The sequence below is a fragment of the Triticum urartu genome, chromosome 1A, assembly GCF_056163025.1.
Source record: "Triticum urartu cultivar PI428250 chromosome 1A, HENAU_Tu73, whole genome shotgun sequence".
Classification (NCBI taxonomy): domain Eukaryota; kingdom Viridiplantae; phylum Streptophyta; class Magnoliopsida; order Poales; family Poaceae; genus Triticum; species Triticum urartu.
The window spans coordinates 57,369,182-57,440,905 of record NC_141873.1 but is presented as its reverse complement, the minus strand read 5'-3'; the positions used below and the strand labels follow the sequence as shown (position 1 = coordinate 57,440,905).

Below are 71,724 nucleotides of genomic sequence, written 5' to 3'. Positions count from 1 at the left end.
GTGTATAGTACAGAGTTTTGCCTATTTGTACACAGCTTTGACTATTTGTTCAAAATAGTACTGTATAGAGTGTTGCCTATTTGTAGAGTTTAACTCAGTGCAAAAAAATTGATTCGAACTCAAGAGTACTAAATTAACTCCAGAGATGATGCTATACATGTTTAACTCAGTTTTAGTCATTGCTTTTGCAAGTCAATTGTACAGGTTCCTGTTTTCCTTATTTGCACATGAAGATATTGTATGTGTACTTCAAACAATTCCTGCTTGATCTAATGATGTAACATTGCTTGCAGTGATGATGAAGTGATGCACATTTAGAAGAGTTCTATTTATGCCGATGAGTTAAACTACAGCATGTCAAAATCTTTAATGTGCTAATTTAAAATCTGAAATGAGAGCTCCATTTTGAGTTTCTTATTTGTTGCAGGTTTCCCTATAGAAGTTGATGGGGGTTTCGAAGATCTTCAAGCTGCTGAAGATTTGGGAGATTCGGAAGATCTTTAAGCTGTTGAAGATATGGAAGAGTGATTATGCTTTGTTTGTGGAACCTATACACTTGCTCTGCTCATTTTGCCGGTTGTTAGGCCACAATATGCTCATTTTGGTTGTGTGGCACCCCAGAAACATATGTTCTTTTGTGGCACACATGTAGAAACATATATGTGTTGTACCTTTTGTGGCACAACCTGCTTATATATATATGGTTGTTATGTTAATTTATCGAATTGACTTTAAGGTTTTGGAGTGAAGTGTATGAATGAGACATGTTACTTTGATTGAAGTGTATGGATGAGACATGTTACTTTGATTGAAGTGTATGGATGAGACATGTTACTTTGAGTGAAGTGTATGTATAAATTGTGTAATATGTACTGATTGTTTGAACATAATGAATGAATATTACATTAGGGATGCCTATAACTATTTGGTAGTGAAATCTATGTGCCGGCATAAAAATTGCCGGGTAAACGAGCTTCTGCAGGCATCATGTACTTTGACCAATCTGTTGGGAGAAAACAAACTGCCGGCAAATAGACGGACAAGGGCAAAGAAACTGCCGGCAAAAAATTATATGCCGGGAGAAGTTATCCCCGGCAGCCGTTCTCGTGGCGGTTCTATCTGCCGGGGGAAACACTGTCCTGCCCTTGAAAGTGCTTTCTTCCGGCAGTTTTTCTGTCCTTACATCAGTGTTGTAGTGTAGTGTATAGAACTTATTGGAGACTTCATATCTCTCAATCCGGGCATTTGCTTGAAATATTAACTTCAACTCCTGGAACATCTCATATGCTCCATGACGTTCAAAACGTCGTTGAAGTCCCGGTTCTAAGCCATAAAGCATGGCACATTGAACTATCAAGTAGTCATCAGCTTTGCTCTGCCAGTCGTTCATAACATTTGGTGTTGCTCCTGCAACAGGTTTTTCACCTAGCGGTGCTTCCAGGACGTAATTCTTTTGTGCAGCAATGAGGATAATCCTCAAGTTATGGACCTAGTTCGTGTAATTGCTACCATCATCTTTTAACTTAGCTTTCTCTAGGAACGCATTAAAATTCAACAGAACAACAGCACGGACCATTTATCTACAACAACATAGACATGCAAAATACTATCAGGTACTAAGTTCATGATAAATTAAAGTTCAATTAATCAAATTACTTAAGAACTCCCACTTAGATAGACATCCCTCTAATCGTCTAAGTGATCACGTGATCCATATCAACTAAACCATGTCCGATCATCACATGAGATGGAGTAGTTTTCAATGGTGAACATCACTATGTTGATCATATCTACTATATGATTCACGCTCGACCTTTCGGTCTCAGTGTTTCGAAGCCATATCTGCATATGCTAGGCTCGTCAAATTTAACCCGAGTATTCCGCGTGTGCAAAACTGGCTTACACCCGTTGTATGTGAACGTAGAGCTTATCACACCCGATCATCACGTGGTGTCTCGGCACGACGAACTGTAGCAACGGTGCATACTCAGGTAGAACACTTGTACCTTGAAATTTAGTGAGAGGTCATCTTATAATGCTACCGTTGTACTAAGCAAAATAAGATGCATAAAGGATAAACATGACATGCAATTAATATAAGTGATATAATATGGCCATCATCATCTTGTGCCTTTGATCTGTATCTCCAAAGCATCGTCATGATCACCATCGTCACCGGCTTGACACCTTGATCTCCATCGAAGCATCGTTGTCGTCTCGCCAACTATTGCTTCTACGACTATCGCTACCGCTTAGTGATAAAGTAAAGCAACTACATGGCAATTGCATTTCATACAATAAAGTGACAACCATATGGCTCCTGCTAGTTGCCGATAACTCTGTTACAAAACATGATCATCTCATACAACAAAATTTAGCATCATGTCTTGACCATATCACATCACAACATGCCCTACAAAAACAAGTTAGACGTCCTCTACTTTGTTGTTGCAAGTTTTACGTGGCTGCTACGGGCTGAGCAAGAACCGTTCTTACCTACGCATCAAAAACCACAACGCGGTATAGTGATTGCTTTTTGATCTTCAGAAAGAACCATGTTCATTGAATCCGATTCAACTAAAGTTGGAGAAACTGATACCCACTAGCCACCTGTGTGCGAAGCACGTCGGTAGAACCAGTCTCGCGTAAGCGTACACGTAATGTCGGTCTGAGCCGCTTCATCCAACAATACCGCTGAATCAAGAATCAACTAGTGACGGCAAGCAATATGTATATACCCACGCCCACAACTCCTTTGTGTTCTACTCGTGCATATAACATCTACGCATAGACCTGGCTCGGATGCCACTGTTGGGGAATGTAGTAATTTCAAAAAAATTCCTACGCACACGCAAGATCCATCTAGGTGATGCATAGCAACGAGAGGGGAGAGTGTTGTCCACGTACCCTCGTAGACCGTAAGCGGAAGCGTTATGACAACGCGGTTGATGTAGTCATATGTCTTCACGATCCGACCGATCCTAACACCGAAGGTACGGCACCTCCGCGATCTGCACACTTTCAGCTTGGTGACGTCCCATGAACGCTAGATCCAGCTGAGTGTCGAGGGAGAGCTTCGTCAGCAGGATGGCATGATGACGGTGATGATGAAGTTACCGACGCAGAGCTTCGCCTAAGCACTACAACGATATGACCAAGGTGGAAATCTGTGGACAGGGGCACCACACACGGCTAAGAGATCAACTTATATGTTCTAGGGTGCCCCCTCCCCACGTATATAAAGGAGGAAGGGGGAGGCCGGCCGGCCCTCTCTAGGCGCGCCAAGGGGGGAGGAGTCCTCCTCCTAGTAGGAGTAGGACTCCCCCTTTTCCTAGTCCCACTAGGAATAGAAGGAAGAGGGGAAGGAGAAAGGAAAGCGGGGTGGGGGGCGGCCCCCTCACCCAATTCAGATTGGGCTTGGGGGCGCCCGCTCCTAGGCTGCCTTCTCTTCTCTCCCACTAAGGCCCATTAAGGCCCATATACTCCCCGGGGGTTCCGGTAAATGCCCGAACTCACCCGGAACCATTCCGATGTCCAAACAGAGCCTTCCAATATATCAATCTTTATGTCTCGACCATTCCGAGACTCCTCGTCATGTCTGTGATCATATATGGGACTCTGAAGTACCTTCGGTACATCAAAACACATAAACTCATAATACCGATCGTCACCGAAGGTTAAGCGTGCCGACCCTACGGGTTCGAGAACTATGTAGACATGGCTGAGACATGTCTCCTGTCAATAACCAATAGCGGAACCTGGATGCTCATATTGGTTCCTACATATTCTACGAATATCTTTATCGGTCAAACCACATAACAACATCGTTGTTCCCTTTGTCATCGATATGTTACTTGCCCGAGATTCGATCGTCGGTATCTCAATACCTAGTTCAATCTCGTTACCGGCAAGTCTCTTTACTCGTTTCGTAATGCAACATCCCATAACTAACTCATTAGTCACATTGCTTGCAAGGCTTATAGTGATGTGCATTACCGAGAGGTCCCGGAGATACTTCCACTAGTAGGAAAACCCTTACCAGTAGTGCTGGGTTTTTGGCTATTAGTAGCGTGGGCAGGCGCGCTACTGCTACGACGCTACAACTATTTTTTAGCAGTAGCGCTTGTTTGAACCAGCGCTACTGCTATCTATATCTAGTAGTAGCGCACCTCTGTCCATCGCTACTGCTAATACTAGTAGCGTGCCCCTACAACCAAGGCTACTGGTAAGCAGCGCTGCTACTACTCCAATACCCCACGCTACTGCTAGTATTTTCTTTTTTTATGTTGTTGTATTCATATTTTTACAGGTTTTATACAATTACAACATACACATACACTGAAACTATATGAAAAAGGAATGTCTCATCATCATCATCGAAGTGGTACAACATAGTCTCAACATATCAACATAGTCTCAACACAAATGATGTCGATCTCATCATCATCTCGAAATAGCGATACAAGTTAATGATCACATGTCTCTTTTGTCACCGTAGACGCATGTTTCATCATCTACCTAAACTATGACATACGAGATAAGAGCGATCACGATGATCAAAAGAGGTATTATGTAGTAGTTTTTGCAGCGGCGCTGGTTCTGAATCCCCTGTTGTGCTATGAATCACAAGTAACTAGCTTCGGCTTCCGCTCTGCTATCAAACCCTTTCTGGCTTCCGCCGGAGAAGCCAGAGACTTGGGCCTGACACTCTGGCCACTCATCATACACACCCGGAACATGCCCTACATACACGGCATACCACTTCCTCGCCATCGTTGATCTATATACCTGCCAGAGGTGCACATATATATATATATATATATATATATCATGAAGCGAATTCAACGAAACAATTATGAAATAGAAGCAACATATATAGTAAACATAGTTAACAAATTTCATCATACCGAAAGTAATTAACTAGAGCGCAGCACCATACATCTAATAGTTTCGTTGTACTGAGAGATTCGGAGTTTCATCGTACAGAAAGTAACAAGTAACTAAACAGACAATTTTTTTAAGTTGTGCACTCTTCCCATCTATCCATATCCGGAAGGGTGGAGCCAAGCTTAGTGAAAGGCGTCATGTCCTGACGCTGTAGGGCAATGAGGGTTCGGACGTCAGCTCGCGATATTGGGCCACCGTAGAACATCCCATTCTCTCCGAGGACATCTTTCATGATGATGGAGGCAATTTCTTGCTGGATCTGGTAGAAATCATTTTGAAGTTGATTATCCGGCATGGCTCCAAAGGCTTCGGCCCATCTCTGGATATGGCTATCGGATGAAGATTTCATGCAAAATGATTGCACATCCCTTCTGTACTCCATCATTATATGGATGACGTAGAATCCATCATTCTCACTTCTTGCCGGTTGCTGGATTCAACAGAAGTCAGTCTTGTGGCCGAAACAAAGCCCGGCCTTATTTGTTTTTTTTGCATTGGATGTAGCCACCCCACATGCTGAAGCCCAGCATAGCTCTGTCCAGAACATACTTTATGTGTGTGTAATCTTTCTTCTGTATGTTCTTCGACGGGTCCAAATATAGAGCGCGGGAGTAACGCGGGTAAAGAACGATGAGAACGGCACGACACCCCCCGCTGCGCAAAATACATGATCAAGTTAGCCTACATGCGTGCAAAGTAACTATTGAAATGCACATATGTGTTATAGTGCTATCCGCGGATGACTTATACCTGGGATGATAAGGTAGGAGAGTCGTTTCTTTGTCCTTGTTGCTGACCAAGAATTCTTCGATGTACTGACTCGCATATTGACGGTTGGCGTCGTTGATTGACAAGAAGCCCTCATGCATGTAGTATGGGTCCGTGACCGCAAGACCGGTGACTTGCTCTCTCCTGACGATGTAGTTCATGTGCAGCACATACAGGCGAACGAACGTAAAATCGAGTGTCCTCATTTGAAACATCTGGAAGATGTAATCAAACCTCAGGAAGAAGAGGTCCGCGGGGCATGTGTGGACATACATCTTGCAACTGCTCGGCACATGAACCGTATAAAGTGGGTATCTTGGATCATCCGAGGCGAGGAGGCTTCTCTCTGTCGAAAGCACATGGTCATGGTGTCTCCTAAGATCCCCTGCTATGGCAGCTAGTGCATGCGCCGGTACCATTGGCTCTCCCGCGACATGGATTAATGGTGCATGTTTCATCGGTACACGGTCAACCTTGGTTGAAGGCGGCTGGCTGCTAGAACCAAGATTGCCAGCTTCATTGGATTTTCTCGCCGTCGGTCTCTTCCTCTGCTTCTTCTTGGTGGGCTCAGGTGCTGGTGGGTCTGTCAGACCCTCCCTGAGCACCATCCCTAGTGTTGTCGGGCTCAGCATTGGACGACTCTGGCTAATTAGTTGAGCTTGGGTGGAGCCGGCATCTGGAGGCGTGTCCTGCGAGGATTGCATGAACAAAGACTTATTACACTCCCGAGGACGTTCCGGCTTTGGTACATGCATCTCATATTCATATGGTTGACTCATTGTTACTTTGTTGTCAAAGGCAGTATTGAAATACTAGTTAGGTCATCGGCCTCCTCCATGTCATGATCCATATCCTCTTCCATGGGGCAGATAGCATCATCTGCCGGAATGGTTGGCCCTCCTTCCTCATGTCTCTCGATCTCAGCAAGCAGCACAGATGATGGTTGTACTTGTGTAGGTGGTGTTGTGGTCATACCTTCCCGAGGTCCCGTTGGTGTGCTCCCGGCCACCTCGACACGAACAAGATTTTTCGGCCACAGGATCGGCCATTTTTTGCATTGGCCAAGCTGCGTCGGGGTCTCGTCATCCTCTCCATCGGTTTGTATCGGACGAGGGAAACCCTCGTAGCCCGCTTTCACACTCGCCACAGAGACCCTTAAGGCGTTATCAGGCATCTGCCGACGGTGAAACAATCAATCCTTAGGCTTGACTATAGTAGCCTTCCCCACATCCACCAACCCGCCCTTCATGTGGTAAAGGAGGGTGCATGGAGTGGAGTTGGCCTACAAATACATATACGTGCCGCGTCAGAGATCCAAAAAGAATGGCAACTGAAGATTAATTAATTAGTTGAGTTGATGAAGGTGCAATGCATATTTACCGCGAGGGCGTCGAGCTCAGCCAATGTCGACGGCCCGACATTCAAGCCAGAGACGGAGCTAGGGCTGCTGTGAGAGCTGGATGCAGGAGCAAGTGTTGGAGGAGGTGCGGGTGCGGTTGCCATACTAGGTACGGGTATGGGTGCGGTGTTCATTGAGTTGCTCCCGGTGAAGCTGGGCATGGGAAAATCACTTGGTGGTGCGTTTGGATTTTGTTGCACCCATGTGACCACTGTTGGAATCAAGCTTGTAAAGGCAACCACCATATCATCTCTACATGCAGCGATTATCTCAGCTTTGGTCTCAGCTTTTGCTTTCTCCATCGCCCGCGCCACCTTCTCGTCGATAGTCACTTGACTGAACTTCTTTCTCTGTCTTTTGGCCTCGGGGTCCTCGTTATAATAGTACTTCCATGTGGCGCCATCCCCGGCGCCATGCACACGTCCATATTGCGGCCGGTGGCCGGGCGGGTGTCCCATCATTATGTTCATGTCCCGGTTGAAAGGAGTGTCCCACTTGTACTTCACCGACGACTGAGTCGACGAGTCGCTTTCGGTCGCAAGCTTGTGTTGCTCTCTCCACAAAATGGACCGTAAATCATTTACGGATGCGACTAGAATGTAGTAGACTTCATTGATTATAAGCTAATATGTAAGGTGGTAAAAGGATAATTACCAGTATTCTCATGAATTTCTTAGTCGACCTATCGGTGAAGAAAATCTTTTTTTGGGGTCCCAAGAGAATCGGGCCCTGATGAAGTCGTGCTCCTGTTGGTCGGTGAACTCAGCCAATGGGTCTGGGATCCCCTGCCGTTCACGTTCTGCATCCTCCTTAGCCCACACGGGCCTCTTTCCCGTGTAACCATGACTTCCAAGGTGGTGGTTCCCCATGTTCTTTGCCTGCAGCTGCTTGCCTCTCTTCGACCTGGCCTTGGCAGCTTATTCATTACAACTCTCCTTGAACTTTTCAAAGACCTCTATCGTAATTTTTGGATTTCATGCAACAATCTCGGCGTAGGTTTCATGGTCTACTTGAATCACCCTTTTCACCCTAGTTTTCCAAGTGCTCAATGCATTGCTGAACTTCCCTAGGGCTTTGTTGTTGATTTTTTTCATGGCATCATCATCCCATGGGTCGACATCGTCATTCCGATCGGGGAACTGGAATCTTGTGTGCAACCTAGTTAGGAGTAGCTTCTTCAAATTTTCATTCTTCCATATTTTCGTGGTGTTGATGTTAGCTGTATCCCGTAGGATGCATGCTAGTTGGTTGCTGTAACACGCTGCCACTTCCCGCGGCTCTATTGGCTCGAACTCGCCAGGGTGCACTGCCGTGACCACCAGTCTTCCGGTGCCGAGCTCATTTGGGTGTCGTGTCCTCTTTTCCTTCTTTCGCTCACTGGCTTGGGAGGTCCCACCTTCTGTGTTGTAGTTAGGAACATCATCAGCGCTAGTCTCAGTGTTGTGTCGTTGGTGGCATCAGTGTCGGCGTCGGTGCCACCACCGTCGTCATCCGTCATGACAAGGGGGTCCTAACATCCATCTTGCTGTCTCTCCTGATCCACAAGAAAGTCTAGGTAGGCGTGTGCTCGAACTAATTGGGACTAAGAACCTCCGGCCTCATCGGTGTCGGTCATGTTTCCTAGGGTTCAATGTCGTAGTCATTTAATTATCAAGATTTATATAATAAAGTGAATAATGAAAAAAAGTGACCATTGTTTTGCCGGAAATGTCGTTTCATTCCTGTCGCAACAAATCTCGAGCACTCGATATGTCCAACTTTCTAGCACAAGTCATGCCGAAATTCACGGAAAATTTCGGCATGACCTTTGCTAGAAAGTGCACATATAGAGCACCTGAAATTTGTCGGAATGGAAATGAATCAACATTTCCGGCAAAACATAGGTCACTCGCAATCAGGAAATGAATCAACAACCAAATTTATCGCTGTCATGGTAGCAACAGAGCAGTCATAATCAAAGCAGCATGATCATCCACACTTGTCTTTGGCCAATCTAGGTACCACACAGCCACTAGTTATGTCACTGTCATGGACAATGCAAGTAAACTTCATGTACTAACAAAATTAGCCCTGCACTGCAACTTACATTATTGCAGTCCATGAACAAAAGCCACCAAAAAACAAAAAATATGGTTGCCACAAAATGAGCCCTGATGGTTACCAACTGGTTGGCCCATAGGAAAATGCAATGGAGATACCAGGAATGGTTGCCACATGCCAAAACATAAAATATGGTTGCTATGTTTCACAACCTTAGATCAAGTAATAAGTTTAGTTTAGTTAGCTAGGCAAAGCATTAGTTTAGCTTCACTACCTATAGCAATATGACCAAAGTTCACTGTACTTATCAAACCTAGAAAAATTCCCTCTTAGAGAGGGAGCAGAAGTTTATTTTCAAAATTGCAGTAGCACTGCAGCTATCACATTCTGTTCTATGATGATGATCTATCAGTGTATACCAGCTAACGATTTTGTAAGAACAGACACCTAGCAGCAGCAAAACACCTAGCTTCCTCTCTAGCTCTGGGTTACTTGAACATGAGCGGGAGGAAAAGGGGACGGGGGCGTACCAGAGCGGGAGGGGGTCGGTGGCCGGCGTCGGGGTCGGGGCAGTGGCCGCATCGGGGTCGGGGTCGGGGCAGTGGTCGGCGTCTGGGTCGGGGTAGTGGCCGGCGTCGGGGTCGGGGTGAGGGCGGCGTTGGGGTCAGGGCTGAGGCCGGCGTCGGGGTCGGGGTTGAGGCCGGTGACAGGGTCGGGGCTAAGGTCGGGGGTGATGCGGCGTCGGCGGTGGCGTCGGCGGCGAGGGAGGGGCTGCACAGAGAAAGGGCATCGATTGAATCGAGCGAGAGTGAGACAGAGGAAAGAGATGGGTGCAGTGGCTCTGTATACACAACTTAGCTATAGCGCATCTTGGAAAAACGCGCTATAGCTAAGTTAGCTATAGCGCTTGCCAAGCCAAAACGCGCTACTGCTAATTTTTTTCTTTTTCTTTTTTATTTTTCTGTTTCTTAGCTATAGCGCTTGCCAAGCCAAAACGCGCTACTGCTAATTTTTTCTTTTTCTTTTTTTATTTTTCTTTTTCTTAGCTATAGCGCTTGCCAAGCCAAAACGCGCTACTGCTAACTTTTCATTTTTATTTTTCTTTTTATTTTTATTTTTTACTTTATATTTTTCTTGTTCTTTTTACTTTTATTATTTCATTTGACCGGCCGCTATCGGCGGTATACAAAATAGCTACACACACAGAATTTGTGGATTAGTTTGTCAGCTTGGGCGACGACAACGCTTCAGACTGATCATCTTCCCTCTTTTGTTCATTGTCGAATAATTGAGCCCATGGTTGTGACTTTTCCTTCTCCAGGGATTACGATCTTTCGTAGGCAATGTAGTCTTCATTCTTCTTTTGACGTATGTTTCATCGTGATCAGCATCATCTTCCCTCATCGGATCACCGTACTGGTCGTAGTCTTCCTCATTGGTGACTCCATCCATTCCGGCAATGCTCCTTTTGCTTCTCCTCACAACAACACGGCTGGGATTGATCGGATCAGTTATGAAGAAACATTGTGTCACGTGTTTAGCGTGTACCCATGGCTCATTTTTGGCGATGGCGTTGACGGTACCGCTATCGGAGTCGGGTATACACATGGTAGTGAAATGTCGGTTTTCTCTCTGTACATTCTTAGCCCATCTGACATGAAACATCGTCGCGCTATGCAATCCAGAGTAGTTAAGCTCCCATATCTCTTCGACCCTTTCGTAATATCTTTCAATTACATTCCCGGTCATGGCTTCCATCATCACCCCTGAGTTTTGGTCATCACTGTTTATATCTTTCTCCTCCGTGTAGAACGTGTATCCGTTGATATCGTATGCTTGATAAGTCGTGAGGTTGGTCAAGGGGCCATGTGCTAAGGCGTATATGAGCGTTCCGTTCAGACAACCCTCTTCCGGGGGATTAGGCAGAACTCGCTCTTTGAACCAACGCAAGAAAGTGGAGTTGTGCTCTCTAATAACTTTAGCGTCCGTCCTGTACACCCCACGGTCACGGTACTTCTTTGCGATGGTCTCTTTGTGCAGTGTCACGAAATCTTCTAGCACATCTAGGTGTTGTAGCACTACTAAGTTTGTCTGCCAAGGTCATTTTGTTGGCCCGAGCGTAACACATTCACATCCCTATGACCGTTGGTGTGACCTTCGCCTTCGAGCCTTCCACAGTGCTTGTTGACGGGCAAACCAACAACAGGGTCGCCGGTGCCTACTAGATAACTCTCATAGAAAGAGATGCACTCTTTGGTCAGATATCCCTGGGCTATGCTTCCATCTGGCCGAGACATGTTACGAACGAATCCTTTGATGACACCATTCATCCTCTCAAACGGCATCATATTGTGCAAGAATGTTGGCCCTAGGTCAATGATGTCATCCACGATGTGGACACATAGATGCACCATGACATCAAAGAACGCGGGCAGGAAGGACATCTCTAGCTCATTCAGTATGACAACGATCTCTTCCTATAGCCCATGGAGTTGCTTCACACTGATCGACTTTCGAGAGATAGCATCAAAAAAGTGGCATAGGTCAGCAAGCGTCTCACGCACATGTGTGTCCATAATCCCTCTAAGTGCAACCGGGAGTAACTGCGTCATCATCACATGACAGTCGTGATACTTCATCCCACTGAACCTTTTTTTTCTTAGTGTCTAGATATCTGCTTATCTTCCCATAGTATCTAGAACTAACTTTGATTCTGGCAAGGCACTTGAACAATTGATCGACCTCCTTCTGATCTAAGGTGAATCAAGAGGGGGGCAATATTGTTCTTCCTTCTTGTTTACTTTTTTGCCCCTATCTTCCATCTCTGTCTCTGTCTCGGTCTCCTCTGACGACCTTTTATCGGGCATTTGGAGATCTTTCCTGATATTAAAAAATTCTAAGTCTTTTCTTGCCTTCGGCCCATCCTTGGTCCTCTCCGGCATGTTCATCAATGTTCCAAGCAAACTCTCTAGGATATTTTTTGTGATATGCATTTGATCAAGGCTATGAGGCATGTCGAGTATGGGCCAGTATTCCAAGTCCCAGAAAACAGATCTCGTCTTCCATACCTTGAGCAGGGGCTCCGGTGCCTTTTTCTTCGTCTTTCCCGGCGAGGGGCACTCTTCCCAGTTCTTCAATAACTTATATATTTCTGCACCGCTACACTTACGTGGAGGACCTCGATGCTTAGCCTTACCATTGAATAGATCTCCACGCTTTCTCCACGGGTCATCCTTCTCGAGCCATCTTCGATGCCCCAAGTAAACGATTTTCGAAGACCCGCCATCTTTTGATAGCTGCAGAGAAGTTGTATCATCCATGCACCTCGTGCATCCGCAATATCCGTGGCACACCTGGCCGGAGAGATAGCCGTAACCGAGATAGTCCTACACCGTCGTGATCAGCGCAACTCTCATGTAGAAATACTCTCCTTTGGTTGCATCCCATGTCTTGGCCGGTGTTGTCCATAAGGTATGTAGCTCCTCTTTCAGTAACCCGAGATACAAATTTATATCATTTCCCAGTTGTCTCAGCCCTTGAATAAGCATAGCCATGTGTATGTATGTTTACTTCATGCACAACCAGGGGGGAGGTTGTACATCCATACAAACACGGGCCTTGTGATATGATTGGTGTTCTGGTTGCCAAATGGATTCATGCCATCACTACTAGCGCCAAGCACGATGTTCCTTGGATCATTTGTGAAAAAAATCAAATTCAGCATTTAATGCTCTCCACTGGCTAGCATCTGCGAGGTGTCTCAGCTTCGGCTCATCTTCTTCATCTGGCTTCACCCTCTCCGCGTGCCAGCGCATAAGCTTTGCTTCCTTAGGATCTACGAAATACCGTTGTAGACGCGGAGTGATCGGAAAGTACCATACAACTTTCTGTGGAGCTTTCTATCCGGCCTTTTTATATCGTGGAGCATTGCACTTTGGACAGATGGTTTTTTCCGTGTGCTCGTTCCTATATATGATGCAATCATTGATGCATGTGTGATATCTAATGTGTGGCAGATCAAGAGGGCACACGATTTCCTTTGCCTCCTTGACACTAGTAGAACACAGGCTTCCCGCGGGAAGAACCTTCTTTAGATACTTCAAAAGCTCATCCAGGCTTGTATCTGTCCATTTGTTTTTTGCCTTCGTCTTTAGAAGTTCTAGTGTGAAACTCAAGTGGGTCACCTCGGGATTGCAACCATCATACAAAGGAGTCATCGAGTCTACCTCCAGTTTCACCAGTTTGGCCTCCTCTCTAGAAGCAGCTCTATCGCTAGTCGTCTTCTTGCGAAGCAGGTCTCGAACATGCGGGTCCCGCATGGCTGAACTTAGTAGCGACGAAGACGACGGCGTATCCACATCTTCTCCGCCTTCAACTGCCTCTTCGCCATCGACATTTCCGAGGTCGTCTTCCTCTTCGGGCACATAATCGGTCATCTCTTCGTCTGGTGGCCCCATGTCGTTATTTCCTACCCCGTCGACATCTTCATCATCTTCTTCACTTATCCATAGAGTATGGCCATGCATGAAACCATGCATGAGCAGGTGCGCCTTGAATGTGCCACCCTCAAAGGGGTCGAGCCTAACTATTCCATTGCATTTTTGACATGGACATAAAACATCCTTCAGTCTTTTTTCATACATGTCATCCACAGCGGATTGCCAGTATCTTTCCACCATCCTTCCATTGACCTTCATGATCACCTGCACGCGGAGCAAATATTATAACCACGTATATATGCATGCATGGATCAAATCCATACAAAAATTCGGCATGACCTTCCCTAAACATAGGACATATTGAGTTTGCCTAAAATTCGTCGAAACGGAATTGAATCGACATTTCGGCAAAACATAGGCAACTCATGTCACCCACATTATTTCATCAAATACACAATGTAGGCAACTCAAATTATGCCATGCACAATTCGATATATATATATTCTCATATCGCCCATATATATAGTTGCGGTCCTATCCACACAAACACCTTTTTTTGCTCACCTATGTGTTGAGAGGGATATCAAGCACCTTTCTTCTTAATTACCTAGTAGCTCTAGATATATAGCTCTAACTAGCTAGCTAGCTAGGGAGAGAGAGAGCTAGCTAGGGAGATAGTGGGAGAGGAGAGGGAGAGAAGAGGGAAGGCATTAATGGAAGGGGTGGAGGGCAAAGAAGAGGGGGAGGGAGGGCATTAATGGAGGGGGTGGTGGTGGAGGGCACAAAGAAGAGGGGGTGGTGGAGGGCAAAGAAGAGGGGAGGGAGGGCTCTAATGGAGGGGGTGGTGGAGGGCAAAGAAGAGGGGGGTGGTGGAGGGCAAAGAAGAGGGGAGGGAGGGCTCTAATGGAGGGGTGGTGGAGGGGGAGCATTGAAAGGAACAAGCAAGGTGCAAGGGAAGAGGGAGAAAGGAAGGGGGAGAGGAAGAAGAAATGGGAGGAAGGAGGGGAAAGGTGGTAGGTGGCTGGCGACCATAGTAGTAGCGCGGGGTGCCAATGCACGCTACTGCTATGAGTGCCAGCAAAATATCTACTGGTACATAAAACTAGCTATAGCGCTTGTACAAAAACAACGCTACTGGTATAAGTTTACCCATAGAAGAAATAGCAGTAGCGCGTCTAGGTGCACAGGCGCTGCAGCTACTTTCTTAACAGTAGCGCTGGTTAGAATACAAATGCTGCTAATATTTTTTGGTCGGGTGGTGTGCTGTGGCAAACTTATGAGTAGTGTGGCCTCCAGAAACCCACGCTGCTACTATGTTGTACCAGTAGCGCTCTTTATAACAGACACTACTGGTAATTATCAGTAGCATGGGGTCCATAACAAACGCTACTAGTAAAATTCTATCTATAAGCATTTTCCTAGTAGCCGATACACGGAGTGACAAATCCTAATCTTGATCTATGCCAACTCAGCAAACACCATCAGAGACACCTGTAGAGCATCTTTATAGTCACCCAGTTACGTTGTGACATTTGATAGCACACTAAGTGTTCCTCCGGTATTCGGGAGTTGCATAATCTCATAGTCATAGGAACATGTATAAGTTATGGAGAAAGCAATAGCAGTAAACTAAACGATCAGCGTGCTAAGCTAACGGATGGGTCAAGTCAATCACATCATTCTCTAATGTGTTCCCGTTCATAAAATGACAACTCTTTGTCCATGGCTAGGAAACTTAACCATCTTTGATTAATGAGCTAGTCAAGTAGAGGCATACTAGTGACACTCTGTTTGTCTATGTATTCACACATGTATTAAGTTTCCGGTCAATAAAATTCTAGCATGAATAATAAACATTTATCATGATATAAGGAAATATAAATAACAACTTTATTATTGCCTCTAGGGAATATTTCCTTCACTTTCGTTGGCTGTGAGCGTAGTCATTGGGGGACTGTGTCGACGGCCAGCGCTGAGCATGGTGCTTCAACTAGGACATGGGCGGGAGCCCCCGAGGCCTGAGGGCGGCTTTCCGGAGACTCCAGCAAGTGTATAGCCCCACTCATTATTACGTGAGAGTGTCACGGGCGGAGACCTTCACAGGCGCGAGCCTTACTTCATATCGCCAGACGAGGGCCCCACCTTGTGCCACCCTAGACCACCGTTGGGGCGTCCGGAAACCAGGACGATGCCAAGGGGCAAAGGGGACGCTAGCGGCGCCCTCGGCGAGCACGGGCCCTCTGCTAGGGGAAGGGCTCTCCGGCGCCTCCCCGGCAGAGGACCTACCTCCGGACGACGCCTTTCCCCGCACGACATGTGGGAGGTCCTTGCTTCGGACCCCTTCCGTGCAGCCCTCAGGGCGCTGCCCTGACTGGAGTGGGGCTGCCGCGCTGGCATCGCCGTCCGCTGCTGCGGCTTGGTCCACCTGCGACCCATGGTTAGCGTAAGCCTGCTCCTGAGATACTAGTGGTACCCTGCGGTGGTTGTCGTTGGCGGGTCGATGAGGCTCCTGGGTGGCTCATGGAAGGCCTCGGCTTCCAGCATCTCTTCTTCCTAGCCCGGCTCGAGGAACGTGCAGGGGTCGTCCTCTGGCGTGTACTCCTGATCCACCATGCGGGGCACATAGGCTTCCTGAGTTGCCTCTCCGGAACCCCTGCCGAGGCGCCCTGCGCCCTGCGCCCCACGCTGCGGAGCCCGGTGTGCCTCCCTGGTGGCTGTAGGGTGGCGCTCGATTGGGACTATGAGGAGTCAAGGGCGCTGCCGGATGTTTGGCACCGCCAGTCGTGCTGTCGCTAGCGAGCCCTCCTGGTGCACCTGGGAGCACGTGGGCGCATCAAGGCCCGTCGTGTGACCTGGCCACAACCTGAGATGTAAGTAGGGAGCAGAAAGGCGGCGTACCCCTGGCTACAGCATCCAACAGCTCGGCGACGCGCTCCAGCAATGTGTCGCGGCCGATCTCCATCAGGCCGCACCACAGCAGCTCCTGCGCCACCACAAGTGCGGCTCGCATGTTCGCTTGTTCCCGTCGGGTGTGTGGCGCCGTCGCTGCTGTGTAGCTTGCGGATCTTGCGGCGGCCCACGCACACCGTGGCGTGAGGGCGGCGGATGTTGATCCGCGCTGCCCGCGCCCGCGGGCGTTGGGCGGCGCGCGGGCCGCCTGGAGCGCGGAGTTGAGGTCTTCTAGAGCAGATGGAGGTGCTCGAGCAGGCCACGCCGCCTAGCGGTCGGCCTGGGTCCTTGGATCGTCAGACATCGGAGACATGGGGCGAAAATAGGTCGATCGATGGGGAGGAAAACCTCGGCGCACCCCTACCTGGCGCGCCAAATGTCGGATTACTGGTTCCGGCAAAACCCTTGAGGTTAGAACACTGGGGTGCGCACAAAGATCTCTCTCCCCCTATCTCACACTCTCGCAATGATCTCATAGCCTAGCTCGCCGAACCCGGGGAACAAGGGACACAAGAGTTTATACTGGTTCGGGCCACCGTTGTGGTGTAATACCCTACTCCAGTGTGGTGTGGTGGATTGCCTTCTAGGCTGGGGATGAACAAGTACAAGGGAAGAACAGCCTCCTGAGGAGAGGTGTTCTTGAGATCTATGAGCTTGTGCGTGTGTGGATGGTCTGGTTCCTCTCCTGATTTGATGAGATTCCCCCTCCCTCTATGGTGGTGGCTGGTCCTATTTATAGAGGCACGGGTCCTCTTCCCAAATATTAGGCGGGAAGGGATCCCACAACGGCCAATTTGAAGGGGGACAACTAGTACAAGTTATCCTGACGAAAGGTGGTCTTCACCTGCCAAAGGCTCTGGTGGTGACGCCGTCGTGGGCTCCATGATGACCTCCGTCCTGCCGTCCTGCTGGTCTTGGTCTCGTTGCACCGATATGGAAACATTTGCCTGATGCCTCGGCACTCCTCGCATGTGCTTGCCTCTTTAGCACCAAAGAGGCAATAGGTACTCTGTGCCCGCTAGCGCCCACCTGGCCTTGGTCGTCATGGCTCACATCACGGAAACCTCACGAGGTGCCCCTTGCCTTGATCTCTCTGCTCCTCGCGAGCTAGCCTAGTGAGGCTGCCCCTAAGGAGGTCTTATGGCGTCCGCCTCCCAAGGCTTGGCCCCTCGCGAGGGTATTGAGTGTTTGCTGATGAAGATGGGCCGTACCAGGACACTGGTGGAGCCACGCCCTGGGCCCCGGGCAGGCAAGTCTGGGTACCCCCGTTCCCAAAACACCGACATAACTCCTTTCCTTGCTTCTACTCTTGTAGAACTTGTGGAAGTTCTTCACCATTAGGCTCAGTTCTTCATTGAAGGCTTGTTTCTCACTTGATGATGTAGGAGCATCACATGAGGCTTTGTAAGCACCACTTGACTTGTTGTCAAGCTCTTCCTTATCCTTGAGTGACATCTCATGAGCAACAATTCTTCCAATGACTTCCGTTGGCTTGAGATCTTTGTAGTTGGGCATCATTTGGATCAATGTGCACACGGTATCATATTTCCATCCAAGGCTCTTAGGATCTTCTTGATGATGAATCTATCGGTCATCTCTTCACTTCCAAAGCTAGCAATCTCATTTGTGATGAGAGTGAGCCTAGAGTACATTTCAGCGACACCTTCACCATCCTTCATTTTGAACTTGTCAAGCTGACTTTGAAGCACATCCAATTTGGATTCCTTGACGGAGTCGGTACCCTCATGCATATCAATCAAAGTATCCCAAATTTCCTTTGCATTCTCAAGACGGGTGATTTTGTTGAATTCTTCGGGGCACAATCCGTTGAAGAGAATATCACAAGCTTGAGCATTGTATTGCAGCATCTTCAACTCTTCTGCGGTAGCGTCACGGTTTGGTTCTCTCCCATCAAAGAATTCACCTTGCAAGCCAATACACACAATAGCCCAAACGGCAGGGTTATGTCCAAGAATATGCATTTTCGTCTTATGCTTCCAACTAGCAAAATTAGTACCATCAAAGTAAGGACCTCTACGGTGGTAATTTCCCTTGCTAGACGCCATACTCTCCTAGGTTGTGAAACCAAGACTATGATCACCAAAAGCTATGGAAATCAAGGCAAATGGAGACCAAAGCTCTGATACCACTTGTAGGATCGAAAGTATGTCTAGAGGGGGTGATTAGGTTACTTGACCAAATAAAAATCTAGCATTTTCCCAATTTGAAGTCTTGGTATATTTTAACAACTTAGCACAAGTCAAGCAATCAACCTACACATGCAAGTCTAAGAGTATAGCAGTGGAATGTAAAACATTGCACATGAAGGTAAAGGGAGGAGTTTGGAGGGAGCAAACATAATGTAGACACAGAGATTTTTGGCATGGTTTCGATAGGTGGTGCTATCGTACATCCACGTTGATGGAGACTTCATCCCACGAAGGGTAATGGTTGCGAAAGTCCACGGAGGGCTCCACCCATGAAGGGTCCACGAAGAAGCAACCTTGTCTATCCCACCTTGGCCATCGCCCATGAAGGACTTGCCTCACTAGGGTAGATCTTCACGAAGTAGGCGATCTCCTTGCCCGTACAAAATCCTTGGTTCAACTCCACAATCTTGACGGAGGCTCCCAAGTGACACCTAACCAATCTAGGAGACACCACTATCCAAAAGGTAATAGACGGTGTGTTGATGATGAACTCCTTGCTCTTGTGCTTCAAATGACAGTCTCCCCAACACTCAACTCTCTCTCACTGATTTGGATTTGGTGGAAATATGATTTGAGTGGAAGGAAACTTTGGGAAGGCTAGAGATCAAGATTCAAATGGTTGGAATGGAATATATTGGTCTCAACACATGAGTAGGTGGTTCTCTCTCAGAAAATGAAACCTGAAGTGTAGGCATGTTCTGATGGCTCTTTACCATAATGAAGGAAGGGTGGAGGGGTATATATAGCCTCCACACAAAAACTAACCGTTACACACAATTCACCAAACTCGGTGGGACCGAATCAGAAAACTCGGTGGGACCGATTCAGTTCAAAATGTGAACATTAGGCTTTTCGGTGGGACCGACGTGTCAACTCGGTGGGACCGATTTCATTAGGGTTAGGGCATAACATAATCTCGGTGAGACCGATTACACAAACTCGGTGGGACTGATTTTGGTACTAAGCTAACCAGAGAGTTGGTCAGGCAAACTCGGTGGGACCGAATCGCTCATTTCGGTGAGACCGAAATGTTACGAAAGGGAAACAGAGAGTTTGCATTGTGAACTCGGTGGGACCGGTCGCTCATCTCGGTTGGACCAAAACATTACAAAGGGAAACAGAGAGTTTGCAATCCCATCTCGGTGAGACCGAGATCCCTATCGGTGAGACCGAAGTGACTAGGGTTTGTGGCAGTGGCTATGTCAAGTGAACTCGGTGGCGCCGGATAGAACATTTCGATGGGGCCGAGTTTGACTTTTTGGTTTGGGACATATGTGGATATGAGAAAGTGGTTGAGGGTTTTTGGAGCATATCACTAATCATTTTGAATAAGCAAGCCATTGAGCAACACCTCATCCCCTTTTAATAGTATTGGCTTTTCCTATGGACTCAATTTGATCTTGGATCACTAAAAGTAAAATGTGGAGTCCTGAGCTTGAGCCAATATGTGTCCTTAGCATTTTGAGGGGTCCACATTCCTAATCCATGCCATGCCAATCATTGAACTTTCTGAAATGAACATCTTGAAATAGTGTTCGTTCAATGAGCTATATGTTGTTACTAATTACCAAAACCACCCAGGGATAGTTGCACTTTCATTTGGGGTCAGTCTAGATCCTACCAGAAGTAACGACCGCCGACGAGTGTGTCCGGGACGTTACACCTACTCCTTTGGTTCTTGGGGCAGCCAAACCTTCAATCTCTTTGTATCTTACTCATCACTTCATGTTTTTTATGCAGATAGGTCTTTCGGAGGTCAACTCCAGCAGGCTTAGGGAATCATTTTTTAACACGGTACAGACGCAAGCGCTCATACGTTCACCTCTATGAACGCACACACGTACACCCTACCCCTATGAGCATCTTCGAGAGACTGAGCCGGCATATCATCTTGAGATTTATGAAGCCACCGTAGGTGCCTCGTCCTTGAAGGAAACGTTGATGTCTACTACGCAACTTCATTCTTGTAGACACGTGTTGGGCCTCCAAGCGCAGAGTTTTGTAGGACAGTATCAATTTCCCCTGAAGTGGATGACCTAAGGTTTATCAATTCGTGAGAGGTGTAGGAGGAAGATGGTCTCCCTCAAACGACCCTGCAACCAAATACAAGAAATCTCTTATGTCCCCAACACACCCAATACAATGGCAAATTGTATAGGTGCACTAGTTCGGCGAAGAGATGGTGATAAAAGTGTAATATGAATAGTAGATATTGGGTTTTGTTATCTGAAATTATAAAAACAGCAAGGTAACTAATAGTAAATGGGCACAAAAACGGTGTTGCGATGCTTAAAAATGAGGCCTAGGGTTCGTACTTTCGCTAGTGCAATTTCTCAACAGTGTTAACATAGTTGGATCATATGATTATCCCTCAAATTACAATAAAGAATCAATCCCGAGTTCCTCTTAGCGGATAACAAAAGATAGCAATTGTTTGTAGGGTACGAAACCCCCTCAAAGCTATTCTTTCCGTTCGATCTATTCAATAGTTCGTACTAGAATAACAACAAAGCATATTCATATTCATAATACTCAATCCGCACAAGGAACTATAAAGAGACCCTGTTGGGGATATGATTATCATATATGACCCGCCTAAGAGGGGCCGGGCCATCCATTATGACGGTTCATATAAATGAAGCCCAAGAGTATACTAAGGAGGGCGGTTCATAGATAGGCTTGTTAAAAGGCCCAAGTCTGGAGGCGGCTTAAGGCCCGTAAGTGTAAACCGCCATGTATAGGTAAACTTGTATTGTAAGGCATGTAAGATAAGTCACCGAGCTGAACACATTTGTATGAGCCGGCCGGGACTCTGTAGGCTGCAGGGCGTCAACCCATGTATATAAGGGGACGACCCGGCAGCGGCTTAGGGCAAGAAACAACAAATCGAAAGCCAAGCAAAGTGTGTTTGCTCCCTGGTAATCAAAACCCTAGCAATACCACCTCAAACTGGAGTAGGCTTTACCTTCACCGCAAGGGGCCGAACCAGTATAAACTCTCTGTGTCCTTTGTCCCGTTTAAACCCTTTAAGCTAACCTCGTCCCAATGGCTCCACAACTAAGTCCTTCTACGAGGACATCTGCCGTGACACTTCCACGACAGTTGACGCCCATCGTGGGGCCCGCGCACGATGGTTTTGAGTTCATAAAGGGCAGCTTCGAAGGGCTCAAGGGATACATTGTGGGCCGGATGACAAAGTGTCGTCGCGGCAAGCTCTACATCGACGATGCAGGCTGGGGACCCGAGGCCGGCTCAATTGAGTACAGGTATCGGGTCCCCTTCGGCGGAATCCACGTCTTCATTGGCAAGATCGGTAAGCCGGGCCCTGAGCCAGACATCTGCACCGACATCATCGGGACGGCTCAGCGTGCAGGACCCGCTCGGCCTCAACCCGCCGTAAGGCATGTCTTTGTTGGGTTCACCCACGGGGCTGAGTTGGAAGGCTTTGTCTCTGGCGGTGAGACGGCCATCTGCTCTGATGATGAGTCGTCCACAGGCGAGACCAACTCAATGTATCAGCTACAAGACGGACGACTTGGGGGCTGTTCCGATGGCGACAGTATTCCATATCCCCGTGAGCCGCCGAACAGGGTGGCGATCTACATGGCTGGTGTAACAGCCTGGATTTTTGCCCTTTTCTTCTTCCTTTGATTTTTTTGGAATTCCTGTTTTGTTTTGCTTTTCCGTGGCTATGTGGTTCTGAAACTTGGGAAGATCATGTCTTCCTAGGTTTTATAGTGGCTTGTCACCCTCATCATCATCCCAAGATCATGTTATTTCCATCCTTGACCTAACCCAATATTCTTTTTATTGGGAATATTCCTTTTCTGATAAAGGAATAACCCTTTAAAACCCTAAGTTGTGAAGAAACCTATATTTCTGTCACTCCTAAAATTCCCAAATAATTTTCATAAATTGTTCGGGTCATATCTTCCTCAAATATAGCAAAATATATCATTGGCCATCTTTCCCATCATGCTCAATTAATTCCTTTTCTGTTCAGTCCTGAATGGCAGTTTGTGAAGCAAGTGCCATTTATCTTTGCCCAATTCAACCCAAACTTCTTGGAAATCTTTTCCTGTCCAAATAATTGCCTCATGCCAAAATGCAACTCAATTTGCCTAGTAAATATTCCTGAGCAATTATTCAAAGTTCCTGTCTGAGGGAAGTGATTGTGAAGGAAGTACAAGCAAGGCATATCCAAAGAGTTGAAATTTTGCAAGGTCCTTCATATGATAAAATCATGACACTCCACCAAATATGAGCTCATGTAAATCATCTATGTGAGCCCAGCCCCAAATCTTACTTTCTGGTCAGATTTTCAATTTGTGAAGCAACTATATTTTATATTGCTTCAATTGAGCTGAAACTTTACCAGGAAATGCTTCCACCTATATCAACTCTTTCCACCAATTTTTAGCTCAATTAGTTAATCCAATTGCCCTGTGCATTTTTTCCAACTTTCTGTCTAGAATGAAGCTTTGTGAAGCAAGTGCCACTTTGGTATTTCCAAATAGAATGAAAGTTTACAGAAGCTTCCTATCATCATATAACCCCTCTATGCCAAATTTCAGCTCATGACAATCAAGTATGTGAGTGTAACATCCAAATTCCTAATTCTGGCCAGTTTTGCACTTTCTACAGCAACCCTCATCTAAACTCCTTTTCTTAGTCTGATTTTTGGTGATCAAAATCACTTTAGTGTGTGATCATCATCAGACAAACTATTTACCACGTTACCAAGCTGGTTTAATCACAGCAAGTTACAAGCACCTCCCTGTTGATTTACATTGGATCTAAGTGCAAATCTCTTCTTTGCCCCTGGACCCAATTATTTCTTCAGTTGGACTAAGGGCACCAAGGTCCATCTACTGAACATGGTCGGCCACGCCAAAGCGCGCCGCTTGCGCCAGTGCGCATGGTGATCACGCTTGCGTCATAGCTGAATGCGTGCTCTGGCTTGTTCCGGCCACTGTGCTCGTCTCCTACCTCCTCGTCTCGACCTCCATTCATGTCTAGTAGCTGCCCCGTGAGCTCCTGTGTCGCCCTGTGCCTCTGCCTCATCGCCGTTCGCCTTCAATGCGTCGCTAGCGCCATGCCCGTGCCGCGTCCAGCCTCTGCCCGTCATTAAAGCTCGGTCGGGAGCTCACTCGTGAGCTCTAGAGCCCTCCCCGTGGCTATATATATAGCATGCCCGAACCCCTCCGCGGATCATTCACTCCTCCCCCGCCTCTTTTACCCACCGTAGCAGCTCTCCTCGCTGTTTTCTTCTTCGGCCATCGCGGCCACCACCGGAGTTCGTCTCGGTTCCGGCCACCATAGGCCCCCTCTCCTCCTACCAAGCCCTCCAATGTCTTCCTCTCTTTCCCGCGGTTCGCCCCACCCCACTGGTTCGTCTCCGGAGAGCCCCATGGCAGCGTCCCCCGAGTCCGGCCGCCGCCTTCTCCTCTCGGCCTCATCCTTGATTCCGGCCGTCCACGCCTCCCCTCCACCCCCTGACTCCACCAACGCCTCCTACACCCTCCGGTGAACCCTCCCAAGCTCTCACTCGCCTCCCCGTCGCCGGAGCACCTCGCCCCCAAGAAAATGGCCGCCGGAGCCGCCTCTGTTCTCCCCTTCGTCGTGGTCGCTCTGCTCCTCTCCGACGTCTCCTCTGCGCGGGGATGGATGCAGCAGGCCAGGCCGAGCCCGCTGGTGGTCTCACCTTAGCCGGAGACGGCCAGAGCCACCGAGGCCCTCATCGCCCGCACCCGAACAGAGCCATCCCCACCGCCTTGTCCTGTTTCCCCCGCGTTCGGTCTATCCCTCCCCTGGCCGCGGCACTCGCCAGCACGCCCGGCTGGCCCCTCGCCGACCGGAGTCGATCGCCGGAGCATCCGCTCCCGTCGCCGGCCGCTCGACCCCACCCCTCCTCTATTTCCTGTCGGGAGGAGGAAGAAGAAGATGGGAGGAGGGAGTGGATAAAGTGGGTCCCGCTTGTCATCCCCTGCCCGTTGACCCAGCCACCTCTGCCCACGTGGCAAGTGGAGACGGTTTTCCCAGAGTACGTTTCCTCTTTTCTGAAAGCGTACTTTGCTTCTACTTCGGTTCAGAATACGTTTTCTGAGTCCGAAAGCGTATTTCTAATTCTACGCCTCTGCCTTATCCACTCAGGGACTTGTTTGTGATGATATTTTTACAGATTAGTCCCTGATCTTCTACACCTCATAACTCTGCAACCATAACTCCGATTGAGGTGAAACCAGCGCTCACTTCTTCGTCTCATCGAGCTCTATATTTTGGTAATATTTCACTAGGTGGTCTCACCGTGAAAATGACCATTATGCCCTTGCCTCTAATCACCCCCCTCCGAGAAAGAACCGCCTGGCGTTTCGTTTCGCGGCTTCACCACACTTCTTCTCGGAGTCTCCGTCACCCCCAGGCAAGCCACAGTACCCACTAACATGATAGTCATGCAGTAGCCATGGTTTTCAACTTGAATATTTATTAAATGTTTGCTTGTTTAAAATATGGTTATCGTTGTTTCGGTAATGCTTCTGGGTCAGTGCTTACTTTCTTGCTATGTTGTTATGCACCTGGTTATCATGCACTGCTAGTTCCTAGTATTCCTTTCATATGCTTATGCTTGCTAGTAGTACATGTTGATGTTGCTGATGGTCTTCGGTGCATGACTCCCGTCTGTCCCGAGTACCGTTGTTATGCATGTTCCATTGCATCCAGTTGGTTAAATGCTTGCATGATGACATTGTTGATATGTTCTTGCATGATATTTATTGTTGATGCTAGTGGTCATGCTATGTTCCTGAGAAGTGTGTACTTGTGGTGTTCATGCTAATCAGTATGCCATGCTCAGTTGGATATGATTCGTTGTTGATATGGTTAATAGTTATGTTGCACCTCCATGCTTATGCTGATATCATGTTCATGCATTGTAATTTTCATCATGTTATTTTATCATGGATCAGCATATTTTCATTCAAGTTTAACCGGATTAAATTGAACTTGAACAACTGTTGGCTGAGTCATGGTGCCACCATATCGAGCTGACAAGTGCAACCACACTTGCCTTTATGGGGAGGTCCTAACTGGGTCTATTGTCGTGCCTCTCGCCGATGCCTCCAACGAGGGAAGGTTATGGGCGTGCGGTACCCTAGCCCGGTAAGCAGACATAACCTTGTGTGCCCGTTGTTGTTATATCCGGATTGTCCCCGTTTGGGACCGTTTTGCCACGACGGTGGCCGTTGGTGCCTTTGGTAGGCACGGGTCCACCCATGACCTGGCCCAGAGGGGAGTTGGTCGGAGTGGCCGGGAGAGTGTCATGGCAGTAGATCGGTTTTGTCGGAATGTTGTTGGTCCACCCAAATGGGAGCGAGAGGCCATGGTTTCCGTGGTGTGGGTATAGTGTACTAACCTCTGCAGAGTGTATATTAAATCTATCGATTGCTGTGCCCGCAGATAAGGGCCCAGTTCGTGTCGGTCACACTATGGCTCAACAGTTATAATAATAACTTGCTTAATTACAACCCCGGTTCGATGATGAGATAAGTTGGTGTTGTGATCCATGAATGATCACCGTTTGGTTACGAGGTAACTCGTTGAGCCCAGAGTGGTTCCATTCGTGATCCGTGAATGATGACCGTGGTATCGAGGATACCAAGTTGATAAGTATTCGTGATGTTGTGCGAGAATCATGGGTAAAGATCAAGCTCCTTGTGGTCATTTAATGATTACTATGGTATTGTTTATACCAAGCTTGATTTGATCCTGAGATCATCGTGTAATGTCCGAGGTGGGTAAGTGATGCATGTGATGGTTACGAGGTAACCCGAACAGAATAAGTGGTGCATATAGTGTCATCATGCACTACTAGGGAAAACCTTATACACAGAAATTTAGCAACAGCGCGGGTTAAAAAAGGGTGCTAGTGCTAGATAGCAGTAGTGGTTCAGAATAAACCGCGCTGCAGATACGATTCTAGCAGTAGCATGTGTGCCCGTAAAAGCACTACTACTAATATTCCCATTGCTGGAACGATGGGCTACGCATAGCAGTAGCGGCCTTGCAGGAAGCGCGCTACCGCTAGGGCATGAGTAGCAGCGCGTTTCCCTGTAACAAAGCTACTGCTAATGGAAATAAAATAAAATGAAAAACAAATAGAAAAGTAAATGAAATTGAAAGAAACAGAAAAAGGAGAAAGAAAAAAAATAAAATGTAAAGCAAAATAAATGAAAAAGCGAAAAAATAGAGAAAGGCTTAGCTGTAGCGTGTGTTAGTAAGAGGCGCTGTAGCTAACGCAGCTGCAGCGCGTTTCCAGGACCCCTGCTATAGAAACAGAAAAGGAAATAAAAGAGAAAGAAAATTACATATGTATAGAAGTAGCGCGTTTTGGAAAAAGCGCTATAGCTACCTTAGCTATAGCGCGTTCTCCGAAACGCGCTACCGCTAGTTTTGACTTAACCAAAAAACCGCCCCCCCGCCACCACTTGCCCCCCAAATCTCTCGACCCACCCCGCCGCCGTCTCCCCGGTTCGCCGTTGCCCCACTTCGCCGCCGTCTCCTGCCGACGTCGACGCCCCCGGAGCCACCAGAGCCGTGCCCCGTCGACGCCACCGGAGCCGCCCCCAACGCCACAGAGCCGCGCGGCCTCATCAACGCCACCGGAGCCGTCGTCCACGCCACCGGATCCTCCCTCGCCACAACTGCCTCCCTCGCCGTCATCGGAGATGCCCCTGCCTCCCTCGCCACCACTGCCTCCCTCGCCACCACCGGAGCCATCCTCTGTAAGCCCCCACCCCTCCTCTCTCTCTCATGCATAGGTTAGCTAGTTTAATTATGTTAATTATCTAGGTTAGGGCAAAAATTTAGTTAGGGCTTTGACAGAGAAGTAGTTAGGTTAACTAGTTTAATTAGGTTAATTACCTAGGTTAGTGGAAAAATTTAGTTAGGGCTTTGACAGAGAACTAGTTAGGTTAACTAGTTTAATTAGGTTAATTATCTAGGTTATTTAGGCAAGTTTTATTTTAAAGATGATCCCTTCCTAGACTTTTATTGTTGATTATATCTTTTCATTGAAGTGGTCATGTTGTTTGTGCCCAAGTGGCTTTATTGTTTGAATGAAGCTGAGTGGCCTATATATGTTTTGCCGGAATGTTGATTCATTTCCGTTCTGGCAAATTTGAGGTTCTCAATTTGTCCACTTTTTAGCAAAGGTCATGCCGAAATTTTCTGTGAATTTCGGCATGACTTGTGCTACAAACTAGGACATATCGAGTGCCCGGGATTTGCCGCACCAGGAAGGAGTCAATGTTCCTACAAAACATAGGCCTTTTGTATGTCATTATTCATTTTATTAGGTCTAGAATTAATTTACTAGATTTAATCATAGGAAACATGGCTAGTAACGATGAAGGACAGGGTTGAAACGAATCGGATGCGGATGCGGCTCAAATGAGTTAGGGTTCATGTAAGGGTGTGGAAACGAATCAAATTTCTAAGATGAATCATAAAACGAGTAAAATTTCACCACTTATTTCACTTTATAGTTGGATAATTGGAATATCCGCTACCACTTTCCACCCCTAGGTTTATCAAATTAGATGGTAATTAGGGTAGTAGTTCCTAGGTACTAATTAGTTAGTAAGAACTTGTTGCTATTTTTATTTATAGTAAGTTTATTTTTAGTAAGAACTAGTTGAATTAATAGAACTAGTTAGTAAGAACTTGTTGCTATTTTTTTAGTTAAAGTAATTTTTCTCGCATCGACGTGGACGATGCCTATCCTGCATCCTCGTCGTCGAGTCGGCGGAGGACGACACCTGCTTGACCAGATGGGCCATGTCCGGGACTGGGCTCCACCGGGGTGGTACTAGGAGGCGCTACCTACCGGAGGGCGCAGGTAGGTGAGGAGCCAGCCTGTCGTTGACCCGAACCTTCTTTGGTGGCGGTCGCGTGGGCCAGTGACGGTCCAGAGGCTCGAGGACTCCGCGGAGGTGGTGCGTCATCGTGTCAGTGAGGAGGACGCGCACGTTCGTCGCTACTTGTTTGCATTGGAGCACAGGTTCTCCAATACCTGGCAGGTTCTCCAGGGATCTCACTGGAGCTATGATCCCGTGATGGTTCCTTCTCTATGGGTGTCCACCGCCCGCGCCGATACCCGTCGTGTGCTAGGGTTTTAGTTGTATTAGTGATAATATTCGACGATGTACAGACGCATGAGATGATTCACTTTTGCTTATTGAATGCATACTAATTTTAGTCCTATAAGATATTTTGAAATGTATATCTTGTGTTGCTCAATATCCAAGTGGCCGGTCATGTTTGTAGGTTACACCTCCGAGTGGCCTATGTTTTGCCGGAGTGTTGATTCATTTCCGTTCCGGCAAATTTCAGGCGCTCGATATGTCCTATTTTAGCAAAGGTCATGCCGGATTTTTCCGTGAATTTTGGCATGACTGGTGCCAGAATATGTAGGAAATATCGAGTGCCCCGGATTTCTGTGTTGAGTATCCTGGTAGTTGTCTTCGATAGATTTTCAATTAATGTTTTAACTATGAACATAGGAAATGTCTGATGACGAAAAGGATTTCGGTATTTGCAAATACTGCGAAGACGAGCGCGGCCTGTGCGACAGAATCTTCCTAGATGATGATAGGCGCTTCAACATCAAGCTGGACGAGAACTTCGAAGTGGATACAGTAAGTCACAATGACAAGTCTTTTTTCGTAATTAAGCATGACATCTGCTTCAACTTATATTTTTTACATTGTACTAGCGTATCCCCTGCCATGCAAGAGTTTTTGTATTGGATAAGATAGGTTTCAGTCATACTATGGAGGTAAAGAAAGTTTACTTGAAGACCGAGCATGGTTATATTTTCCATGCAAAATTATACAATTCAGATGACTACACCTATTTTGGATGCAAAACATGGCGAGCACTATGCAAGACTTATGCATTTGAGCCTGATATGGTTATCACCTTTGATATTCGTCCGGAAGATGATATTGAAGGTAATACCGACATCTGGGTCGATGTGCAGACGCCTCCAGTTATACCATTATGTAAGTTTCTCCACCATATTTATGTCTGATATTGTTTATTCAAAAATAGTTGACAACTAATTTGTATTGTCAGCTTATTTCGGTGCAAGCAAACATGTCCAGGGCTTGGTAGACATGACCTACTACTGTCCCGAGGCTGAACTCAACTGCGAGGAGCTAAGTCATTATGTTTCATGGCTTGAGGATCTTGATACTGTCAAGACAAATTTTCTTCCTGCATTTAGAAATGTTGGTACTGAAAACATGCGACCAATAGTGTTCGTAATGAACTACGGTCACATCTATTTAGGAAGGATGGTAAGATTTTTACTATTTGTCCTCAGTGCATCTTTTCCATACATTATTTTTGAAGCTAAACTTCATTGCTAAGTATGTTACCATACGATGTTCTTCAACAGGGACTCCCGATGAATGTTGTGCCTTATGGGATCGAGACTAAAGGTACCATGAGTATTATTATCTTACGGCCAAGATATCCTACAGATTACTTTAGTGCATTCAAGATTAGCGACGGATGCTTAATAGTGCAAGACTGGACCAAATATGTGATGGGGGAGCGCAGAGAAGTACTAGGGGGCAGCAAACAGATGCGCTGCCCACGATTAGGAGACAGGTTCATCTGCATGCTCCAACTTGATCAAGGAGGAGAGCTACACATTTTTTATGTTATTTTACCTAAGAGAGAGCAGCAGGAGTGATTAGCTAGCTAGAAATGATTTTGAGGATGATGATGTGCTACACTATTACTATGATGATAAAATAGCTAGTGTTGGTGGTAATGACTATGATGATTATTATTAGCTAGTGTTAGTGGTGATTAAATAAATATTGTTGGTGGTAATGACTATGATGATGATTAAATAGCTTGTGCTGGCGGATTAGATTCAAGTGGAGGCAACATGTGGTGCACATCGAAAGTACTACTAGTCCAAACTAGATCAAGTTTTGATTAGTAGTATACTTTTGACATGCACCACATATTGCCTCCACTTGAACCTAATCCACCTTCATTTGACACACTGTTATGGACATAATGATGTAAACCTCATAACTGGTATTGTACCAATATTTGTCCTATGGCGCATAAATACACTAAAAATAAAAAAAGAATACTAGTAGCGATGGCGAGAAAACACGCTGCCAGTAGTTACATTAGCAGTAGCGCGGGAGTGAACAAACGCTGCAGCTATTTGCCCTAGCAGTAGCGCGTGCGGGCACGCGTTACTGCTAAGCAATGGTTGTAGAGCCTTATTAGTAGCGCGCCTACCCACGCTACTAGTGAGCACAAAACCCGCGCTGCTGCTAGCCTTTTCCCTAGTAGTGATGTTGCATGCTAGTATCATCAGATTTATATGTTCATGCCATGCTCCTATTGTTCTAGCAGTATTATGTTCATGTTGTTCATGCCATGTTATCCTGATGATCTCATGATAATTCCTGCTTAACCTGTAATTGCCATGCTATTGTTTGTCTTGAATGCTTCTGGTTATTGTGAGCTTGCAAGTACATTCAATGTACTGACCTGGCATGTCATGCCAGTTTGTAGTTCGTGCCTGGATTGCTTGCTTGTTTGGTGTTGTTCCTGTGTTCACGAGCTAGGATAAACGTTTCAGCCAGAGTCCCTACGGATTGGAGTCCATCATCATTGTTCGTTGTTCCGCTGCCAGTAGTTGTTCCGCTGCCTTGAGTTGTTATGCTGCTTGTATAGAGCAAGCGTGGTTGGCGTAGTGTCGTCGTGCCGATGTTATTCATCGTAATATCGGAACCCTTGTATTCCTATTTGTGTTATAATACAGAGCTGGTTTGTTCTATACTAAGCAGTGCCGTATTCCAGAAGACTTCACCTCGATCTCTGGGCTAGAATATGGGGCGTTCCAGTTTTCTCTGAGACGGGGTGCCACAGGCTTGGTATCAGAGCAGGTCTGGCTATAGAGCGTCCTAGTTCACTGGAAAGTTAGAAAACGGTAGTATAGGGTCTGGTTGTTGCCCTTGCTTGCTGCATTTGGTTGTTGCATTTGTTTGCTGCATATAGTCTTATTTTGGTTACGTTAACCCCTGTTTCATGCGTAGATGGCGGTCAACTTCCATGAGTTTAGTGCCCTTCCCATAGCTCCCGGTGCTGTTTCGATTGAGTTCAGTCCCACTCCTGCACCTCTCAGCTTTGTCGCCCTCCTTGGCGACATGTGGCGTAGCATTTATCCACGCGGAGATCCACCCCATTATCAAGAATTCCAGTTTTCTGCTGGAGGAAGAATTCGGGAATATGTTGCTCATGTTCATCTATCAGCCCCGATTCCTCCCGGTAAGTGCACCGACAGTTTCCACGGTGGTTACGGTGCTACTCCCGAGCGTGCCATTCAGCTTGCCGCAATGGCAGGAATCACCAGTCTTCGTCATCAAGAGAGCATGGTGCAAGAGAACCGTGCTTATCAATATTATCCCACCATCGTCGAGAATCCTAGGCGGATCCAATTTCCCTCCGTCAACCCTCAAGATGACCCGGCTATCCTCGCCATGTCTCATTACATGATGGCCGAGTGTCTTCTTATTTCTGAGTTAGTCCGAGACGCCATTCGAGCCAGGAGATTGCTTGGTGTCGCTTTACCTCAGTCTCCGCCAGCTTCTCCAACCCCTCCGCCTCGTCCATCCAGAGCTTCGGAGTCAGCAGTTCCACTTGCTACTCCCTTAGCATCCTCATCGGTTCACGAGCGTTTCCTCAATTGTAGGGTGTAGTCCTTCGTGTAGCGCTTGTGCATCCTCTGTAGTATCATGCTTGTGGGTGCCTGTGTGGAGCAGCTTTGTAGCTTGGTTGTTGTATGCTTTGTTGCAATAAATCGTTTTCTCGTGCTTCTTTGCTTTGAATCCTTGGGGTTACCTGTCACATCCCTAGTTCTGGTATGATCCTAGACTAGCTAGTCATTTGTGCATCATGTTTAAATTCCATTTAAATTTGAAATGGGGATTTGTGAAACCCTCAGAAATCATTTCTAGAAATGACCCAGATAAAAAGTGATCCAAAAAGGACCAAGAAAATGTTCATGTTGCTCTCTGAAAATATTGGTCAGAGGTAAAATTCAAACCAATAATTTTGGGAGCCCCTAAATATTTATTTTGGCCTTTTGGAATTAATACAATAATTATTTACCTTGGATATATATATGTGATATATTTTATATATGTCCAAAAATTCTGGTTTTTGCTGAGGGGCTTTGGAATAATCCAACTAGTCCCTACAAGAATTATCAGAAGCAACAAAAATGATTTAGTGTCTAAAACTAAATCAAACAAATTACAGAAAATGCAAAATAGAAGAAAAAGAGAGGGGAAAACACTTACCTGGCCTCCCTGTAGCCTGGCCCAGCTAATCTCGGCCCAGCCCACCAGCCCAACCGCCAGGAGCTTCTTCAAGCTCCTGCCAGTAGGAGCTGCTACATGCCCGCCTCACAGCCGACCGCGGCCATGTCTCCCCGCCACCTCCTGCTTCCTTCGCCGTCCTTGACCGGGCGCAAGGAGACACCCGAGCCCCCCTGGTCCTTCCCCTCTCTCGCAGCTCACTCTCCCTTCCCCTGCTCTCTCTCTCTCTCTCTGTAGCACGCCCGAACGGGTCCGTCGCCGCCATTCGCTGCCACCGTGACCACCGTGGTCTTCTCGCCCCTTCCCCGTGTCCAAAAGCTCTGTGACGACGCACAGCTCCTCCACGCGAAAGATCCCGAACCCAGGAGCACCGTGGTGACGCCTTTGAGCTTGTCTTCCACCTCGGGCGCCGCCGATCACCGCCGGCGATTCGCGACGTCTGGCGCACCCCCGAGCCCGCTGACCTTCTCTTCCGACCCCCAGTGAGCCCCGCCGTCTTTCCCTTCTCTTCTTGCTGCCGAACGCGTCCCCTAACCATGCTCTTCACCGGAGCCGAAAGCTTCCGCCCGCCGGCCATGTCACTGTCATCGCCGCAGCCGCTCAGGCTCAAAGCCGAGCGCGTCACCGTGCTCAACATAGCTCCACGGGCCTAGATCAACCAACCGTTGGTCCTGCCGTGCACCATAGCGACGTTTGCAAGATCGCCCGAACTCCGGCCACCGCCGCGAGCTTGCCTTCGGCGAGCTCGGGCCACCTCAGCCCCTGCCATTTGCACAAATGGACGCGGGCGAGTCCCAGCTCCACGTAGATGCCCTCCGCCGGCCATTTGGTCGCCGGAGGAGGAATCCCGAGCCCCTCCGCCGTCTCTGGCCTTGCCGGCGACGAGCGCCGGGTCAACTCCGGCGTGGGTTGACCCCCATAGCCCAGTTTGACCTCCCCCCTCTCTCTCACTGACTTGCGGGCCCCGCCCAACTAATTACCTTAGTTAGCACTAATTAACTAACTAGGTTAGCTGCTATGGTCACTGACTAGTGGGCCCTGCCCAGTTAGTTAGGACTAACTAACTTGGTTAGTTGACTGGGTCACTGACCAGTGGGACCCACTGGTCAGGTTTGACCTGTTCAGCCCCGTTGACTCGCTTATGTCATGCTGACGTAGAGCTGACGCAATAATTGATTTCTGGAATTAATTTAACTCGGGAAATTCCAGAATATTGTCTAAACTTCAAAAAATTCATAATAATTCAACCGTAGCTCAGAATGAAATAAATTATATATGAAAAATTATCAGAAAAATGCAAGGAATCCATTTATGCCAGTTACATGCATGAAAAACCAACTTATACATGCTGTATAAGTGAAAACATAATATGGGCATTTTAAATGCTTCATTTTGAATTGCATTTGAATTTTTGATTCAAATGGGCTTCAACCAACTTGGTAGCATCTTGCATTAGCCCAAACACTAGCATTTGCACATGTCATGTTCATGCATCATTTTGTTGCATTTGTTTGTGTGTTGATCGCCGGCACCGTTTCTTCTCGATAGGTTCCACTCCGGAAGGTGTTCCCGAGTACCTGTCAGAGGAGTCGTACCCCTTCGTCGTTCTATCAGGCAAGCAAACCCCATTGAGCATCTCGGTAAATCCCACTCTCTCGCTCTTGCTCCTTATACTGCATTAGGATAACAACGATTCAACTGCTACTTTTCTGCTGTGGTAGTTGAACCCATTCCTCTACATGACCTGTCATTGCCACAGTAAATAGTTGAAACCCACTAGCATGAGTAGGAGTTGCTTGAGCCTTGATGTGCCTACTCATCCATGCTTGTTTTCTTTATGCCAGCTATGCTTAGAGTTGTGTCAGGTCTTATTCATCGGGAATGAATCGGAGTGGTGAACATGTCCTACCGATAAAAGGCTAAGAGTGTGAACACGTTTTGGTAAAGGTAGTGATGAGAGGCCATGTAGGAGTACATGGTGGGTTGTTTCATTGGAACCATCCCTAAGCACTGAGTTCTGTGTATGTTATCCAAGTCCAGTTACTACCACACATTGGGTTCCGGTTATCCGGCCCCTCTCGGCTTATTAATCCACTTGATCTCTGTCCAGGAGTTGCAACTAGTTTCTTACGTTTGTAGATAGTGCTAGGTGTCCGACGGGACGAGCTTGGGACAGACTAGGCACCGTGGCACGGTGTACCAAGTGGCACCCGGATGGTGGGCTTGGGAACCCCGCACACATCGTTTGGGGCCGTGAGCGACACCCCGGCCGGATCTCCTTGCGGATGGAACCTGAATAGGCGATAAACCTAGATGAGGGACTCATGTGGTTAGTCAGGTCGTGGCCGACACCCTCGCCCGGCTTCCGCTTGAAGGTTGCTGAGGTACATGACGTGTACAGGGCTATAAGTGGCGAGAGCGTGTGTGAAGAAGTACACCCCTGCAGGTTTAACATTATCTATTCAAATAGCCGTTTTCCTCGGATATGGAAACTTGGAGCACTTATGTAGTACATAGACAACTTGAAGTGGATACTCTAAAATACGCAAGATAAGCGTGAGTGCTATGGATGGCCTTCTCGTAGGGAGACGGGAACAGATCCATAGTGGAGTATTGATATGGTGAATATGTGGAATCGTGTGCGTCTTCTCACCTCAAAGAAGTTTCTGATACTCGTAGTATAGGTTAGCCACTGAGTCAAAGCTGGCTTGCTGCTGTTAAAACCCCACCACCCCCTTTGTTGATAATGTTGCATATGTAGATAGTTCTGATGTAAGACTTGGTGAGTACCTTTGTACTCACGTTTGCTTATTTATGTTTTGCAGTTCGTTACGCTAGTGACTTCGACGAGTAGCTTGTATCCCAGCTATGATCTTGTACCCTTGGGAGGGTCGTGTTTAGTCAGGCTTCTTAGTCTTTTCCTTTTGTAGTTGTCTATACTCAGACATGTAATGCTTCCGTTGCTTGTATGCTCTAAATGATGGGTCATGAGACCCCTGTTTGTATTGAATGTTATGTGGCTCTTCTGGGCCTTTGTCTATATGAGTTTGAGTTATGTTGTGATGCCATGTTGTACAGCACATACTTGCATGTTATGCGTACGTGTAACGTGTAATGCTATGTGTGGGATCCGACAACCTAGTTGTTTATCCCTGGTAGCCTCTCTTGTGGGGAAATGTAGTCTTGTGCTTCCATGAGCCATACTAGTCTGCTACAGCCCGGCTCACCGGAGTCCTGCTAGCCCAGCACTACTGCTCCGGAACACTTGACTGGCCGGCATGTGATTCACTTCGTTCCTGTGTCTGTCCCTTCGGGGAAATGTCATGCGGTGACATCCGGAGTCCTGCCTAGCCTGCTACAGCCCGGGTTCCCGGAGTCCTGTTAGCACAGTGCTACAGCCCGAATTCATATGCTGTTGACCGACATGCTCGAGGTTGGTTCATGTATGCCTGTCCCTGTAAGTTAGTGCCACTTTGGGTTCACGACTAGTCATGTCAGCCCAGGTTCTCTGTCATATGGATGCTAGCGACACTGTCATATACGTGAGCCAAAAGGCGCAAACGTCTCGGGCCAGGTAAGGTGGCACCCGTGGGAATACCGTGCGTGAGGCCGCAAAGTGATATGAAGTGTTACACGCTAGATCGGTGTGACTTAGGATCGGGGTCCCGACAGCGTTGGTATCAGAGCCTGACTGACTGTAGGATTACCAAGCCAAACTGGTCGAAGTTGAGTCTAGAAATGCTTTAGTTATATAAGGGAATTGATTGTGGAAGGGAACGTAAGGCTCTTTTTACTCCTTTACCTCATGTCATTCTTTTTGAGTCAGCCTCTTCTTTTCTACGAGGGTTAAGGCCTAGGCTTATCCTCTATCTCTCAGGATGACGTGTTACTAAACCATAAAGTCATAGGATTGTTGGGTTGTGTCTCCGTACAGTTCTACTACTTCCGTGTGTCCTCAGTTTGACCCAGAACCTTGATATTATGATGTTGATTGATTATGCTATTCCTTTGATGAATGTCTCAAAATCCCTTTTGAGCATTTACAGCCGTTATGCTGCCAAAATTGTCCTAGAATTTCAAGAGTTTCCAATGCTTTTGCATTACATTCCGCATCCTTATGTCGATGCTAATTCCATCCTTGTTTTCCTTGGTTTCTGTGCCAGGATGTCGTCTGCTAACCGAGGTTCAGTTGCTCATAGCAAGAACCACGGAGATGGTAGGGACGAGGATCCTCCTGACCAGCCTTTGATGGCAGAGATCTTGTTAGCATCCGAGAGGAACAAGCGTGAGACTAATCGCTTGCTGGCACAGATTAAGCAGAACACCGCACATCAGGGTAAGAAGTTGGTTTCCATCACTGACTTCATTGGTCTGAAACCACCCACCTTCCATCATTCCATTGAGCCACTCGATGCAGATGACTGGCTCCGAAGCATCACTCACAAGTTGCATTCTGTGAACGTAGCTGAAGGTGACAAGGTCACCTATGCTACCTATCACCTGGAAGGTCCTGCTAGTATTTGGTGGCAGAGCTATGAGGCTATGCTACCAGCTGGCCAGATTCCTATCTGGAAGGATTTCACCGAGGCTTTTTGTGAGAACCACATTCCTCAGGCTCTCATTGACCGCAAGAGGGAAGAGTTCTGTAGTTTTACCCAAGGTAAGCTGCCTGTTGATGCTTACAGTAGAGAGTTTGTAAGCCTCGCCCGCTATGCTACAGAAGAAGTGTCCACGGAAGCTAAGAAGCAGGCTAGGTTCCGGAAGGGTCTCAACCCTAAGTTGCGTCGTGATCTCCACCTGCATCATTGTGATACTTTCCAGGCTCTTGTGAACAAGGCCATTAATGCAGAGACAGCTCAGCTCACTTACGAGGAGTCACGTAAGCACAACCATGATCTGGGTTCTTCCTCCCGCTCTGGCTCTCAGAAGTGACGGATTTGGATTCTGAACTCAGCTCTTCCACCTGGATATGCACCGAGGCCATCCGATGTGGCGCCTCACCCAACTCAGCAACGTGCTCCACTCAGGCCTATTAGTGGACCACTTGCCAATGTAGGTCCACGTCCTACCTCAGGAACTTGCTTCACCTGCAGAGAACCAGGACACTACGCATGTGACTGCCCTCAGTCCAGTTATACTCCACCCCAGTCTGAGAGGTCTGTTGGCCGTGAAAAGCCATCAGGCAAGATGATCAGTACCAAGCCAGCCTCCATTGAACGAGCATGTGTGCACCATGTCTCAGCTACAGAAGCTCAAGATGATCCCAACGTCGTACTGGGTACGCTTCTTGTCAATTGTCACCCAACTTCAGTTCTGTTCGATACTGGAGCATTCCACTCCTTCATATCCGAAGGTTACGCTCGGTTGCACGACATGTCATTTTGTGATATGTCGACTCCACTAATAATCCAGACTCCTGGTTCCAAATGGCAAACCTCCAAGGTAAGCCATGGTAATGAAATCCTTGTTGACAGACTGGTATTCCTTGCTTCTTTGATATCTCTCAAGTCTTCAGATATTAACATCATCTTGGGTATGGACTGGATGATAGCTCATCATGCCAAGATCGATTGTTACACTAGATCTGTTCAACTTACACATCCATCTGGCAAAATAGTCACTGTCTCCACTAGAGTTGCAAGGCGTCAACTCTATTCTCTTAATGCCAGCCCTCTTCCAGACCTTGAAGATATTCCGGTAGTCTGTGACTTCCCGGATGTCTTTCCAGAAGAACTGCCAGGTGTCCCACCTGACAGAGATGTAGAGTTTGTCATAGAACTTATCCCAGGAACTGTTCCAATCTCTAGGAGACCATACAAGACGGCACCTTTGGAGTTAGCCGAGCTTAAGAAACAGCTTGATGAGTCCTTGCAAAAGGGTTTCATCCGTCCTAGTTCTTCTCCTTGGGATTGTCCTGTCCTCTTCGTCAAGAAGAAGGATGGTACGGATCGGATGGTTGTAGATTATCGCCCCATTAACGTGGTCACGATAAAGAACAAGTATCCGATCCCCAGGATCAACGACCTGTATGATCAGCTTGCTGGATCCTCAGTCTTTTCCAAGATGGATTTGAGGTTAGGCTATCACCAAATCAAAATCAGAAACGGGGACCCTAAAACGGCCTTTGTCACTCGTTATGGTCAATATGAGTACACCGTAATGTCTTTCGGCCTAACCAATGCTCCAGCTACTTTCTCCCGCTTGATGAACTCGATCTTTATGGAGTACTTAGATAAGTTCGTCATGGTTTATCTTGATGATATTCTTATTTACTCGAAGAATGAGGAAGAGCATGGCGAACATCTTAGACTCGTGTTAGAAAAACTCAGAGAGCACCGCCTTTATGCCAAGTTCTCCAAGTGTGAATTTTGTTTGCCAAAAGTGACCTATCTAGGCCACGTGATCTCTGGTAAGGGCATTGCTGTCAATCCCGAGAGAGTTAAAGCCATTCTCGATTGGACTCCACCCGAAACGGTTAAACAAGTTAGGAGTTTCCTTGGTCTAGCCAGTTATTGTCGCCGCTTCGTTGAAAACTTCTCCAAATTGGCCAAACCTCTCACGGAGCTTCTCAAAAAAGATAAAAGGTTTGAGTGGACCCCACAGTGTGAGCACAGTTTTCAGGAACTAAAAAGATGCCTGACTTCTGCGCCCATACTCGTGCCACCGGATTTCACTAAAGACTTTGTTATCTATTGCGACGCTTCGCGTCAAGGACTAGGTTGCGTTCTTATGCAGGATCGTCATGTGATTGCCTATGCATCTCGACAGTTGCATCGACATGAGGAAAATTATCCTACACATGATCTAGAGCTTGCAGCCGTAGTCTATGCACTTAAGACTTGGCAACATTACCTTCTTGGTAACCGTTGCAAAATCTACACTGACCATCAGAGTCTCAAGTATATCTTCACCCAACCGGATCTGAATCTCAGACAGAGACGTTGGTTGGAGTTGATCTCGGATTAAAACTTAGGAATCACCTACACCCCAGGCAAAGCCAACGTCATGGCTGATGCTTTAAGTCGTAAATCCTATTGCAACAACCTCATGTTGCAACAATGTCAACCACCCCTCCATGAGGAATTCTGTAAGCTTAACCTTCACATAGCTCCTCATGGTTCCCTTTCTACCTTGGTGGCGAAACCTACCCTTACGGATTAGATCATAGAGGCTCAGAAGCATGATACGGGAATCTCCCGGATCAAGAAAAATATTTCCAAGGGAGTTGCTAGCTGTTTCTCTATGGATGAACGAGGTGTTGTTTACTTTGGAAACCGTTTGGTGGTTCCAAATGTCAACAGATGCAGCAACTGATCCTTAAGGAGGCCCATGAATCTCCTCTCACGATTCATCCCGGTAGTACCAAGATGTATCAGGACCTACGCCAGAGGTTCTGGTGGACTAGGATGAAGAGAGAAATCGCTCAGTATATTGCCAACTGTGACGTTTTTCGTCGCGTTAAGGCAGAGCATCAAATACATGCTGGCACCCTTCAACCTTTAGCTATTCCCGAGTGGAAATGGGACAAAGTTGGTATGGACTTGATCACCGGCTTTCCCAGGACCAAGAAAGGAAATAATGCTATCTTCGTAGTCATTGACCATCTTTCCAAAGTGGCTCACTTCCTACCTGTTCGAGAGAGTATCACTGCTAGTCAGCTCGCTGACTTATATATCTCCCGAATAGTGTCACTCCATGGTGTTCCACTAGAGATCAATTCAGACCGTGGCAGTCTTTTCACCTCTCATTTCTGGGAAAGTTTCCAGAATGCCATGGGAACTCATCTTTCTTTCAGTACCGCTTTCCACCCTCAGTCAAGTGGTCAGGTGGAAAGGGTCAACCAAATTCTTGAAGACATGCTTCTAGCTTGCGTTATCTCATTCAGTATGGATTGGGAGAAATGTCTTCCCTTTGCCGAGTTTGCTTATAACAATAGCTACCAATCCAGTCTTAAGAAAGCACCCTTCGAGATTCTGTATGGACGAAGATGTCGAACACCTTTGAACTGGTCAGAAACCGGTGAAAGACAATACTTTGGACCAGATATGATCCAGGAGGCAGAAGAGCAAGTTCGCATCATTCGTGAGAATTTGAAAACAACCAATCTCATCAAAAGAGCCAGTATGACCGTCGTCATAAGGAAGTGGCTTATGAAGTTGGCGACAAGGCTTACCTTCGGGTTACTCCTTTGAAGGGTACCCATCGTTTTGGTATCAAGGGCAAGTTGGCTCCTCGTTACATTGGTCCTTTTCGCATTCTCGCTAAACGAGGAGAGGTTGCCTACCAGTTGGAACTACCCCCACATCTTTCTCGAGTTCATGATGTCTTCGACGTCTCTCAACTCAGGCGTTGCTTCTCGGATCCCATCCGCGGAGTGGACCACGAAATGCTTCATCTCCAAGATAACCTCACTTATCGAGAGTACCCCGTTCGCATTCTAGATCAAGCAGAGCGTGTCACTCGACGTCATAACATCAAGTTTCTCAAGGTTCAGTGGTCTCATCATGCCGAGAGAGAAGCTACTTGGGAGCGAGAAGATCGTCTTCGACTTGAGTACCCCGCTTTCTTTCCGCCAACTCCTGAATCTCGGGACGAGATTCTTCCGAGTGGGGGCGAGTTGTCACATCCCTAGTTCTGGTATGATCCTAGACTAGCTAGTCATTTGTGCATCATGTTTAAATTCCATTTAAATTTGAAATGGGGATTTGTGAAACCCTCAGAAATCATTTCTGGAAATGACCCAGATAAAAAGTGCTCCAAAAAGGACCAAGAAAATGTTCATGTTGCTCTCTGAAAATATTGGTCAGAGGTAAAATTCAAACCAATAATTTTGGGAGCCCCTAAATATTTATTTTGGCCTTTTGGAATTAATACAATAATTATTTACCTTGGATATATATATGTGATATATTTTATATATGTCCAAAAATTCTGGTTTTTGCTAAGGGGCTTTGGAATAATCCAACTAGTCCCTACAAGAATTATCAGAAGCAACAAAAATGATTTAGTGTCTAAAACTAAATCAAAAAAATTACAGAAAATGCAAAACAGAAGAAAAAGAGAGGGGAAAACACTTACCTGGCCTCCCTGTAGCCTGGCCCAGCTACTCTCGGCCCAGCCCACCAGCCCAACCGCCAGGAGCTTTTTCAAGCTCCTGCCAGTAGGAGCTGCTACATGCCCGCGTCACAGCCGACCGCGGCCACGTCTCCCTGCCACCTCCTGCTTCCTTCCCCATCCTTGACCGGGCGCATGGAGACGCCTGAGCCCCCTGGTCCTTCCCCTCTCTCGCAGCTCACTCTCCCTTCCCCTGCTCTCTCTCTGTAGCACGCCCGAACGGGTCCGTCGCCACCGTTCGCTGCCACCGTGACCACCGTGGTCTTCTCGCCCCTTCCCCGTGTCCAAAAGCTCCGTGACGACACACAGCTCCTCCACACGGAAGATCCCAAACCCAGGAGCACTGTGGTGACGCCTTCGAGCTCATCTTCCACCTCGGGCGCCGCCGATCACCACCGGCGATTCGCGATGTCTGGCGCACCCCCGAGCCCGCTGACCTTCTCTTCCGACCCCCAGTGAGCCCCGCCGTCTTTCCCTTCTCTTCTTGCTGCCGAATGCGTCCCCTAACCATGCTCTTCACCGGAGCCGAAAGCTTCCGCCCGCCGGCCATGTCACCGCCGTCGCCGCAGCCGCTCAGGCTCAAAACCGAGCGCGTCACCGTGCTCAATACAACTCCACGGGCCTAGAGCAACCAACCGTTGCTCCTGCCGTGCACCATAGCGACGTTTGCAAGATCGCCCGAACTCCGGCCACCGCTGCGAGCTTGCCTCCGGTGAGCTCGGGCCACCTCAGCCCCTGCCATTTGCACAAATGGATGCGGGCGAGTCCCAGCTCCACGTAGATGCCCTCCCCAGGCCATTTGGTCGCCGGAGGAGGAATCCCGAGCCCCTCCGCCGTCTCTGGCCTTGCCGGCGACGAGCGTCGGGTCAACTCCAGCGTGGGTTGACCCCCACAGCCCAGTTTGACCTCCCCCCTCTCTCTCACTGACTTGCGGGCCCCGCCCAACTAATTACCTTAGTTAGCACTAATTAACTAACTAGGTTAGCTGCTACGGTCACTGACTAGTGGGCCCTGCCCAGTTAGTTAGGACTAACTAACTTGGTTAGTTGACTGGGTCACTGACCAGTGGGACCCACTGGTCAGGTTTGACTTGTTCAGCCCCGTTGACTCGCTTATGTCATGCTGACGTAGAGCTGACGCAATAATTGATTTCTGGAATTAATTTAACTCGGGAAATTCCAGAATATTGCCTAAACTTCAAAAAATTCATAATAATTCAACCATAGCTCAGAATGAAATAAATTATATATGAAAAATTATCAGAAAAATGCAAGGAATCCATTTATGCCAGTTACATGCATGAAAAACCAACTTATACATGCTGTATAAGTGAAAACATAATATGGGCATTTTAAATGCTTCATTTTGAATTGCATTTGAATCTTTGATTCAAATGGGCTTCAACCAACTTGGTAGCATCTTGCATTAGCCCAAACACTAGCGTTTGCACATGTCATGTTCATGCATCATTCTGTTGCATTTGTTTGTGCGTTGATCGCCGGCACCGTTTCTTCTCGATAGGTTCCACTCCGGAAGGTGTTCCTGTCAGAGGAGCCGTACCCCTTCGTCGTTCTATCAGGCAAGCAAACCCCCTTGAGAATCTCGATAAATCCCACTCTCTCGCTCTTGCTCCTTATACTGCATTAGGACAACAACGATTCAACTGCTACTTTTCTGCTGCGGTAGTTGAACCCATTCCTCTGCATGACCTGTCATTGCCACAGTAAATAGTTGAAACCCACTAGCATGAGTAGGAGTTGCTTGAGCCTTGATGTGCCTACTCATCCATGCTTGTTTTCTTTATGCCAGCTATGCTTAAAGTTGTGTCAGGTCTGATTCATCAGGAATGAATCGGAGTGGTGAACATGTCCTACGGATAAAAGGCTAAGAGTGTGAACACGTTTTGGTAAAGGTAGCAATGAGAGGCCATGTAGGAGTACATGGTGGGTTGTTTCATTGGAACCGTCCCTAAGCACCGAGTTCTGTCTATGTTATCCAAGTACAGTTACTACCACACATTGGGTTCCGGTTATCCGGCCCCTCTCGGCTTATTAATCCACTTGATCTCTGTCCAGGAGTTTCAACTAGATTTTGGCGTTTGTAGGTAGTGCTACTTGTCTACCAGGTGGTGTCCGACGGGACGGGCTTGGGACAGACTAGGCACCGTAGCATGGTGTACCAAGTGGCACCCGGATGGTGGGCTTGGGAACCCTGCACACATCGTTTGGGGCCGTGAGCGACACCCGCTGGATCTCCTTGCGGATGGAACCCGAATAGGCGATAAACCTGGATGAGAGACTCGTGTGGTTAGTCAGGTCGTGGCCGACACCCTCGCCCGGCTTCCGCTTGAAGGTTGCCGAGGTACATGACGTGTAAAGGGCTATAAGTGGCGAGAGCGTGTGTGAAGAAGTACACCCCTGAAGGGTTAACATTATCTATTCGAATAGTCGTTTTCCTCGAATATGGAAACTTGGAGGACTTATGTAGTACATAGACAACTTGAAGTGGATCCTCTAAAATACGCAAGATAAGCGTGAGTGCTATGGATGTGTAACGCCCCGAGACCGGTGTGCCAGGTGTCCTCCAGTTATTCGCTATTGTTGCCATGTCATTGCTTGCGTGTCATGCATTGCATATCATGTCATCATGTGCATTTCATTTGCATACGTGTTCGTCTCATGCATCCGAGCATTTTCCCCGTTGTCCGTTTTGCATTCCGGCGCTCCGTTCTCCTCCGGTGGTCCTTTCTACCTTTCTTTCATGTGTGGGGGTTAAACATGTCCGGATTGGACCGAGACTTGCCAAGTGGCCTGTGTTTACTACCGGTAGACCGCCTGTCAAGTTTCGTACCATTTGGACTTCGTTTGATACTCCAACGGTTAACCGATGGACCGAGAAGGCCTCATGAGTGTTGCAGCCCAAAACCATTCCAATTTGGCCCAAAACCCACCTAAACCTGTTCCATCATCTAGAGCATTCGATCACGATCGCGTGGCCGAAAACCGCACCTCATTTGGACTCTCCTAGCTCCCTCTACCTATAAATATGTGCTCCCCTCCCGAAATACGCGGTTGAACCCTAAAAATTCCTCCCCTCGCGCCGCCGGACGCGTCCTCACTGCGCCGGACATGTCCGCCGCGCCGCCGCCACGTCGCCTCGGCCAATAGCGAGCCGCCACGTCAGCCGGCCGCCGCGCCCAGCCACTCCCAGACCGCCACCTCAGCGCCGCGCCGCCCCACTTCGCCGCGGGCCTGCCCGGCCCATCCGGTCGCCGCCCCGCGCCGGGTCGTCCCCGTCGCCTCGGGAGCTCGCCGCCGCCTCCAACCTCGCCGCCTCGCTGACCGGCAACCGCCGCCGCCGCGCCAGCTTGCCGGCGCCCGCTCGCCGCCCGGCCGTTGCTCCGCCTCCACCGCTCCTTCCCGCCGGCGCCGCCCTTCGCCGGCGCGGCCCCGCCGCCACCACCGAGGCTCCCTGCCGCCAAGCCGCCGGAGCTCCACCGCGCCTCGCCGGAGCTCCACCCCTCGCCGGAGACCGCGCCGACCTCGCCGGCGTCTCCCTCCGCTCTGGTCAGATCCGGTCCGGGGAGTGGGATGAGATCCACCACTCCCCCGATCCAAACGTCTTCGTCCCGATCCGGACCACCCCGTCCCGGATCTCCTCGTCCGCCCGTTGACTTTTCCCGGAGAGGTCTATATTTCATTAAGTCCCCGAGATTTCCATGTTTCAAATGCCCATGTTCATCATGTCGTAACTTTACATCCGTGGATCCGTTTTGGGCGTATAGCATATCAAAATGTTCGTCTTAGAGAGTACATCATTTCATCTCATTGAATCATTTTCATTTGAGCTCATCTTGATGCCCGAAATGCTGTTGGAAGAGTGCTATTTGAGTTAATTGTCAGATCTACTGCTCCAAATAGCTATTTGTCATTTTCGTCATGATTATTCTGTGCATGATATGCCCCCGATCTCTACATGTGTTTTGTTATATGCTTTGTCATCTTTCCAGAGGTGCAATCCATGTATTTTTGTGATGTGTGTGGTGACTAGCACAAGCTTGCAAAGTGGTGCATTTGTTAATGCTGATTTCAGGGACTTAGCAATTCCACTAAGTCCTTGATCTGTTTATATCAATATGCCATATGTTCATGTTGTTTCCTAGTGATCCGTGCCTCTTTTGAGGATGATCAGTAAGGATGTTTTGTTAATCTTGTAGTGCTCTATCCATCCATATCTTTGTTTGCAATTATGGAGCACCCTAGCTTGAGTCAATCGAGCTCTACTTTTGCTGTTTCGTGTATCTGGGCAGATTGTCTACTTGTTAGCGATTTTGCCGAGGATGTTGTAGTTGATCCGTGCATGCTATGTTATTGTTCTTGCCATGTCTAGCTTGTATAATGTGTATTCTTGATGGGTGTATGCTTAGATTTTCATGCCTTGCTCTATAGTGAGTGCATCGAGCTCATAAACATGCCTACTTGATATCTGATTTGCATGCTCCAGTTTTTCACTAAGTCTGAGCTCTGATTATGTTTTTGCCATGTTCACATGCTTGCAATTGTATTTTCTGATCCCTTTTGGCTCAAGGTCACTAAGGGACTTTTGTTAAGATCTTTGAGTAGCTCCATGCCATGCTTTAATTTGCCATGTTCAGTTCCTTTAGCATATAGTTTTCTTGCTCCAAAGTGTGCTACCTGATCTGAAATTCCAGACAAGTGTTAATTTCACTAAGTCTGAAATCTGTTTACCAAATGCACTTTTGTCATGCTTGTTTGAACCTGTTAATGGATGATTTGGCCGTAGCTCAGTGTTCATCTTTTGTTAAGCATCATGAATGGATCCCTGCCATGTATTTTGCTTTTATGTTTGGGTGCTGTAGCATGTTCATCTTGCTGCATTTAGATGGCTACTTGCTGTATACCGCAGACCGTTGTCATATTTGAATTGCTTGCCATTTCCAAACCGTGCATCCGATTCCGGCGATATTTATATCGATTTAAACCGAAATCACCTCACCTTTCCAGTGGCACTCTTGGATTTCCAAGTCGAGGCCAGGTTCAATCATTCCTTGGCAAATCATGCATATGCATCGCATACCGCATTCCGCATATCATACCATGTTCATGTGTGGGTTGTTTACTATGTTGTGTGCTTCTTTCCGGTGTTTGCTTCTTCGGGTTGGATCCAGTAACGTCGCGATTGTGAGGACCCGTTCGTCTACGTCCGTTTGTCTTCTTCATGGACTCGTTCTTCTTCCTTGCGGGATTTCAGGAAAGATGATCATACCCTCGAAATCACTTCTATCTTTGCTTGCTAGTTGCTCGCTCTTTTGCTATGCCCATGCTGCGATACCTACCACTTGCTTATCATGCCTCCTATATTGTTGAACCAAGCCTCTAACCCACCTTGTCCTAGCAAACCGTTGTTTGGCTATGTTACCGCTTTGCTCAGCCCCTCTTATAGCGTTGTTAGTTGCAGGTGAAGATTGAAGTTTGTTCCTTGTTGGAACATGGAGATGTTGTTCCTTGATGGAACATGGAGATGTTACTCCTTGTTGGAACATGTTTACTTGTTGGGATATCACAATATATCTTACTTAATTCATGCATCTATATACTTGGTAAAGGGTGGAAGGCTCGGCCTCATGCCTGGTGTTTTGTTCCACTCTTGCCGCCCTAGTTTCCGTCATATCGGTGTTATGTTCCCGGATTTTGCGTTCCTTACGCAGTTGGATTATAATGGGAACCCCTTGACAGTTCGCCTTGAGTAAAACTCTTCCAGCAATGCCCAACATTGGTTTTACCATTCGCCACCTAGCCTTTTCTTTCCCTTGGGTTCTGCAGACTCAAGGGTCATCATTACTTTACCCCGCCGGGCCAGTGCTCCTCTGAGTGTTCGTCCAAACTAGAGTCATGTGCAGCGCCCCCTCGGGGAAACTCGAGGTTTGGTTTTAGTTGTATGGAGCGCTCATCTGAGTGTGCCATGAGAACGAGATATGTGCAGCTCCTATCGGGATTTGTCGGCACATTCGGGCGGTGTTGCTGGATTTGTTTTAACTTGTCGAAGTGTCTTGTAACCGGGATTCCGAGTCTAATCGGGTCTTCCCGCTAGAAGGAATATCCTTTGTTGACCGTGAGAGCTTGTGATGGGCTAAGTTGGGACACCCCTGTAGGGATTGAACTTTCGAAAGCCGTGCCCGCGGTTATGGGCAGATGGGAATTTGTTAACGTCCGGTTGTAGAAAACCTGAAGTTGACCTTAATTAAAATACATCAACCGCGTGTGTTACCGTGATGGTCTGTTCGCGGCAGAGTCCAGGAAGTGAACACGGTGTTGGAGTTATGCTTGACGTAGGTTGCTATAGGATCACTTCTTGATCATAGTTCTTCGTTCGTGCTTTGCCTTCTCTTCTCGCTCTCTTTTGCAAACAGGTTAGCCACCATATATGCTAGTCGCTTGCTGCAGCTCCACCTCATACCTTTACCTTACCCATAAGCTTAAATAGTCTTGATCGCGAGGGTGCGAGATTGCTAAGTTCCCGTGTCTCACAGATACTTCCAAAACCAGCTTGCAGGTGCCGATGAGACCGTGCAGATGACGCAACCAAGCTCAGGAGGAGCTCGATGAAGATCTTGTCCTTTATGTTGTTTCGTTCTAGTTGATCAGTAGTGGAGCCCAGTTGGGGTAGATCGGGGATCTGTATAGCATTTGGGGTAGTCTTCTTTTATTTTGGTTCCGTAGTCAGACCTTGATTGTGTCTGGATGATGTAATGTTATATTCATGTAATTGTGTGAAGTGGCGATTGTAAGCCAACTATGTATCTTTTCCCTTATGTATTACATGGGTTGTGTGAAGATTACCTCACTTGCGACATTGCTTTCAATGCGGTTATGCCTCTAAGTCATGCTTCGACACGTGGGAGATATAGCCGCATCGAGGGCGTTACAAGTTGGTAATCAGAGCCTTCCCCGACCTTAGGAGCCCCCACTACTTGATTGTTTTTAGCAGCCGTTGTTGAGTCTAGAAAAAAATGTTTTGAGTCATTTAGGAATTATATATCGGTGAGTTTAGGAATTCTTTTTACTCCCCAGTGATGAAGCTACGTACCTAGGGTAGGGGCATGGACCTGTCCTAAGTGCCCTACTCAAGGGCATCCCTAGAAGAAGTCACCTTTCAATCGACTTGGAGGTATCCCACTCGACGGATTCAGGACACTCGACCACAAAGCTATCACTCGACCACGAAGCCAACCACTCGACTGCCAGGAGATCTAAAGTCACTCCGCACGCAAACGGTCGGTCGTTAAGTAGCTTTTATGGTCATCATAGCACTTTATTAGGGGCGTTACCAGTAATGCTCAGTCTTAATGTACTTTAAACCCTGCATTACTGAGGGCTGGAGGGGCCTAGCGAACTCTATATAAGCCTCCCCCTCCTCAGTATCAAGGGTTCGCACCCCTGTTATTCATACACACATAATTCAGTCGACCGCCTCCGGGCACCGAGACGTAGGGCTGTTACTTCCTCCGAGAAGGGCCTGAACTCGTAATCCTCGTGTGCTTACAACTCCTCCATAGATAAGATCTAGCCTCTCCATACATACCCCCCTATATCACTGTCAGAGTTAGAACCACGACAGTTGGCGCCCACCTTGGGGCCAGGAGTCTTAGCGCCTAGTTGGAGAAGTTGCGATTTTTTCCGATCTCTTTGATCATGGTTTCGGGCGGAGCTTTGGTGGAGGGCCGCGAGATCCGTCTCGGCGCGCTTACGTTCATCGCCGACGACTCCGCTTGGCTTCAGGAGGCTCCACTCGACGTCGACGCGCTCCCGTCCACGGGACGACGCACTTTCGCGCATGCGTCCGTGGTGTCCTCCTGCGGCAGCCGTCGACCCAGTATCGGTCGGCTCCTGTGGCATCTCCCCGCCCTGTTTCTCGCCGGCGCAAGCGCTCCGGTCGGTCGAGGTTTCAGAGGTGGGTGAGGCATGTGGTGGCCCGCCAGTCGGCCTCCCCACAAGTCGTGGCTATCGAGCCCGACGAATCCCTCTACGACCTGTTCGACTTGTCGACTGGCTCCGCAGAGACCGCATCCGAATGCGATAGCAGTGACCCAGCGGCAGAGGTTCTGGTGATCGATGGGCCACACAGTCCTCCCGGTTTTCCCTGCACTAACAGAGGCACGGATGGAGGCGACCCGTCGCGTCCCCACGAAGAGTATCTCCCCGAGCCTCTCACGTCAGTGCAGCGAGAGGAGCTTCGCCGCCGAAACATGGATGCACTCCGCACTCCTATCGTTGGAGAAACCGCCGAGGCCCGGGCCTTGGAGGATGTGCGCTTGGCTAACTTGGCTGAGCGCACTCGACTGGAGAATCTCCAGCGAGTACTCGACGAGCGAGCACGTCAATGGGCTCCGGAATCCAGTCGACGTCAGCTCTTTCCGCCCCCGCAGGTATATCGTACTCCGATTCAGAATTTGGCGGCTGCGGCCTGTATAGCAGAGTCGATTCAGCCCTCCCAGTCAGAGGCTGGCAGAGGCTTGTTGCAAATCAGAGCGTTGCTCCGAGCAGCAGGAGACCAGAATTCCGTTGTTTCTCAGTCGCGGAATAGGATACATAGCCGATCTGTTGCAGCGGATACAGTCCAGTCGGCTCACAGCCCAAGATCACCCCGAGGCGTGAGGGACGTGGAGACCGGCATGATCGGCATAGAAGGAATGAGCGGTATGATCACCGACTCGATCGTGATGATCGACGTCGAGTGCCAACCCCTCCCCCGAGGAGTGGATCATATGTGCCTCGACAGCAGGATGACAGGCGCCCTCATAGTGTTGGGCGGAGAATTCCAGTCGACCCCAGGGAACCAGGCTTTGATGCGAGATCCATTCTCGTTCAAGGTTTGGTCGACAGGAATAGAGCTCACTGAGAAGGCCACGACAGAGATGCGCCTACCAGTAGCAGAGTACATGTTTCAGGGCTGGAGTGTTTCAGTCGAGCCATCAGAGCCGCGGTAATTCCTCCCAACTTCAGGTTGGCGACTAGAGTTAGTAAGTTCACCGGTGAGTCCAAGCCCAATACTTGGCTCGAAGATTACCGAGTGGCTGTCCAGATTGGCGGTGGGAATGATGAGGTAGCCATGAAGCACCTACCTCTCATGTTAGAAGGCTTGGCCAGAGCGTGGCTGAATCAGTTAGCACCCAGCAGCATTTACACTTGGGAGGATCTCTCCCGAATGTTTGTCACCACATTTGAAGGATCATGCAAGCGACCTGCAGGCCTTACGGAATTGTGGTCTTGCATGCAGAAACCGAATGAAACTCTGAGGGATTACATCCAGAGGTGGATCACATTGCATCAGACAGTTGAAAATGTACCAGATCATCAAGCAGTTTGTGCCTTTAAAGAAGGCGTTAAGTACAGAGAATTGAATCTGAAGTTCGGTCGAACTGGAGAGATGTCTCTGAATCGGATGATGGAGATTGCCACCAAATACGCTAATGGTGAAGATGAGGATCGACTCCGGAGTGGCAAGCATAAAGCAGTCGCCCAGGAAACCGGAGGAAATTCCAGTCAGAAACAGAAGCGGAAAGCCGAGCCAGCCGCTCCTGGGGAGGCCCTGGCCGTGACCCAGGGAAAGTTTAAGGGAAAACCCAAAGGGCCTTGGAACCCTAAGAAAGTTAAAGACCAAGATGGAAATGATGTTTTGGATCTACCGTGTCACATCCACACCAAGAAAGATGAAGAGGGTAAATTCATTTACCCAAAGCATACCACTCGACAGTGTCGGCTCCTGATCCAGCAGTTTCAGGGCAAGCAGTCCAAAGATAAGGAAAAAGAGTCAAACAAAGTTGAGGACAAGGAAGATAGTGACGATGGGTACCCCCAGGTCAATTCCACCCTGATGATTTTTGCTGATGTTGAGAGCAAAAGTCGACCGAAGGTTATTAACCGTGAGGTAAATATGGTTGCTCCGGCAACACCCAATTATCTGAAGTGGTCCCAGACTGCCATCACATTCGACCAGTCTGATCACCCTACGCACATTGCCACCCCTGGGAGGCAAGCTCTGGTGGTCGACCCATTTGTCGAAGGCACTCGACTGACCAAAGTCCTGATGGATGGAGGCAGCGGTTTGAACATACTGTATGCAGAAACATTGAAAGGGATGGGCATTCCGATGTCCAGGCTCAGTACCAGTAACATGAGTTTCCATGGAGTCATTCCTGGGAAGAAAGCCGAGTCACTTGGCCAAATTGCTCTTGATGTGGTTTTCGGTGATTCCAAGAATTACCGCAAGGAAAAGTTGACATTCGAAGTTGTGGATTTCCAAAGTGCTTATCACGCTATTTTGGGCAAGCCAGCTTATGCACGCTTCATGGCTCGACCATGTTATGTGTATCCCAAATTGAAGATGCCTGGTCTCAGAGGTGTGATTACTGTTATAGGCAATCGAAAGAAAGCAGAAGAGTGTTTTCAGAAAGGCTCAAAGATTGCTGACGCTCAGATGGCAGTGGTCGAGCTGCAAGAGTATCAGAAGACTGCAGATCCGAGTGAGTTGCTACGAGCTAAGAAGCCTGCTTCAGAATCAGCTTTTTAGTCGTCCGGTGAAACGAAGGCAGTTCACATTCACCCGACCGATCCAAATGCTGCTCCGACTCACATCTCAACGACGCTCGATTCCAAATAGGAAGAAGCACTCATCCAGTTCCTCCGTGAGAACTAGGACATCTTCGCATGGAAGCCTTCTGACATGCATGGAGTTCCCAGGGGGCTGGCTGAGCACCGTCTACGAGTCGACCCAAAATTTAAACCTGTGAAAGAACATCTTCGACGGTTCGCTGTCCAGAAGAGGAAGGCCATTGGCGAGGAGGTGGCTTGGCTCTTATCAGCGGAGTTCATTCGAGAAATTTACCACTCCGAGTGGCTCGCCAATGTTGTCATGGTCCCCAAGAAGGACAAGTCACTTCGCATGTGCATTGATTTTAAGCATATCAATCGGGCCTACCCGAAAGATCATTTTCCTCTCCCCTGCATCGACCATATAGTCGACTCGACTGCGAGATGTGAGCACTTGTCTTTTCTAGACGCCTATTCCGGGTACCATCAGATCCTTCTGTACGGGCCCGACGAGATCAAAACAGCTTTCATCACTCCGTTCAGGTGCTTCTGTTATGTTACCATGCCATTCGGCCTCAAGAATGCCGGAGCCACGTTCATGAGGATGATTCAGAAGTGTTTGCTCACTCAAATTAGTCGGAACGTGGAGGCATACATGGATGATATTGTGGTTAAGTCACGCAAAGGTTCCGACCTGCTGACTGACCTTGCTGAAACCTTTGCCAACCTCAGGGGGTATGATCATCAAGCTCAATCCATCAAAATGCGCATTCGGAGTTCCAGGTGGAAAGTTACTCGGTTTTCTCGTTTCCGAACGGGGAATCGACGCCAATCCTGAAAAAATTGGTACTATACTCCGGATGAAGCGTCTTGTGCGTGTACATGACATTCAGAAGCTTACAGGTTGCTTGGCCGCTTTAAGTCGATTCATATCTCGTCTCGGTGAAAAGGCATTGTCTCTTTACCGACTGATGAAGAAGTCCGACAAGTTCGAGTGGACTCCGGAAGCTGATGCAGCGTTTGCAGAGCTAAAAGCTCTGCTCTCCACCCAGCCGGTGCTTGCTGCCCCAATCAGCAAGGAGCCTTTGCTGATTTACATTGCAGCCACAGGACAAGTTGTCAATACAGTACTTACGGTCGAGCGGAAAGAAGGAAAGGCCTTCAAAGTTCAGCGCCCAGTATATTATGTTTCTGAAGTTTTGACTCCTTCAAAGCAAAGATATCCTCACTACCAGAAGCTTGTATATGGGATTTATATGACCATGAAGAAGGTTGCACATTACTTCTCTGATCATTCCATTACAGTCGTCAGCGACGCTCCGCTATCAGAGATTTTGCACAACAGAGATGCAACTGGTCGAGTGGCCAAATGGACGATTTAACTTCTTACCCTAGATATCAAGTTTGAGGCAAAGAAAGCTATCAAGTCCCAAGCAATTGCAGATTTCGTCGCCGAGTGGATCGAACAGCAACTTCCGACTCAAGTTCACTCGGAGCACTGGACCATGTTCTTCGATGGATCTAAGATGCTGAATGGTTCCGGTGCTGGGGTAGTATTGGTTTCCCCCCGAGGAGATAAGCTCAGATACGTTCTCCAGATTCACTTCGATTCCTCCAATAATGAAGCAGAATATGAAGCACTTTTATATGGGTTGCGCATGGCCATTTCACTCGGCGTCCATCGCCTCATGGTCTATGGCGACTCAAATTTGGTGGTTAATCAGGTGATGAAGGAGTGGGACATCAGAAGTCTAGCTATGACTGGGTATTGCAATGCAGTGAGAAAGTTAGAGAAGAAATTTGAGGGGTTAGAGCTTCATCACATCCCCCGACTGAAAAATCAAGCGGCTGATGATTTGGCAAAGATAGGCTCCAAGAGAGAAGCCATCCCCAGCAATGTGTTTTTGGAACACATCCACTCGCCATCAGTCCAAGAAGATCCTTTTACAGATGAAGCCCCGCAGCCAAAGAGTGCCACAGATCCGACTGAAGTTGAAATTCCGGCAGTGGTCGACCTAATCATGGAAGTTTTGGCAATCACCCCCGACTGGACGATACCGTATATCGCGTATATCCTGAGAAAGGAACTCCCGGAGGACGAAGAAGAGGCTCGACAGATTGTCCGTCGATCCAAGGCCTTTACAGTCATAAAGGGACAGTTGTATAGAGAAAGCGCGACTGGAGTCGGTCAGAAGTGTATAACACCAGAAGAAGGTCGGATAATCCTTGATGATATCCACTCGGGGACCTGTGGTCATCATGCGTCCTCTCGGACCATTGTGGCTAAATCATACCGAGCGGGATTTTACTGGCCAAGATCGAATGAAATGGCAAAAGAGATAGTCAACAAGTGTGGAGGGTGCCATTTCTACTCCAACATGTCGCACAAGCCTGCATCAGCCCTGAAGACCATTCCACTTGTCTGGCCCTTCGCTGTTTGGGGACTGGACATGGTTGGTCCACTGAGAACAGGCAGGAGCGGTTTCACACATGTGCTTGTGGCAGTCGACAAGTTTACCAAATGGATTGAAGCTAAGCCTATCAAGAATCTTGATGCTTGCACTGCTATCAGTTTCGTCAGGGAGTTAACATTCAGATATGGAGTCCCGCATAGCATCATCACTGACAATGGGTCAAACTTTGATTCGGACAAGTTCAGAGCTTTTTGCGCCTCTCAAGGCACACGAGTCGACTACGCATCGGTCGCCCATCCCCAGTCGAATGGACAAGCAGAAAGGGCAAATGGTCTGATTCTCAAAGGACTAAAGCCTCGGCTGATGCGTGATCTCAAGCACGCAGCGGGCGCATGGGTCGACGAGCTTCCGTCAGTTCTATGGGGATTGAGGACCACCCCAAATCGGTCGACTGGAAGAACTCCGTTCTTTCTGGTGTACGGAGCTGAAGCAGTCCTGCCGAGCGATCTACTTCACAATGCGCCACGAGTCGAGCTTTACACCAAAGATGAAGCAGAACAAGCCCGGCAAGACGCAGTCGACCTCCTGGAAGAAGAAAGAGAAATGGCTATGATCCGATCGACCATTTATCAGCAAGACTTGCGTCGATTCCATGCCAGAAATGTGAAGAGTCGAGCCTTCCAAGAAGGAGATTTGGTCCTCTGAGTGGATCAACAGAAACCACACAAGCTCGCCCCTACTTGGGAAGGCCCCTTCATCGTCACCAGAGTCCTCCACAATGGAGCATATCACCTTTACAATATCGGTCGCCAGATCGATGAGCCACGAGCTTGGAATGCGGAACTGCTCCGCCCCTTTTACACTTGAATTCTCACTCGGATGAGATGTAATAAGAAAGACTTCGGTAGTCTATTTATCAAAAACGAGAGTGTTACAATTTTTCCTATAATTGTTGTCGTCTTTGTTTGCGTGTGAAATCCCCCAGTGGGTAGCTTAGTTGCGAATCCGTTTCACCTAAGTGTTTAAAAAAATCCTACCGAGTGGTGAGCCAGACTCTCACTCGGGGGCTTAGCTGCAACCCAGTGCTCGCCTAAGTGTTTAAAAATCCTACCGAGTGGCAAGCCAGACTCCCACTCAGGGGCTTAGCTGCAGCCCAGTGCTCGCCTAAGTGTTTAAAAAATCCTACCGAGTGGAGAGCAGACCTCCCACTCGGGGGCTTAGCTGTAGCCCAGTGCTCGCCTAAGTGTTTAAAAATCCTACCGAGTAGTGAGCCAGACTCTCACTCGGGGGCTTAGCTGCAGCCCAGTGCTCGCCTAAGTGTTTAAAAATCCTACCGAGTGGCAAGCCAGACTCCCACTCGGGGGCTTAGCTGCAGCCCAGTGCTCGCCTAAGTGTTTAAAAAATCCTACCGAGTGGAGAGCAGACCTCCCACTCGGGGGCTTAGCTGTAGCCCAGTGCTCGCCTAAGTGTTTGAAAAATCCTATCGAGTGACGAGCCTAACTTCCACTCGGGGGCTTAGCTGCAGCCCAGTGCTCGCCTAAGTGTTTAAAAAATCCTACCGAGTGGCGAGCCAGACTCCCACTCGGGGGCTTAGCTGCAGCCCAGTGCTCGCCTAAGTGTTTAAAAAATCCTACCGAGTGGAGAGCAGACCTCCCACTCGGGGGCTTAGCTGCAGCCCAGTGCTCACCTAAGTGTTTAAAAAATCCTACCGAGTGGCAAGCCAGACTCTCACTCGGGGGCTTAGCTGCAGCCCAGTGCTCGCCTAAGTGTTTAAAAATCCTACCGAGTGGAGAACAGACCTCCCACTCGGCGGCTTAGCTGCAGTCTAGTACTCGCCTAAGTTTTTAAAATCCTACCGAGTGGAGAGCAGACCTCCCACTCGGGGGCTTAGCTGCAGCCCAGTGCTCGCCTAAGTTTGAAAAAATCCTACCGAGTGGAGAGCAGACCTCCCACTCGGAGGCTTAGCTGCAGTCTAGTACTCGCCTAAGTTTGAAAAAATCCTACTGAGTGGAGAGCAGACCTCCCACTCGGAGGCTTAGCTGCAGTCCAGTACTCGCCTAAGTTTTTAAAATCCTACCGAGTGGAGAGCAGACCTCCCACTCGGGGGCTTAGCTGCAGTCCAGTACTCGCCTAAGTTTGAAAAAATCCTACCGAGTGGAGAGCAGACCTGCCACTCGGAGGCTTAGCTGCAGTCCAGTACTCGCCTAAGCTTTTAAAATCCTACCGAGTGGAGAGCAGACCTCCCACTCGGGGGCTTAGCTACAGCCCAGTGCTCACCTAAGTACGGAACACATCCAAATCCGCAAGGACGACGAGGTGCAAATCGACTGCTACCTTCTCCTTCGGAGCTGCACCACAAATACAAAGTTATTTCGGGTGAAGAACAAGTTCCACTCGACAGATAATTCATGAAGATATTCAATGATAAATCAAGTTCAGATAAGATCCAAAGGTCCTAGACCACAGATCGAAGTACTCGAGCCTCCATCTCGACAGGGTTTAACGATTACAAAATCCACTCGTCATTCCGAGGCAAATTTAAAGTGAAGCATAAAAGTTTTTATTCCTCAGGCGGAGGACTGGAAGGGGCGACGAACTCGTACAAGTCGATCCCGTCTGCAATGCGAGTGGCAGCAGCAATGAAAGTCTCCATGAAGTCTTGAAAGCTATGCTTCCTGGTATTGGCAACTTGGATGGCGGCCAACTTTTCTTCTCGCGCCTCCTTGTAGTGGACGCGGACCAGAGACAGAGCGACGTCAGCGCCACATCTAGCAGAAGATTTCTTCCATTCCACCACTCGACCTGGGACTTCATTCAGTCGAGTCATCAGGGACTCGAGGTCATTCTGAAGCGTCATCCTAGGCCAGAGCGACGTGTCGATCCGCGACATCGCAACCTTCAACCGAGCAAGATAGTCAACAACTCCGGCAACACGAGATTCCAGTCGGAGCACGTTCATAGCAGCCTCGTCCTTCACTGGAGAATTGATGGGGTCCAAGCCTGTCTCCACTCGACTGGTCTCCTCTTCGAAGTTCTGGCAGAATTCTGTAAACACAATTCAAGGATAAGTCAGTGGCTCTACGGAGGTTTGGTAACTGCAAGTCAGTCGGACCGGAGTAATTACCCTCGAGCATGACGAACAGCTTCTTGGCGAGTCCATCGAGATAAACCTCCAGATCGTTCCTCTTCCCCGCCAGTTCACCTGCCTGGTCATTCAGAGCCATCTTGTCTTTCTTCAGACGGCTGACCTCTTGATTAGCCACGTCGAGAGCAGTTTTTAGCCTGGAGTTTTCCTTTTCAAGAGTACCGACTGAAGCCAGTTTTTCTTCAGCAAGCTTCGTTTGTTCAGGGCCTCCTTCTGAGCTTCGGCAAGGTCTTGATCCTTCTTCTTCAGAGCCTCCTCCACTTTTTCTGCGAAACAGCAAGTGAGATCAACATCGAGGACGGCCAGAAAGAAAGGACAATCAACAAAAGCTCACCAGCCATACCTTTTGCTTCATCCCTCGCCTTCTGCAAGTTCTCCTGAGCAAGCTTCAAGTCAAGGTTGAGCTGGATCTGTTTGTTCTCCAACTCAGTGTAGCGAGCCACAAGTTTGCAGGATTTCTGCAAAAAATCAGTCGACAGACGTCTAAGATAAGTTGCTTCCGAGTAACCAAGAGACAATGATGGCGTTTCTAAGACTACAGCCGAATCAAAAACATTCGACAGTAGTCTCGGGGACTACACCCAGTGGGTGCACTCAGCGTGCCCCCACTGGTTCGACCAAAAAAAAATCAACTGCCCGCAGTCGACCATGTACAGTTCCATTTGACATGGCCTGACCAGACCGAGTGAAGAAGTTCAACTAAAGCAACACAATATAAAGACTACAGTCGACTGCCAGCAGTCCATCGTAGTCTCGGGGACTACACCCAGTGGGTGCACTTAGCGTTCCCCCACTCGTCCAAAAAGATTAATAGACACACCCAGTGGGTGTACAGATATAAAGATCTTCGGAAAAGAGATTCTTCAGATAGCATATCCTAACAGAACAAGCGGTGAATCGACTGACCTGGACGTTGCTCTGGAGAGCTGAACTCACGTCATAAGCTGCTTGGCTGGCTTCCCGAACCACCTTCACTTGCTCCATCATGATCCCCGCCTGGCGTATAGCCTCCTTAGCGGCACCCGCTTGGTCCTCAGGGACGTGGTGTGTGGCAAAAAGCGAAGGCGGATTTACAGTCGACGTCGGAGGCCGGACACTCGTCAGAGGAACAGCAAAGGTCACAGAAGCCCGAGTGGTGTCACCACCCTCCCGAGCTATGGCCTCAGGCGCCAAAGTAGTTTGTGGGGTCTTGCCAGCTGGCGCCCTCCTGTTCCTTCTCGCCCTCAGCGGCACTTCGTCGTCATCATCAGGGAGGTCAATGACATGAGGAGGAGCTACAAGAAAAATCCAATCGACCGGAGTTATAAGAAATCGTCAGTCGACTAAAAGCAGAGCATCAGTAATCATACCGGGGTTGGAGGTAACAGCGTATTCCATCTCTTGATCATCGTCCTTGGTGGAGATCTCCGAAGTGGCAGCACTGCAAATTTCGAAAGTCAGTCAGCTTATTCAATGAGTCGACCAAGAGTCCGTCATGTTCAACAAAGGAAAACAAATTCTACTATTACCCAGAAATGGTGGGGACAGTCATCTTCATCTTGGGCAGAACCTTGGGCGGCTTGGATGGCGTCGCGTGTGGGTGCTTGGGAGCTTTTTCTGTCGGCGCTGGAGAAGAGGTCCGAGGGCGCTTTGACGACTGCCCAACAGGGACAGTCGCCTTACCACGTTCCCGCGCAGGGTCGTGTGTAAGCTTGGATCGCCTTTCCGAGCGGGGAGGTTCGACTTCTTCCTCCTCCTCTTCACTGGAGTCGTCGTCGTCATCCCCCTCTCCTTCGCCGTCAGATTCCCACTCTTCTCTCTCGTCTCCACTTTCGCCTCTCCTTCCTCGACCTGCTCCTGTGCTCCATTGGGTGTCGAGTACATCTCAGTAATGGCCTAGAGGACAGCAAACAAGACAAAAGTCAATCGACTGATTCAAAGAGAACAAATAAAGAAAGCAAGATCTCGGTCGGAAACGCAAGGTCAGACCTGGTCCACTTCGTATGATTGGTCGAGTGGAGGAATCCTCCTTGCACCTCGGGGGTTGTCCTTGTTCCCTGTGATACTCGACAGCCACCCTTCCAACATCTCGTCAGTGACCTCCTCTGGGTGAATCTGAGTGGTGTCTTCGAGACCCGAGTACAGCCACATCGGGTGGTCACGAGCCTGAAGCGGTTGGATACGCCTCCGAAGGAAGACTTCCAGCAAGTCCATGCCAGTCACACCCTCGCAGACAAGCTGAACCACTCAACCGACCAGCACCTTGACTTGCGCCTTTTCCTCCGGCGTCACTTTCAGAGAGGCAGGTTTTTGTGCTCGATTCAGAGAAAAAGGGGGAAGCCCAGTCGACTGTCCCGGGGTCACCTGGTCTTTACAGTAAAACCAAGTCGACTGCCACCCTTGGACTGACTTGGGAAAAGTGATAGATGGAAAGGAACTTTTTCCCCTCATCTGGATTGCCAGGCCCCCGCACAGCTAAATCACCTGCGTCTGTTCGTCACTCGACTTGGCCTTCTTGACCGACTGAGAGCGGCAAGTGAAGATGTGCTTGAAGAGTCCCCAATGCGGGCGGCAACCCAAGAAGTTTTCACACAAGGAAACGAAAGCAGCAAGATACACAATAGAATTGGGAGTAAAGTGATGGAGCTGCACTCCGAAGAAGTTCAAGAAGCTCCGGAAAAAAGGATGAGGAGGCAGAGAGAATCTGCCATCGATATGAGTGGTGAGGAGGACGCACTCACCATCAAGAGGCTGGGGTTCGACTTCTTTCCCCGGAAGACGCGCAGATTCGTGGGGAATGAATCCTCCCTCGACCAGATCATCAAGATCATCCTGCCGAATCGCTGACGGCATCCAGTTGCCCTAGATCCAATCCTTGGGCAGAGCAGTCCTCGAGGAAGATCCGCCCCAAGCGGACTTCTTCCCCTTCCCCTGCACCGCCGCCTTCTTCGCGCGCTCCAGAGCCGACGTCTTCTCCTTCACCATCGTCGCCGGCGAAGCTCGAACAGACCTACGGCACCAAGGTGAGAGCGGAGGTGGCGGAGGATCTTGTGAAGGAAGGGGGAAAAGTGAAGGCGCACTATTCGGGGGTCCCGAGCCGGCAGCTTATAAGAGGTCGCTTCCGAGTGGCTGACTGGTAGGCCCAGGCAATCCCGTCAAATCCCGCAACAGGCGTGCGCACGGTACGTGACGAAAAAGGTGGCGCGGGGATCGAGGAGCTTCCGTCCTACCCATCCGATTACTGCGGTCGCCCCCGTCCCGCGCGCTTCCCGAAATTCAAATCCCACAAAATCCGCGGGCCGCAGAACAACTCGTCAAACCGAAGATCCCTTTCACACCATCACTCGGAACTTCACAAGTAAAGAAATTCACTCGATCAGAGGCCAAGAATGGATCAAGGCGACTGAAAGAAGTTGACGACGTCATCCGTGACAATTGATCCAAAACAAGACGTTTATATAACATGAAGAACCAGTCGGAAAGATCCCCAACTCCTTCCCCACTCAAACCTCGATCCATTCAGGGGCTAATGATGAAGCTACGTACCTAGGGTAGGGGCATGGACCTGTCCTAAGTGCCCTACTCAAGGACATCCCTAGAAGAAGTCACCTTTCAATCGACTTGGAGGTATCCCACTCGGCGGATTCAAGACACTCGACCACGAAGCTATCACTCGACCACGAAGCCAACCATTCGACTGCCAGGAGATCTAAAGTCACTCCGCACGCAAACGGTCGGTCGTTAAGTAGCTTTTATGGTCATCATAGCACTTTATTAGGGGCGTTACCAGTAACGCCCAGTCTTAATGTACTTTAAACCCTACATAACTGAGGGACGGAGGGGTCTGGCGAACTCTATATAAGCCTCCCCCTCCTCAGTATCAAGGGTTCGCACCCCTGTTATTCATACACACATAATTCAGTCGACCGCCTCCGGGCACCGAGACGTAGGGCTGTTACTTCCTCCGAGAAGGGCCTGAACTCGTAATCCTCGTGTGCTTACAACTCCTCCATAGCTAAGATCTAGCCTCTCCATACATACCCCCCTACATCACTGTCAGAGTTAGAACCACGACACCCAGTCCCTTCATCGCTCTGGTAAGGCATCCTGACGTAGAGTTTTAACTCTTCTCTTCTCAAATTTAACTAAATTTTTTTAGGATCACGTGGGTATCTTAGAATCGTTCCGATGGATTTGTGACGAGAACATTGTTCTTGGTGCCTCCTGTCATTTAGGAGTTGTGGCAGTGTCCTGGGGAGTTGAGCTCCAAGGTGTTGACGTCACAATTTTATCATTGCAGTTCTGGAATACCTGAGTTTAGTTTCGCCAACATCGAAAATCTCTTTTATGCAGTTGTTGGTGAGATAACCTCGACGCCACCCGATACTGGGGCGGGAGTTCGGGAGTATTGCCATAACTTGTATAACAGATGCTTTTCAAAGGTTGAGGTAGACGATTTCCGAAGGTTTCTTGGTTATGTGTTGAAGGATGGATAAAGCTGGATGTAGGATTTGCTAGTTTTGGGTGAGATATTATGCTTCCCCTGTATCCCCAACACTTGATTGCATAACTGGGAAAATTTCGGGAGTTTATAAGTGGGAATTCAAGTAGCTCTTAGGATATCTTTCCGACAGATGTATGATATGAAATTGGGGTTCGACGTCTAGTGGTCCGCCTATTCACGGTTGGTTTTAGAGTGGTCTCATTGTGTCTTAAAGAGTCCTTGGCTATGCCGACTCGGGGACGCTTCGTATGTCATGTGCACTGCCTTGTACATGATGGTGCTGTACGATCGAGCCCGTGTAGGCCCCACCACGAAAACTTCGGATGAAAACTCTATCATATGTTTGTTCTGGCTTATTCTGCAAGCCAACCCTTTGTTTTTGTTTTGAGTTGTGGTATTCGAGTTGCTTCGAAGTCAAATGTGGATTCCATACCTGTCCCAAATGGTGTTCTCATACTCCGATGTGGATACCAATCCTTCTTGATCATCAAGATTGTCTTGTCAATCCTTTTAACCGGCGTGTTTCTCTTCAAGCAGATCCGTTCATTTTCAATATCCGCAAGATTCAATCTCAGCTTTTCTCAACGGGGTTTGTTTCATCCGTCTCCAAGTTGTCTTTGTTTTCCTGCCCTCCCTCCCTTTTCTTTTCTCTGAGGACTCATATATCTCAATCAAGTATCATTTTACTGATGTGAAGTCTCTTCTCTCTTTCCTTTCAATGTTCTTACCCGGTGTTTCTCATGAAGATTCTAACGGAGCTTCATGTTCGTCATTCCTCATTCCTTTTCTTCTCTGGTGGTTTCAAGTCAAGCATTGAAGATCATATCATTTTCCTCGTTTTAGAAGTTTTATCATACCGGTGCACCTCACAATCTTCCACTCTTCGCTATTCTTGTGTTCCGGAGTGCTAAAGATATCTCAGAAAATTCGTGTTTCCACTCTTCTTTCGTTCAAGCTCTTTCGAGGATGTTATCTCATTCAAGTCATTTAATTCAACCGGTGCATTCTCCTTTTCAGGTAATCTTTTCAACGGTGTTTCTTTTGAGTGGGCCCTAACCCATAGGTCTTTTCCCAGGATCTTACCTGACTCTTCTTATTTTCCCGGAGCGATTATCAAATCTTTTTAAGTTTGACATGAGAATGAATTGTCATCAGTCATATGTCTTTCTCCAAGATCTTTCAAATTCTTTCATCGTTGGTTCAACCTTTCTAATTTTCATTCCGGAGTACCTCAACATTCATGGTGGTGTTTCTCGTCGTCATTCTCGGATTTTGAAGACCGAAGAAGAGTTCCTCTTAAATCCTTATCCGTTCTCTTGAGGATTCGTTATTCTAGCTTGTCACCATCCTCTCATAATTATTTTTCGATTGTGAGAATTCTTTTCACCCTTCCAGAGCAATTCAAGATTCTGTTCAGTTTGATCATCCGGAGCCCATCATCTAAGATTTATTTATTCTCCGCTTTCAGCTCTCGTTCCCCAAATCTCACCGGTGCATCGCTCAAGTATTCTCTAATCAGTTCATGATCTCTTCGTTCTCACGTATCTAAATTCCCCCAAGCATCTTCATTCGTTTTCCAATTCTTCCCGGTGTTTCTCTATATTTTTTTCTTCATTCATTTTGAATTCTACCGGTGGCTCTTCTAAGATTCTTCTTCCTTCGTTATAATATCAATTGACTCTTTCTTTCCAATCCTACTGGTGGCTCGTTGAGAACCTTCTCATGTTTGCGCTATATCTATCTTAATCCTTTCTACGAGAATATGTCGTATGCGATCCGTTGCTTGTCATCAATTTAAATTGGTGAAGGATAAGCATAATATAATTCTTATTCTTGTTTCATCCTAATGATTAATTCTTTATTCCGGAGGCCCTTCAAATTCTCGGTTTCATTTGTTTCATTTTATCTTTTTCCCGGGGTTCCAACCTCTTTCAACTATGTAATCACGGAGATCTATCTAAATCTTTACAAGGCTCCACCTTGTGTTTTCAACTACCCTTTCTTTCCGTTTGATCATTCTTTTGTTTAACGGAGTTCTTCATGGAGGTTCTACATAATGGTCCATCAAGGATTTAATTCCTTCTCCAACTTTTTCATCGAGATTCTTTCCTAAGAAGCTCAAGCTTTTCTTCATATTGTAATCCGGAGTGCAATTCTTTCTTCCGTATCATTGGAGGTGGTATTATGTCATTCTTGATAATTTGAGTTCATGTTTCATGATTCACATGTTATTAAGAATGGGGTATTTTAAAATCCATCAATCTCGTCATTGGAGTTATCATGGGTTATATTTCACCTAAAGCCTTCCCTAAGGACTGCTGTTATCTATGGTGCTTTCAAATGATCCAAGTTCTTCATTTATCCTCCCAGTGAAATAAGTTTCTCGTCTCCTTGTTGATATCAATCCAATCAATTATTTTTTGTTAATGGCAGAATTTCACCTCATAGCTTTGAGATGTTTTCTATAACTCCACTACAGCGTTGTTCTTTTCGTTGTTGGTTTTCCAACAACTCCGTTCGAACCTTCTCCTAAGGATGCCTTCTCAAGCTCTTTTGGCAGAAGTTGGCATTTTCTCCTCATTTCTCCTATTTCAATTATCTATCTTCTATTCCTCCGTTCCGGAGGCATTGTGATGTTGCTCTCCTCAACCCATCTTCTCTCTTTGTCGGGACCATGTTTTCATCGTGCTTATCCTTTTAACCGGAGTATTGCGTCCCTTTTCTCAAGCTCTTTCATTTTATCAAGTTTTTCATCTCTTTTAAACCGGAGTGCTGTCCGAGATCTTTCTTACCCCTTGCTCCATTCATTCAATAGTTACGGAGGCAGTGTATTGTGATTTCATCAAGTATCTTCCCATCTTATCAAGTTATTATTCAATTCCTTTTCTTTTCAATCGGAGTGCTGCCGAAGTTGTTCTTCCTTGTTCCTCTTCCCTACCGGAGTGTTTTCAATTTTTTTCATCTCCGTTGCATTCTTTTCTCGAAATGGCTTAACCTTTTCAAGGTTCTTTGGTTTCACTCGTTTTTCAAAGGAGCAACTTAGCTTTACCTCTTCTCTTTCTCTTCTGTTTTCCCTCCGGTGCCATTCTAGATCTTGGGACGAGATCCTCTCGTAGTGGTGGAGTGTTGTAACGCCCCGAGACCGATGTGCCAGGTGTCCTCCAGTTATTCATTGTTGTTGCCTTGTCATTGCTTGCGTGTCATGCATTGCATATCATGTCATCATGTGCATTTCATTTGCATACGTGTTCGTCTCATGCATCCGAGCATTTTCCCCGTTGTCTGTTTTGCATTCCGGCACTCCGTTCTCCTCCGGTGGTCCTTTCTACCTTTCTTTCATGTGTGGGGGTTAAACATGTCTGATTGGACCGAGACTTGTCAAGTGGCCTGGGTTTACTACTGGTAGACTGCCTGTCAAGTTTCGTACCATTTGGACTTCGTTTGATACTCCAGCGGTTAACCGAGGGACCGAGAAGGCCTGATGAGTGTTGCAGCCCAACACCCTTCCAATTTGGCCCAAAACCCACCTAAACCTGTTCCATCATCTAGAGCGTTCGATCACGATCGCGTGGTCGAAAACCGCACCTCATTTGGACTCTCCTAGCTCCCTCTACCTATAAATATGTGCTCCCCTCCCGAAATTCGCGGTTGAACCCTAAAAATTCCTCCCCTCGCGCCGCCGGACGCGTCCTCACCGTGCCGGACATGTCCGCCGCGCCGCCGCCACGTCGCCTCGGCCAATAGCAAGCCGCCACGTTAGCCGGCCGCCGCGCCCAGCCACTCCCAGACCGCCACCTCAGCGCCGCGCCGTCCCACTTCGCCGCGGGCCCGCCCGGCCCATCCGGTCGCCGCCCCACGCCGGGCCGTCCCCGCCGCCTCGGGAGCTCGCCGCCGCCTCCAACCTCGCCGCCTCGCCGACCGGCAACCGCCGCAGCCGCGCGAGCTCGCCGGCGCCCGCTCGCCGCCCCGCCGTTGCTCCGCCGCCACCGCTCCTTCCCGCCGGCGCCGCCCTTCACCGGCGCGGCCCCGCCGCTGCCACCGAGGCTCCCCGCGGCCAAGCCGCCGGAGCTCCACCGTGCCTCGCCGGAGACCGCGCCGACCTCGCCGGCGTCTCCCTCCGCTCTGGTCAGATCCAGTCCGGGGAGTGGGATGAGATCCACCACTACCCCGATCCAAACGTCATCGTCCCATTCCGGACCACCCCGTCCCGGATCTCCTCGTCCGCCCGTTGACTTTTCCCGGAGAGGTCTATATTTCATTAAGTCCCCGAGATTTCCATGTTTCAAATGCCCATGTTCATCATGTCGTAACTTTACATCCGTGGATCCGTTTTGGGCGTATAGCATATCAAAATGTTCGTCTTAGAGAGTACATCATTTCATCTCATTGAATCATTTTCATTTGAGCTCATCTTGATGCCCGAAATGCTGTTGGAAGAGTGCTATTTGAGTTAATTGTCAGATCTACTGCTCCAAATAGCTATTTGTCATTTTCGTCATGATTATTCTGTGCATGATATGCCCCCGATCTCTACATGTGTTTTGTTATATGCTTTGTCATCTTTCCAGAGGTGCAATCCATGTATTTTTGTGATGTGTGTGGTGACTAGCACAAGCTTGCAGAGTGGTGCATTCGTTAATGCTGATTTCAGGGACTTAGCAATTCCACTAAGTCCTTGATCTGTTTATATCAATATGCCATATGTTCATGTTGTTTCCTAGTGATCCGTGCCTCTTTTGAGGATGATCAGTAAGGATGTTTTGTTAATCCTGTAGTGCTCTATCCATCCATGTCTTTGTTTGCAATTATGGAGCACCCTAGCTTGAGTCAATCGAGCTCTACTTTTGTTGTTTCGTGTATCTGGGCAGATTGTCTACTTGTTAGCGATTTTGCCGAGGATGTTATAGTTGATCCGTGCATGCTATGTTATTGTTCTTGCCATGTCTAGCTTGTATAATGTGTATTCTTGATGGGTGTATGCTTAGATTGTCATGCCTTGCTCTATAGTGAGTGCATCGAGCTCATAAACATGCCTACTTGATATCTGATTTGCATGCTCCAGTTTTTCACTAAGTTTGAGATCTGATTATGTTTTTGCCATGTTCACATGCTTGCAATTGTATTTTCTGATCCCTTTTGGCTCAAGGTCACTAAGGGACTTTTGTTAAGCTCTTTGAGTAGCTCCATGCCATGCTTTACTTTGCCATGTTCCGTTCCTTTAGCATATAGTTTTCTTGCTCCAAAGTGTGCTACCTGATCTGAAATTCCACACAAGTGTTAATTTCACTAAGTCTGAAATCTGTTTACCAAATGCACTTTTGTCATGCTTGTTTGAACCTGTTAATGGATGAATTGGCCGTAGCTCAGTGTTCATCTTTTGTTAAGAATCATGAATGGATCCCTTCCATGTATTTTTCTTTTATGTTTGGGTGCTGTAGCATGTTCATCTTGCTGAATTTAGATGGCTACTTGCTGTATATCGCAGACCGTTGTCATATTTGAATTGCTTGCCATTTCCAAACCGTGCATCCGATTCCAGCGATCTTTATATCGATTTCAACCGAAATCACCTCACCTTTCCAGTGGCACTCTTGGATTTCCAAGTTGAGGCCAGGTTCAATCATTCCTTGGTAAATCATGCACATGCATCGCATACCGCATTCCGCATATCATACCATGTTCATGTGTGGGTTGTTTACTATGTTGTGTGCTTCTTTCCGGTGTTTGATTCTTCGGGTTGGATCCAGTAACGTCGTGATTGTGAGGACCCGTTCGTCTACGTCCGTTTATCTTCTTCATGGACTCGTTCTTCTTCCTTGCAGGATTTCAGGCAAGATGATCATACCCTCGAAATCACTTCTATCTTTGCTTGCTAGTTGCTCGCTCTTTTGCTATGCCTATGCTGCAATACCTACCACTTGCTTATCATGCCTCCTATATTGTTGAACCAAGCCTCTAACCCACCTTGTCCTAGCAAACCGTTGTTTGGCTATGTTACCGCTTTGCTCAGCCCCTCTTATAGCGTTGTTAGTTGCAGGTGAAGATTGAAGTTTGTTCCTTCTTGGAACATGGAGATGTTGTTCCTTGTTGGAACATGGAGATGTTGTTCCTTGTTGGAACATGTTTACTTGTTGGGATATCACAATATATCTTACTTAATTCATGCATCTATATACTTGGTAAAGGGTGGAAGGCTCGGCCTCATGCCTGGTGTTTTGTTCCACTCTTGCCGCCCTAGTTTCCGTCATATCGGTGTTATGTTCCCAGATTTTGCATTCCTTACGCGGTTGGATTATAATGGGAACCCCTTGACAGTTCGCCTTGAGTAAAACTCCTCCAGCAATGCCCAACATTAGTTTTACCATTCGCCACCTAGCCTTTTCTTTCCCTTGGGTTCTGCAGACTCAAGGGCCATCATTATTTTACCCCCCCCCCCCCGGGGCCAGTGCTCCTCTGAGTGTTCGTACAAACTAGAGTCCTGTGCAGCGCCCCCTTGGGGAAACTCGAGGTTTGGTTTTAGTTGTATGGAGCGCTCATCTGAGTGTGCCCTGAGAACAAGATATGTGCAGCTCCTATCGGGATTTGTCGGCACATTCGGGCGGTGTTGCTGGATTTGTTTTAACTTGTCGAAGTGTCTTGTAACCGGGATTCCGAGTCTAATCGGGTCTTCCTGCTAGAACGAATATCCTTCGTTGACCGTGAGAGCTTGTGATGGGCTAAGTTGGGACACCCCTGCAGGGATTGAACTTTCGAAAGCCGTGCCCGCGGTTATGGGCAGATGGGAATTTGTTAACGTCCGGTTGTAGAAAACCTGAAGTTGACCTTAATTAAAATACATCAACCGCGTGTGTTACCGTGATGGTCTCTTCTCGGCGGAGTCCGGGAAGTGAACACGGTGTTGGAGTTATGCTTGACGTAGGTTGCTATAGGATCACTTCTTGATCATAGTTCTTCGTTCGTGCTTTGCCTTCTCTTCTCGCTCTCTTTTGCAAACAGGTTAGCCACCATATATGCTAGTCGCTTGCTGCAGCTCCACCTCATACCTTTACCTTACCCATAAGCTTAAATAGTCTTGATCGCGAGGGTGCGAGATTGCTGAGTTCCTGTGGCTCACAGATACTTCCAAAACCAGCTTGCAGGTGCCGATGAGACCGTGCAGATGACGCAACCAAGCTCAGGAGGAGCTCGATGAAGATCTTGTCCTTTATGTTGTTTCGTTCTAGTTGATCAGTAGTGGAGCCCAGTTGGGGTCGATCGGGGATCTGTGTAGCATTTGGGGTAGTCTTCTTTTATTTTGGTTCCGTAGTCAGACCTTGATTGTATCTGGATGATGTAATGTTATATTCATGTAATTGTGTGAAGTGGTGATTGTAAGACAACTATGTATCTTTTCCATTATGTATTACATGGGTTGTGTGAAGATTACCTCACTTGCGACATTGCTTTCAATGCGGTTATGCCTCTAAGTCGTGCTTCGACACGTGGGAGGTATAGCCGCATCGAGGGCGTTACAGGATGCCCTTCTCGTAGGGAGACGGGAACAGATCCATAGTGGAGTATTGATATGGTGAATATGTGGACTCGTGTTCATCTTCTCACCTCAAAGAAGTTTCTGATACTCGTAGTATAGGTTAGCCACTGAGTCAAAGCTGGCTTGCTGCTGTTAAAACTCCACCACCCCCTTTGTTGATAATGTTGCATATGTAGATAGTTCTGATGTAAGACTTGCTGAGTACCTTTGTACTCACGTTTGCTTATTTATGTTTTGCAGTTGGTTACGCTAGTGACTTCGACGAGTAGCTTGTATCCCAGCTACGATCTTGTACCCTTGGAAGGGTCATGTTTAGTCAGGCTTCTTAGTCTTTTCCTTTTGTAGTTGTCTGTACTTAGACATGTAATGCTTCCGTTGCTTGTATGCTCTGAATGATGGGTCATGAGACCCATGTTTGTATTGAATGTTATGTGGCTCTTCTGGGCCTTTGTCTATATGAGTTTGAGTTATGTTGTGATGCCATGTTGTACAACACATACTTGCATGTTATGCGTACGTGTAACGTGTAATGCTATGTGTGGGATCCGACAACCTAGTTGTTTATCCCTAGTAGCCTCTCTTATGGGGAAATGTAGTCTTGTGCTTCCATGAGCCATAGTAGTCCGCTACAGCCCGGCTCACCGGAGTCCTGCTAGCCCAGCACTACTGCTCCGGAACACTTGACTGGCCGGCATGTGATTCACTTCGTTCATGTGTCTGTCCCTTCGGGGAAATGTCACACGGTGACATCCGGAGTCCTGCCTAGCCTGCTACAGCCCGGGTTCCCGGAGTCCTGTTAGCCCAGTGCTACAGCCCGGATTCATACGCTGTTGACCGACATGCTCGAGGTTGATTCATGTATGCCTGTCCCTGTAAGTTAGTGCCACTTTGGGTTCACGACTAGTCATGTCGGCCCGGGTTCTCTGTCATATCGATGCTAGCGACACTGTCATATACGTAAGCCAAAAGGCGCAAACGGTCCCGAGCCAGGTAAGGTGGCACCCGTGGGAATACCGTGCGTGAGGACACAAAGTGATATGAAGTGTTACATGCTAGATCGGTGTGACTTAGGATCAGGGCCCCGACATTACCCCCCTTATGGAAATTATTCCTCGATTGACACTGGATCAGAAGAAGCCTTAAGCAGTATAGATATACACCAAGGAATTCAGTTAAAAGCAATGAGGTTTTCAGCCGACAGCATTGTATTGCAGACATCTGTCCGGATACGAATTGTATTCTAATCAGACTTTCAGTAACA

The 71,724-nt window shown here is 48.0% G+C and overlaps 1 protein-coding gene, 2 long non-coding RNA genes and 1 pseudogene across 5 annotated transcripts in view; 3 read left to right on the top strand and 1 right to left on the bottom strand.

Moving 5' to 3' along the window:
• LOC125545980 (uncharacterized) overlaps window positions 1-725 on the top strand; it is a 4,218-nt gene extending 3,493 nt beyond the window's left edge. For 2 of the 3 annotated variants that reach the window (XR_015618516.1, XR_015618517.1), the window contains exon 2: window positions 428-725. This is a non-coding gene — a long non-coding RNA (uncharacterized LOC125545980). The other variant, XR_015618514.1, reaches the window with a different exon arrangement.
• Window positions 726-12,849: 12,124 nt separating this feature from the next.
• On the bottom strand, window positions 12,850-13,854 carry LOC147989988 (uncharacterized; annotated as a pseudogene).
• A 10,011-nt stretch (window positions 13,855-23,865) lies between these two features.
• On the top strand, window positions 23,866-28,939 carry LOC125545974 (uncharacterized). The gene is made up of 3 exons (XR_007300385.2): window positions 23,866-24,795; window positions 24,934-27,532; window positions 28,491-28,939. It is a non-coding gene; the product is annotated as an uncharacterized LOC125545974 (long non-coding RNA).
• A 25-nt stretch (window positions 28,940-28,964) lies between these two features.
• On the top strand, window positions 28,965-30,582 carry LOC147989987 (uncharacterized). The gene is made up of 4 exons (XM_087546732.1): window positions 28,965-29,446; window positions 29,524-29,812; window positions 29,886-30,109; window positions 30,211-30,582. Exons 1-4 carry the CDS (start codon window positions 29,315-29,317, stop codon window positions 30,508-30,510), a joined length of 945 nt encoding a protein of 314 aa, XP_087402858.1. The 5' UTR covers window positions 28,965-29,314; the 3' UTR covers window positions 30,511-30,582.
• The last annotated feature ends 41,142 nt before the right edge of the window (window positions 30,583-71,724 follow it).

Bases quoted from the DNA above. Each gene is read 5' to 3' on its own strand.
- LOC147989987 (XM_087546732.1), top strand. From the start codon at position 29,315: ATGTCTGATGACGAAAAGGATTTCGGTATTTGCAAATACTGCGAAGAC. The intron at 29,813-29,885 runs GTAAGTTTCTCC...TTGTATTGTCAG, and splicing joins GCCTCCAGTTATACCATTAT to CTTATTTCGGTGCAAGCAAA. The intron at 30,110-30,210 runs GTAAGATTTTTA...GTTCTTCAACAG, and splicing joins ACATCTATTTAGGAAGGATG to GGACTCCCGATGAATGTTGT.